At 40.5% G+C, this 72,089-nt stretch overlaps 1 protein-coding gene across 2 annotated transcripts; it reads left to right on the top strand.

Moving 5' to 3' along the window:
- The first annotated feature begins 17,132 nt into the window (after nucleotides 1-17,132).
- Nucleotides 17,133-49,077, top strand: LOC133557598 (transcription factor Sp6-like). Of its 2 annotated transcripts, none has more exons than XM_061908183.1 (2): nucleotides 17,133-17,356; nucleotides 45,765-49,077. In XM_061908183.1, exon 2 carries the CDS (start codon nucleotides 45,859-45,861, stop codon nucleotides 46,768-46,770), a length of 912 nt encoding a protein of 303 aa, XP_061764167.1. In that variant the 5' UTR covers nucleotides 17,133-17,356; nucleotides 45,765-45,858; the 3' UTR covers nucleotides 46,771-49,077. The 2 variants fall into 2 exon arrangements, with proteins under 2 accessions (XP_061764167.1, XP_061764158.1); XM_061908174.1 differs by lacking the exon at nucleotides 17,133-17,356 and adding an exon at nucleotides 45,437-45,626.
- Nucleotides 49,078-72,089: the final 23,012 nt, after the last annotated feature.

Raw genomic sequence — 72,089 nt, 5'->3', positions numbered from 1 at the left:
GGCCGAAGACCCGCAAGTGTACATAGACATTTTCGAGGCTACAGCAACAGCGTGCGGCTGGCCACAAGAAGAGTGGGGGGGTGAAGCGAGTGGGGCTTAGCCTGTCGGCGGCGGCCCGAGTCCAATTACAGCACCTCAAAAGAGCGATCCTGGACCGGGTCGGCAGCACCGCGGAGGGCCACCGGTGCCGATTCTAGGCGTTGAGTTTGGGACCAGAGGACCGGCCATCTGCTCTCGGGCAACAGCTCTGGGATGCGGCCACCAGATGGCTCAAGCCAAGAAACTCCCATGTTTGAACTCATCCTCCTGGAACAATTTGTGGAAGCCATCCCTGCACGTACCTCGGCGTTGGTGAGGTACCACCGGCCACGGAGACTGTCCGAAGCGGTAACCCTGGCGGAGTATCACCTGGCAGTCCATCGTGAAGCGCGGAGAGAGGAGGCGACCCCAAGGCCGGCAGAGAGACCCACACCGGCCCCGCGCAAACGACCCACACCACCCGAGGGAGCAGCACCATTGGAGCCCTGATCCCGACCGGCAGGGACTGCACCGACCCACGAGCAGGTTCCCGCATCAGGCACTCCCACCAAACAACAAAAAAACACACCACTAGTACCATCACAGGGGGGGTTGAGGGGATATAGTTGTGCCTCTGCTCCTTTTTTTCAAGGTACCGGTGCTGCTGATAGGGGGCTATCCCCGCAGACGGCACCTCGAGCTCCAGTGCAGGTGTGTTGGAGGTGCGGGCAACCTGGTCATGTGAGGCAGGAGTGCGCCGTAATGGAGGTGGGCCAGGTTTTATGGGTTGCTGGCCCTCCAGCACCTACCCCCAATTCAGGGGAGAAGTATTGGTACAAGGGAGTACATTCCGGGCCATGGTGGATTCAGGTTGCAAACAAAGCATGATCCACCAGAACTTGGTCCGACCCGGGGTGTTGAGGCATGTGACACAAGGGCGAATAAGGTGTATACATGGGGATGTACACACGTATCCTATTGTGCCTGTAGAAATCTGGTAAAAGGGACAAAAGCTTAGTGTGAAGGTTGCCGTAAGAGCGCATCTTACGCACCCCATGATTTTAGGAACAAATTGGCCAGGGTTTAGCCATCTAGTGGGACAATGTGTGTGGATGCGTTCACAGACTGTAGGACAGGGGAGTATCCGCGCAGTACTCAGCGGCGACGCAGGTCCCTCCGACACTGCCGAGCGGGAACCGGCGGGGGCTTTGCGGGGATATCGCTTTGTGTTAGTCCTGGTGGATTACGCAACCCGCTATGCCGAGGCAATGCCCCTGCGCTCCATCTCTGCAAAGAGTGTAGCGCAAGCACTGTTTCAGGTCATCTCCCGAGTTGGAATCCCGAAAGGGATTCTGACAGACCAAGGCACGTCCTTTATGTCACACACGGTAAAGGAACTATACGGCTTACTAGTAATTAAAGCGATCTGCACCAGCGTGTACCATCCACAAACAGATGGATTGGTGGGGCAGTTAAACAAGATGCTGAAAACCATGATCCGTAAGTTCATGCAGGAGGACAAACCTAATTGGGATAAATAACTGGATCCCTTAATGTTTGCGATGCGGGAGGCACCCCAGACCTCCATCGGCTTTGCGCCTTTCAAGTTGTTATACGGCAGGAGGCCGCGCGGCGTACTGGACCTTATTAAAGAAAGCTGGGACGGAGGGTTTAAGCCGCAGTAAAAATTAAATCCAATACGTTATGGACCTGGGAGCAAAACCCCACAAGGTGGGGCACTTGTCACGCGAAAATTTACTCCGCGCCCAGCAACGGCAGCAGTGCACGTATAACAGGGGGACCCGGCTTAGAAAATTTTCACCGGGAGAAAAAGGACTTGTACTACTCCCAACTTCCAGCTCAAAATTACGAGCAAAGTGGCAAGGACCTTTTGAGGTCACACGGCAAGTGAATGATGTGGACTACGAGGTCCGGCGTTCGGACCGAGATGGAGGCACACAAATCTACCATTTGAACATACTGAAAGCATGGAGGGAGGCGGAGCCTGTCTCCCTGGTGACGGTAGTGAAGGAGGAGGAGGAGTTGGGGCCGTAGATCCCGCACTCCGCCTCTTCCCCTCCTCTCCCCTGTGACGACCAGCTCACATTGGCACAAAGAGTGGCGTTTGCTGAGTTACAGCGGCGCTGCTTGGATGTGTTCTCCTCACGGCCCGGTCCCACGGACCTCATCCGACATCATATTGTTACGGGGGTTACGGTGTGATCTCCCCGAGCACAAACGCAAAGTGGTGCGGGAAGAATTAAAAACCATGCTGGAGTTGAGGGTATTAGAAGAATCCCACAGTGCGTGGTGTAGCCCCGTAGTCCTAGTGGGGAAGAAAGATGGTTCTGTGTGCTTCTGTTTGGATTACCGCAAGGTGAATGAGGTGTCACGTTTCGACGCGTACCCAATGCCTCGGGTCGACGAGCTCCTAGATCGGCTAGGCACTGCTTGTTTTTTTACGACACTGGATTTAACCAAGGGCTACTTGCAGATTCCCTTATCACCAGAGTCCCGGGAAAGAAAAGCCTTCTCCACTCCGGAAGGTTTATACCAGTTCGTGACACTCCCATTTGGTTTGTTCGGTGCGCCCGCCACGTTCCCGCGCCTCATGGACCGGGTGCTGCGACCCCACGCTGCATACGCGGCTGCCTACCTGGATGACGTCATCATCCAGAGTAGCAGCTGGGAAGATCACCTGCGGCGGGTGGGGGCAGTGCTCGAATACAACCCGGCGTAGTGCGCGGTATGCCGGAGGGAGGTACAGTATCTGGGGTACCACTTGGGGGGGGTGGCGAAGGTGCGACCGCAGGTCAACAAAACGGCGGCAGTCGCAGCCTGTCCACCCCCCAAGACAAAAAAAGAGGTGAGGCAGTTTTTGGGCATGGCAGGGTACTACCGACGGTTTATTCCCCGGTTCGCAGAACTGATTAGCCCACTGACTGACCTCACCCGAAAAGGTGCGCCAGAGCTGGTCCAGTGGACGGAGCAGTGCCAGCAGGTGTTGGAACAGATAAAATAAGCACTCAGCAAGGAGCCGGTGCTGCGCATTCCTGACTTTACCATCCCTTTTTGTCTGCAGGCAGACGCATCAGGGCGGGGACTGGGGCGGTGCTGTCCCACCTGGTGGAGGGTGTCGACCGCCCCATCCTGTACATCAGCCGGAAACTCTCGGACCGGGAGGCGAGGTACAGTACGGTAGAGAGAGAGTGCCTCACCATCGGGTGGGCGGTCGGGGCCCTCCGGTACTACCTGTTGGGGTGCACCTTCAGTCTCTGCTCGGACCACAGACCGCTCCAGTGGCTCCACTGCATGAAGGATGCCAACGCACGGATCACCCGATGGTACCTCGCGTTGCAACCCTACAACTTCCGGGTGGTCCACCGGCCGGGTACGCAGATGGCCGTGGCCGACTTCCCTTCTCGCCCCTCTACTTAGGGGGGGGAAGCGGGCGCGGCCCGCACGGCTGTCCGGCCTAAAACTAGCGGTGGAGGCATGTGGAAGGGCCGTGGTCCACGTGTCCCCTGCAGGAGCCGGCCTTGAAGCAACGACAGGTGAGGAGATTTCTCAGCTGGAACGAGTTGTCTAATGACCTGTCTCTTTATCAGCAGCGTTGCAGACCATGAGGGAAGGAGGAGACCAGGGAAGCAGAGACACGCTGGACTGAAAAGCCTTAAAAACTCTATACTGCTGAAAAGCAAACGAATCACAATAAAATAATTGTATCAACTGACAGCTGGATTCCCGAAGGTCATTCGAACCGGCACAAGAGAGTGCCACAGAGGGATTCAGGTAGACCGGCAAAGATTTCAGCCAAAACTGCCAAGAAAATTGTTTGAGATGCAAAGAAAACTCCACAAAAAACTTCAGCTGAAATACAGGACTTGCTGAAAAATTGTGGTTTGGCTGTTTCAAGATGCACAACAAAGAGGCACTTGAAGAAAAATGGGCTGCATTGTCGAGTGGCCAAAAAGTTAAATTTCGGTCTCATCACGCCAAATTACTTTGTTCCAGCAATTTTGAGGCTTGTCTCTGTGCTGTTTGGTGTAATGTAATGTAAGCGGGACACTTTGTGACATTTGAGCAGAAATGGCTTTTCTTCTGGCGACTTGGCCAAGAAATCATAAATTCTCCCAGGGTATGTAAACTTATGAGCACAACTGTATATACCCGCACCTTTCACAATCTTCATCCACATACATTTGAGAAATCATGACTATCATCAGGGTTCTTGAACTCTTATTTCAGACGTCAAAACAACTGATCTTAGTCATCAATCAGCATCTTGGTCAATGAAGCGTCTTTGTGTGGGAGACCTTTGGGGCAGTGTCTTGCCCAAGGACACAACAAGAATGGAGTAATGGGATTTTGGGACTTTCGATACTGGACGATATCCAAGATTTGTTCAAATACAAACTCCTGCTTTTTTTTCATTGATTCATCCATTTTCTTCGGCGTATCGTAAGGGTAGCACGTAGCACTCTCATTTGTGAAGACCAGACTTCATGGTCCCACCGGTTTACCTGTTCCAGGTGTTCCCAGGTCAGCTGCGAGACATGATTCCACCAACGTGTCCGAGGTCTACCTTGCCTTCTTCCAGCTGGGCATGTTTGGAAAACCTGACAAACAAGCAGACATCTGGACAAGATATTTGAGACTCCTCAACTGCAAGCTCCCCTCTATGTGAAGCAGCAGCAGCTCCACTCTGAGTTTCTCCCGGAAGACTGAGCACCTGACCCTGTTTCTTAGGGTGAGTCCAGCCACTCTACGGGGGAAACAAATTTTGGTAGCTTTTTTTCTGCGCTCAAGCTCTTTGACTATAGATGAGAGTAGGACCTTAGTAGAAAGTGAAGCGCTTCACCAGTATTACTGAAAACTCTCAATCCCTCACTCGTGATAAAAATTCCACCATACTTGAACTCTTGCACTTGGGACAAAACCTCAATCTCAACCCAAGACGTGCAATCCACTTTCATCCAGCTGCAGAACCATGATCTTAGATTCGAAGGTGCTCGTCCTAATTCTAGAGTCTTCACACTCAGCTGTGAACCGTCCAAGTAAGACTACGTCATCTAAAAATAAGGTCCTACGGCACCCAAACTGGACACCCTTGATGCTTTGGTTGCTGCTAGGAATTATGTCCATGAAAATTAGCAGCGTAGCCTTGGCGGATATGTTCAAAGCCTCGACTGGCAATGCAAACCAGGCACCATGTCCTTGTTTGAATTGCGTGCCAAAATCCCTGTAGTCTACTACAGAACACCTTCTACAGGATCGCAAAGAACAGAATCAAATACTTTTTTCAAGTAAAACCAAGCACATATGGACCGGTTCGGGCAAACTCCCATGCACCCTCAAGTAACCTAATACCACTAACATGTCCGAGGTCTACCTTGCCTCCTTCCTAATTGGCATGTTTGGAAAAACGGACTAACAAGCAGGCATCTGGACAATAGTTTGAGCCACCTCAACTTCAAGCTCTCCTCTATGTGAAGCAGCAGTAGATTTACTCTGAGCTTCTCACGGATGACTGAGCACCTGACCCTGTTTCTTATCGTGAGTCCAGCTACCCTATGGGGGAAACACATTTCTCTGCGATCAAGCTCTTTCAAAACTTGTGACTATAGATGCGAGTAGGAACTTAGTATAAAGTGAAGCGCTTCACCAGTATTACTGAAAACTCGCAATCCCTCACTCTTGAACACAATCGCACCATACTTGAACTCTTCCACTTGGGACAAAACCTCAATCTCAACCCAAAAGTTGCAATTCACCTTTATCCAGCTGCAGAACCATGATCTTAGATTTGAAGGTGCTGGGCCTAATCCTATAGTCTTCACACTCAGCAGTGAACCGTCCAAATCCTAGAGTCTTCACACTCCGCTGTGAATTGTCCAAGTAAGATTACATCATCTACAAATGAGGTCCTAAGGCCCCCAAACTGGACACCCTTGATGCTCTGGTTGCTGCTAGGAATTCTGTCCATGAAAATTAGCAGCGTAGCCTTGGCGGAAATGTTCAAAGCCTCGACTGGCAATGCAAGCCAGGCACCATGTCCTGGTTTGCATTGCGTGCCAAAATCCCTGTAGTCTACTACAGAACACCTTCTACAGGATCGCAAAGAACAGAGTCAAATACAAACCCCGTTTCCATATGAGTAGGGAAATTGTGTAAGATGTACATATAAACGGAATACAATGATTTGCAAATCCTTTTCAACCCATATTAAATTGAATGCACGACAAAGACAAGATATTTGATGTTCAAACTCATAAACTTTTTTTTTTTTGCAAATAATAATTAACTTTGAATTTCATGGCTGCAACACCTGCCAAAGTAGTTGGGAAAGAGCATGTTCACCCCTGTGTTACATCACCTTTTCTTTTAACAATACTCAATAAACGTTCGGGAACTGAAGACACTAATTGTTGCAGCTTTGTAAGTGGAATTCTTTCCCATTCTTGTTTTATGTAGAGCTTCAGTCGTTCAACAGTCGGGGTCTCCGCTGTCATATTTTACGCTTCATAATGCGGCACAAATTTTCGATAGGAGACAGGTCTGGACTGCAGGCGGGCCAGGAAAGTACCCGCACTTTTTTTTTTACAAAGCCACGCTGTTGTAACACTTGTATTGCTGAAATAAGCAGGGGCATCCATGATAACGTTGCTTGGATGCCAACATATGTTGCTCCAAAACCTGTATGGACCTTTCAGCATTAATGGTGCCTTCACAGATGTGTAAGTTACCCATGCCTTGGGCACTGATACACCCCGTACCATCACAGATGCTGGCTTTTGAACTTTGCTCCTCTAGTAATCCGAATGGTTATCTTCCTCTTTGTTCTGGAGGACACTACGTCCTCTGTTTCCAAATATAATTTGAAATGTGGACTCGTCAGACCACAGAACATCTTTCCACTTTGCATCAGTCCATTTTAGGTGAGCTCGGGCCTAGCCAAGCCGGTGGCGTTTCAGGATATTGTTAATAAATGGGTTTGGCTTTGCATAGATTCTCTCAACTTTTTGATGATTTTACGGACCGTAGATGGTAAAATCCCTAAATTCCTTGCAATAGCTTGTTAAGAAATGTTATTCTAAAACTGTTCGACAATTTGCTTACAAAGTGGTGACCCTCGCCCCATCCTTGTTTGTGAATTACTTAGCATTTCATGGAAGCTGCTTTTATACCCAATCATGGCACCCAACTGTTCCCAATTAGCCTGCACACCTGTGGGATGTTTCATATAAGTGTTTGATGAGCATTCCTCAACTTTATCAGTATTTATTGCCACCTTTCCCAAATTCTTTGTCAAATCTTGCTGGCATCAAATTCTAAAGTTAAGGATTATTTGCAAAAAAAAAATGTTTATCAGTTTTATCACCCGACCCTGTTTCTTATGGTGTGTCCAGCTAACCTAGGGGGTAAACACATTTTGGTAGCGTTTTCTCGGCAATCAAGCTCTTTGAAAACTTGTGACTATGGATGTGAGTAGGAATTTAGTAGAAAGTGAAGCGCTTCACCAGTATTACTGAAAACTCGCAATCCCTCACTCGTGAACAAAATCGCACCATACTTGAACTCTTCCACTTGGGACAAAACCTCAATCTCAACCCAAAAGTTGCAATTCACCTTAATCCAGCTGCAGAACCATGATCTTAGATTCGAAGGTGCTGGGCCTGATCCTAGAGTCTTCACACTCAGCTGTGAACCGTCCGAATCCTAGAGTCTTCACACTCAGCTGTGAACCGTCCAAGTAAGACTACATCTTCTAAAAATGAGGTCTTAAGGTCCCTAAACTGGACACTCTTGATGCTTTGGTTCCTGCTAGGAATTCTGTCCATGAAAATTAGCAGCGTAGCCTTGGCTGAAAAGTTCAAAGCCTCGACTGGCAATGCAAACCAGGCACCATGTCCTGGTTTGCATTGCGTGCCAAAATCCCCATAGTCTACTACAGAACACCTTCTACAGGATCGCAAAGAACGGAGTCAAATACTTTTTTCAAGTATAACAAAGCACACTTGGACTGGTCGGGCTAACTCCCATGTACCCTCAAGTAACCTTGCAAGGGTGTAGAGGTGGTCGAAGTATTATTTCTAGTACTCTGGAAGACACTTTAACGAGTGTAAACTGTGTGATCTTTATCCGTATGATCTGTTTTTTATTTATTTAAGGATCTCAAGGATTCTTAAATACCGGTTTCTCACCTTTTTTGTAAGTGGCGCCAGGCCAGAATTTGGCAGATCCGTCAGTGATCCTGTTCTGTCTCCCTGTAATGTTTTTCTTCTTTTGAATGGGATTGTGTTTATAATCTTAATTTTCCATCGGGGATTATTAAAGTATTTCAGATTCTGATTCTCTGGTGTTTGTTTGCTGCACTATACTATGAATACAATGATTCTTGCCTGCACGAAAACTTCCTGTCTTCTGCATCCTGGGGCCACAATTACCACAGTGATGCATGTTCATGACTGTAATGCTGCTTAAAGGCCTACTGAAACCCAGTACTACCCACTGATAGTTTATATATCAATGATGAAATCTTAACATTGCAACACATGCCAGTACGGCCTTTTTAGTTTACTAAATTACAATTTTAAATTTCCCAGTAGTTTCGTCTTGGAAACGTCGTGTAATGATGACGTATACGCAAGACGTCACAGATTTTTAGGACGTATGAGCGCTACGCACACACACAGCTAACTGTCGTCTGCTTTAACGGCATAATTACACAGTATTTTGGAGATCTGTGTTGCTGAATCTTTTGCAATTTGTTCAATTAATATTGGAAAAGTCACAGTAGAAAGATGGAGTAGGGAAACTTTAGCCTTTAGCCACACAAACACACGGTGATTCCTTGTTTAAAATTCCTGGAGGTGAAACTTTACTATGGATCAGAACGCGGTCAAGCGAAAATGGATCCCTACCGAATGTGAACCAGCAGGTTTCGGTGAGAAAATAGTGGTTAAAAAGTTGCCACTTACCGGATATCAACTGAGCTTGTGCCGTCCGTACAGCTGCCGTCGACTCCCCTGAGACACCGTGCGTCAAGACACCCGTGGACAAACACCTCTGACTATCAGGTACTATTTAACTCACTAAAACACTACCAACACAATAGAAAGATAAGGGATTTCCCAGAATTATCCTAGTAAATGTCTCTAAAAACATCGGAATCCATCCCAATGCAATCACGTTTTTTTTCGTTTGTTTTTTTGTAGTCTGTCACTATCAATATCCTCAAACATGAATCTTTCATCCTCGCTCAAATTAATGGGGAAATTGTCGTTTTTTCCGTCCGAATAGCATTTTTTGTTGGAGGCTCCCATTAAAAACAAAGTGAATATGTGAGGAGCCATCACACGGGTGACGTCATTGTCTGCGACTTCCGGTAGAGGCAGGGCTTTTCTCTTAGCACCGAAAGTTGCAAACTTTATCGTGAATGTTCTCTACTAAATCCTTTCAGCAAAAATATGGCAATATCGCGAAATGATCAAGTATGACACATAGAATGGACCTGATATCCCCGTTTGAATAAGAAAATCTCATTTCGGTAGGCCTTTATGCTTCAATGATATCAGCAAACACTTTTTTAAAAACTACATGTCTATACATGTTTTAGAATTCAATTGAATCCTTAGAGTTTGTATTGGTTCCTAAATAAAATATAAAATATATTGCTGTAATTTTTTGCTTGATAATGATAATTTTTACAATGGATACCCTTTTTTCTGGATTGAGCACGTAAATTTAGCTTAATCGTTCGTGATTCATCACAGTAAATTATTTGTTTCCGTAATGTAAATTAACCTAAATAAGACCAATACTTTGAAAGAAATGCAATTTGCATACACAAATGTTATTAAATGTTTTACTTGAATGCACGTAATTTCTTTGCTCAGATCTTGGTTACCAGTTTATCCAAAGTCCTGTCAGGGTGTATTTTGAAGTGACATTTTCCAGTGAGCAGACAACACTCAGAGTAATTATTTTAATTGTGTAAATCGTAAATAAAAACACAATACAATGATTTGCAAATCCTTTTCAACTTATATTCAATTGAATTGACTGCAAAGACAATATATTAAATTTTCGAACAGGAAAACGTTGTTATTTTTTTCAAATATTAGTTTATTTGGAATTTGATGCCTGCAACATGTTTCAAAAAGCTGGCACAAGTGGCAAAAAAGACCAAGCAAGTTGAGGAATGCTCATCAAACACCACAGGTGAACAGGCTAATTGGGAACAGGTGGGTGCCATGTTTGGGTATAAAAGCAGCTTCCATGAAATGCTCAGTCATTCACAAACAAAGATGGGGCGAGGGTCACCATTTTGTAAACAAATGCATGAGCACATTGTCCAACAGTGTAAAAACAACATTTCTGAACAATTTACTGCAAGGAATTCAGGGATCTCACCATCTACGGTACGTAATATCATCAAAAGGTACAGAGAATATCGAGAAATCATTGCACTTAAGCGATGATATTACAGACTTTCGATCCCTCAGGCGTTACTGGTTAGAAAAGAGACGTCAGTGTGTAAAGGATATCACCACATTAGTAAAGGATATCACTACGAGAGCTCAGAAGCACTTCAGAAAACCACTGCCAGTAACTACAGTCTCTCTACATCTGTAAGTGCAATTTGAAACTGTACTATGCGAAGTGAAAGCTATTTATCAACAACACCCAGAAACGCCGCCGGCTTCGCTGGGCCCGAGCTCATCTAAGATGGACTGATGCAAAGTGGTCTGACGAGTCCACATTTCAAATTGTTTTTGGAAACTGTGGACGTCGTGTCCTACGGACCAAAGAGGAAAAGAACCATCCATATTGTTATAGGCGCAAAGTTCAAAAGCCAGCATCTGTGATGGTATGGGGTGAAGGCACCATTAATGCTGAAAGATACATGCAGGTTTTGGAGCAAGATATGTTGAGATCCAAGCAAGGTTATCATGGACGCCCCTCCTTATTTCAGCAACACAAAGCCAAGCCAGGTGTTACAACAGCGTGGCTTCGTAGTAAAAGATCGCGGGTACTAGATTGGCCTGCCTGTAGTCCAGACCTGTCTCCCATTGAAAATGTAAAAATGTATAAAAACACTTAAACTACCCAGATAACAACATAACATCAATTTAATCATGATTAAATGAAATAAATGAATTCAGAATAATTTATTCAAGCACTAAATACAACAAAATGAGTTAAATCCATCCACATTTCTTCGTACTCTGACTTTTCAGTGGAAAAAGTAAGGACACCCCTGATGTAAACTTACACAATGTGACTTTATACGCACTATCATCAGGGGTGTCAAACTAATTTTAGCTCAGGGGCCACATGGAGGAAAATCTATTCCCAAGTGGGCCGGAATGGTAAAATCCTGGCATGATAACTTAAAAATAAAGACAACTTCAGGTTGTTTTCTTTGTTTTACTTTGGCCAAAAATAGAACAAGCACATGCTGAAAACATACAAATCACAAAAAATCTTTTGGACAAAACACTTCAAATTTGTTGAAAATTCTGAGGAAACTGGTGCAGTTTCAAAAACACAATGAACTTAGACTCTGTCTCAGTGTATCTACAAAGCCAGGATCAAACTTTAGGTCACAATCTTTCTGGGATTGGACAAAAACACAACGTGTAAACTGTTAGAATAATTGTTTCTAAGTTATCACATAAACTTTGTGTTACATTGAGTGCCCGGCGAGAAGCAAAAGCTGTCTTTGAACCTACCAAGAGTAAGGCTCGGAAAACTCCTCTGTGTCAGGGGGAAGCAAGATGAAGGTGTTCCTGTTTCTTTCATGTATTATAATCAAACAGACATATATTGTCTGACCCAAGGACTATAAAAACAAAGAGGAAGCAGGAACAGAATCCCCTCCAGGCGATCTCTTTTTTCAACTGTTTTTGCGAACATCTTTTTCAACTGTTTTACAACTTTTTCTGTGAACTATTTGCGACCTTTTCTTTTGAACTGTTCTGTAACCAGAGGCAACGTTGTTTACGAACCACTTCCCTTTAAAAGCAGCTGTGGTCATGTGGTACAGGGAAAGTCAAATAAAGGAGGAGGCGTACAATCTTTCTCCAGAGCCTGCTGGAGACTGTGTCCTGGCGTCTCTCCTCAATTGAGCCAAATTTAATTCTGTCTCTGTTTAATTCCTTGCTTCTTGTCTTGTTTAATATATGTCATCAATGTTTGAACCTGACATAAACTCTTGTAGGTATCAAATACCTCCTTTGTCATGTCCATGTATCAATCCAGTGCTTACTCTACAAACCTTAAGAAACGGAGGTTAAAACTATTCAAAAGGGTTAAGTTCACTTTTCTCGTGTTTAACAGAGACATTTTGGGGGACTAAGTGTGTGTTCGAAGCAGAAGACGTAGAACGGCAGGTTTTAAGTTTCATGTGGGTCTAGGACAGGCCTGGGCAATTATTTTGACTCGGGGGCCAAATTTTGAGAAAAAATGTGTCTGGGGGACGGTATATCTATTTTTAGGAAAACTAATACAAAACCTCACAATTAAGTCTGATTTAATGCTAAAATTATTATGACAGACCGCCTTAAAAACGGAATTGAATTTTAATTTTTTTTATGAACGATAAACCCTGAATATTGACAACATATGAACGTCACACCCCCTCTCAATCAACATATTTTACAATCAAGCCAAATGCAACAACAATGCAACAAACACAGCGAAAAAAAAAATCTACAATCTGATTTATGTGATATATCACTAAGTTTTAGAACTTTCTTGTAAAAATCTCCTTCCATGTGTGTCCCTGACACCCACATTTTAGGCTGGCCGGTCTGGAAACACTATGTGGAAACGCTCCCCACCCACATTGTTTTGTGCCTCGTCTGACCTGCTGTGATGTAGAATACCATAGTAACTAGTAAGGTTGTACGATATACGGGTATTAGTTTAGTACCGCGATACTAATGAATCATATTTGGTACCACACAGCCTCTGAAAAGTGCCGGTCCGCCACATCCTAAGATTTTTTGTAAAAAAAAAAAAAAGCCAATAATGCAATTTTTTCTCGTTCCCTTTATTTAGAAAATAATTGAAAAGTACCGAAAAGTATCAAAATAATATTGGCATCATGACACTATTAGTCACTAAAATATCATGCAAAAGCGCAGATTCCAACCATTGAAATATGTTGTATAGTTCAAAGCTTATGGTAATTTGAAAACATCAATGCACATCATAATGGCAGCTACACTTTCCATCTTAAAAAAAGATCTAAAAAAATATTTGGGAATGTCTGGCGGTCCAGATTGAAAATCTTTTTTTTTTTTTTTTTGTCCTGTCCAGCTTCTCAGGCAAATCATATAGTTGATGTAGATGCCCATATCAGCTGTTCAGATTTACTTTACAAAAGAGAAGTGTAGGATACTTCTCTTGTTGCCTTATTTGAATTTAACTTTATTAAATGTATTTATATTATCATTTGGTGCAGCCGGGCCGGAGCAGGAGGGGATAGAAAGAGAAAAAAAGGAACTCATAGGGGGAAATTGTGAGGATAAGAGGGGGATTAGACAGAGAGACAAAAACAATAATAATAACAACAATACAATAATAACAACAACAATAGAACAGGATTGAAAAGCTTAATGGGCCGCATGTGGCCCACGGGCCTTAATTTGCCCAGGTCTGGTCTAGGAGGAGGAGCCACTGTCCCTTTACCGCTTGCCTAACAGAATTGCTACCTGTAGTAGGGCTGTGATTGTTTTGGTGTCCCACGATTCGATTCAATACTGACTCTTGGGGTCAAGATTCGTTTCAAAATCGATTTTTTTTTTCAATTCAACACGATTCTCGATTCAAAAAGGACTTTTTCCCGATTCAAAAGGATTCTCTATTCATTGCTGACATGGCAGCAGAGTAGTATTTTTGTAAAAACCTTTTATGATTGTAAAGGGAAATGTTTTATCAACTGATTGTAATAATGTAAATATGTTTTAACTATTAATTGAACCAAAAATATGATTTATTTTATGTTTGTGAAAATATTGGACACAGTGTGTTGTCAAGCTTATGAGATGCGATGCAAGTGTAAGCCACTGTGACACTATTGTTCTTTGTTTTTTATTTTTGTAAATGTCAAATGATAATGTCAATGAGAGATTTTTAATCACTGCTAGGTTGAAATTATAACTAATATTGATACTGTTGTTGATAATATTCACTACTTTTGGTTTGTTCCGTGTCGTGTTTGTGTCTCCTCTCAATTCACCTGTTTATTGCAGTTCTGAGTGTCTGAGTGTTGCTGGGTCAGGTTTGGTTTTGGAATTGGATTGCATTCTATTGCTGTGTATTGTTTAGTTGGATTTATTAATAAAAAATAAAAAAAATGTCCAAATGAGAATCAACTCTGAATCGCACAACGTGAGAATCGCGATTCGAATTCGAATTGATTTTTTCCCACAACCCTAATTGCTATTGTGACACATTTAGAACAGCAGTCTATTTTGTTAAAAAAAAATAAAGCAGCTATTTTTTATACTTGGCAAACTCATCACGCGGGCCGGATAAAACCTGTATGTGGGCCTGATCCGGCCCGCGAGCCGTACCTTTGACACCCCTGGTTTAAATGATAGGCAATTTAGGAAAATGTTAATACTTGCCAACCCTCCTGGACTTTCCGGGAGTCTCCCGAAATTCAGCGCCTCTCCCGAAAAATATAAAATATATATATATGTATATATATATGTATATATATATGTCTATATATATATATATATATATATATATATATATATATATATATATATATATATATATATATATATATATATATATATATATATACAGGACTGTCTCAGAAAATCTGAATATTGTGATAAAGTCCTTTATTTTCCATAATGCAACTAAAAACATGAAAATGCCATACATTCTGGATTCATTACACATCAACTGAAATATTGCAAGCCTTTTATTATTTTAATATTGCTGAATTATGGCATACAGCTTAAGAAAACTTAAAAATCCTATCCCAAAAAAATTGAATATTTCCTCAGACCAAGTAATAAAAAAAATGATTTATAACAGCAAAACAAAATCAAACATTTGAAAATGTCAATTAATGCACTCAGTACTTGGTTGGGAAACCTTTTGCTCGGATTACTGCATTAATGCGGCGTGGCATGGAGGCAATCGGCCTGTGGCATTGCTGAGGTGTTATGGATGCCCAGGATGCTTCAATAGCGGCCTTTAGCTCATTTGCATGATTGGGTCTGGTGTCTTTCAGCTTCTTCTTCTCAATAACCCACAAATTCTCTATGAGGTTCAGGTCAGGGGAGTTGGCAGGCCATTGGAGGACAGTAATGCCATGGTCAGTACACCAGTTACTGGTGGTTTAGGCACTGTGGACAGGTGCCAGATCTTTCTGGAAAATGAAAACATCATCTCCATAGAGCTTTTCAGCAGATACAGCTTCAATAGCCGTATTCCCATGGTCAAGCCACTCCTGAACTCTAAACAATGGAAGTTCCCTCAGTCACCAATGGTTTGGGAAGCCATATCAGCTGCTGGTTTTGGTCCACTGTGTTTCATCAACTCCAGAGTCAATACAGCTGTGTACATGCTTCTATCTGTTGTAAAGCTCAATAGAGATGATGATTTAATGTTCCAGCATGATCTGGCACCTGCTCACAGTGCCAAAACCAGCAGTAAGTGGTGTACTGACCATGGCATTATTGTCCTCGATTGGCCTGCCAACTCCCCTGACCTAAACCCCATAGATAATTTGTGGGGTATTGTGAAGAAGAAGCTGAAAGACACCAGACCCAATCATGCAAATGAGCTGAAGGCTGCTATTTAAGCATCCTGGGCATCCATAACACCTCAGCATAGCCACTGGCCGATTGCCTCCATGCCACGCCGCATTGATGTAGTAATCCGTGCAAAAGGATTCCCAACCAAGTACTGAGTGCATTAATTGACATTTTCAAATGTTTGATTTTGTTTTCCTGTTATAAATATATTTTTTTAACTTGGTCTGAGGAAATATTCTAATTTTTTGAAATAGGATTTTTGAGTTTTCTTAAGCTGTATGCCATAATCAGCAATATTAAAATAATAAAAGGCGTGCAATATTTCAGTTGATGTGTAATGAATCCAGAATGTATGGCATTTTCATGTTTTTAGTTGCATTACGGAAAATAAATTACTTTATCACAATATTCAAATTTTCTGAAAAATATATATATATAGAGACAGAGAGATAGAGAGAGAGAGAGAGATAAAGAGAGAGAGAGAGAGCGAGAGAATTCACAGAAAGTCAAGTATTTCTTATATATATATGAAATACTTGACATGGTGAATTTATGGGAAATATACTCCTCCCCCCTGTTAACCACGCCCCGCCCCACACCTGACCACGCCCCACCACCTCCCGAAATCGGATGTCTCAAGGTTGGCAAGTATGAAAATGTTACATGTTTATACCTACTGTAACTGATCAAATAAGCCGAGTTTCCATCCATCCATCCATTTTCTACCGCTTATTCCCTTTTGGGGTCGCGGGGGGCGCTGGCGCCTATCTCAGCTACAATCGGGCAGAAGGCGGGGTACACCCTGGACAAGTCGCCACCTCATCGCAGGGCCAACACAGATAGACAGACGACATTCACACGCACATTCACACACTAGCGCCAATTTAGTGTTGCCAATCAACCTATCCCCAGGTGCATGTCTTTGGAAGTGGGAGGAAGCCGGAGTACCCGGAGGGAACCCACGCATTCACGGGGAGAACATGCAAACTCCACACAGGAAGATCCCGAGCCTGGATTTGAACCCAGGACTGCAGGAACTTCGTATTGTGAGGCAGACGCACAGTTTGAGAAAGATAATGTGATGAGAAAATAGTTAAGATAAAATAAAATTTAAGTAAATAAAAGGACACAGATAGACATTACTTGTCCAGGGTGTACGCCGCCTTCCGCCGGATTGTAGCTGAGATAGGCGCCAGCGCCCCCTGCGACCCCAAAAGGGAATAAACTGTAGAAATGGATGGATGGATGGATGAATAGAAGGAATGCGCAAAGGGCATCCTTGCGGTGGTAGGTGACGTCGGAGGGGGGCGGGGCCTGGACTCTCTCAAGACTCAAGGTCTCCAGCAAAGTTCGTCTCAGACGTGAAAACCCTGCACCGAGTGTGTCGTCATCACGATGATGGAATGAAGAATCCTCTTCACATTACTCAAATATATTCTTCTGTGAGGTTCTCGCTGCCGATGGAAGACAAACACTGAGGTTTATTCGGCTCAATGGGACGCGCGACGAAATAACACCGGCAAGGCGCGGCTTCGACGCGCAAACAGGTAACTCTTGGGTTATGATTTCATTGAATGAAATTTATCTTAAACTGTCTATCAACTGTATGTCATATTTACTTTCCACTTTAATATTTTCATACGGAAGTCCACAATTACAACGTAAAGGTATTATTTATGCTGTACGTACAAAGTGCCGTCCGGGGGCCATGAATTGTGTGAGTTTTTTATTTTTCTTGGCCCGTACTCCAAACATAGAACGACTTCATGATTAATATGCGGTTACACTCATTTTCTTCATCACCTTCAACACAAGACAAGCGGTAGAAAATGGATAGATGGATGGATGACCTCCAACACAAATTAAACTAATGATATGTCTAAATTATGATTGCAGCTTTGAGTTTGCCAAAGTATATTAAAGTTATTAGTTATTAGTCTTAATTGCTGGATTGCAATTATTGTATGACTAAAAAGAAGTCATTAACAATAAGTACTTTACTCACATTATACATTCGGAATATAGACTATATATTTGATATATACAGGGTAGGATTTATAAAATGTACCACATGCTTTACATCACATGTTTACGCTTGCACAATACAACATATCGAGGAAAGAGTAGTAAGAAGTTTATTTAATACCCATTCAACCTGTCAGATATTACAATAAGTTTTCTATATTTTTGTGTTCAACATCATCCATGATAAAGAATATTAAATAATGGGATTAGTATATATCTTATTCAGTATTATAATCAATTAAATAAACCAGTGAGAGTTGGACGAAAAACATTTCATGGTATAAAGTACAAAACCAATTTTTATTTGAGTTGGTAAATTGTGTTAGAGGTAAATAAAAACAGAATACAATGATTTGCAAATCCTTTTCAACCCATATTTAATTGAATGCACTACAAAGACAAGATATTTGATGTTCACACTAATAAACTTTTTTTTTTGCAAATAATAATTAACCTAGAATTTCATGGGTGCAACATGTCCCAAAGTAGTTGGGAAAGGGCATGTTCACCAATGTTACATCACCCTTTCTTTTACCAACACTCAATAAACATTTGGGAACTGAGGAAACTAATTGTTGAAATTTTGAAAGTGGAATTCTTTCCCATTCTTGTTTTATGTAGAGCTTCAGTCGTTCAACAGTCCAGGGACCTCCGTTGTCGTATTTTACGCTTCACAATGCGCCTCATATTTTCGATGGGATACAGGTCTGGACTGCAGGCGGGCCAGGAAAGTACCCGCACTCTTTTTTTACGAAGCCATGCTGTTGTAACACGTGCTGAATATGGCTTGGTATTGTCTTGCTGAAATAAGCAGGGGCGTCCATGAAAAAGACGGCGCTTAGATGGCAGTATATGTTGTTCCAAAACCTGTATGTACCTTTCAGCATAAATGGTGCCTTCACAGATGTGTAAGTTACCCATGCCTTGGGCACTAATGCACCCCCATACCATCACAGACGCTGGCTTTTGAACTTTGCGTCGATAACAGTCTGGATGGTTCGCTTCCCCTTTGGTCCGGATGAAACAATGTTGAATATTTCCAAAAACAATTTTGAAATGTGGAACACTTTTCCACTTTGCATCAGTCCATCTTATATGATCTCGGGCCGAGAGAAGCCAGCGGCGTTTCTGGACGTTGTTGATAAATGGCTTTCGCTTTGCATAGTAGAGCTTTAACTTGCACTTACAGATGTAGCGACAAACCGTATTTAGTGACAGTGGTTTTCTGAAGTGTTCCTGAGCCCATGTGGTGATTTCCTTTAGAGATTGAAGTCGGTTTTTGATACAGTGCCGGCTGAGAGTCACGGTCATTCAATGTTGGTTTCCGGCCATGCCGCTTACATGGAGTAATTTTTCCAGATTCTATGAACCTTTTGATGATATTATGGACCCTAGTTGTTGAAATCCCTAAATTTTTTGCAATTGCACTTTGAGAAACGTTGTTCTTAAACTGTTTGACTATTTGCTCACGCAGTTGTTGACAAAGAGGTGTACCTCGCACCATCCTTTCTTGTGAAAGACGGAGCATTTTTGGGAAGCTGTTTTTATACCCAATCATGGCACCCACCTGTTCCCATTTAGCCTGCACACCTGTGGGATGTTCCAAATAAGTGTTTGATGAGTATTCTTCAACTTTATCAGTATTTATTGCCACCTTTCCCAACTTCTTTGTCATGTGTTGCTGGCATCAAATTGTAAAGTTAATGATTATTTGCAAAAAAAAGGTTTATCAGTTTGAACATCAAATATGTTGTCTTTGTAGCATATTCAACTGAATATGGGTTGAAAATGATTTGCAAGTCATTGTATTCCGTTTATATTTACATCTAACACGATTTCCCAACTCATATGGAAACGGGGTTTGTATATGCAATATCAGGGGTGTGAAACGTATTGCCCGCGGGTAAAACCAAGCCCGCGAACCGGTTTTACCCGCCCCGCGTGATGAGTTTGACAAGTATAAAAAATTTGCTGCTTTTTTTTTGGAACGAAAGAAACTGCTGTTCCAAATGTGTCCTCTGGATGTCGCAATAGCAATTATGTTAGGCAAGGAAACGGTTTATACAGAGGCCAAGCAAGAGTTACGCAGTAAAGGGTGACTGTGGCTCTTGCTCCTCAACCAACATGAAACATAAAACCTGCCATGTTACTTATTTTGCTTTGAAAACATTGTCATTTGGCGCTCTCGTCGCCCCAAAATGTCTCTGTCCAACACGAGAAAAGTGAACTTAACCCTTTTGAATCGTTTTTACCGCCGTTTCTTACGGTTTGTTGCGCTAGCACTGGATTGATACGTGGAAGTGATAAAGGAGGTATTTGATACCTACAGGAGTTTACCTGTTGTGTTTTTGTTCAATCCCAGAAAGACCATGACTTAAAGTTTAATCCTGGCTTTGTAGATACACTGAGACAAAGTCTAAGCTCATTGTGCGTTTGAAGCTTCATCGATTCCCTCAGAATTTTCAACAAATTTGAAGGGTTTTCTCAAAGGACTATTTGTGATTTGTACGTTTTCAGAATGTTTTTTTCTATTTTTGTCTGAAGTAAAACAAAGGAAAGAACCTGGAATTGTCTTTATTTTTAAGTTATCATGTAATGATTTTATCATTTTGGCCCACTTGGGAATAGATTTTCATCCATGTGGCCCCAGAGCTAAAATTAGTTTGACACCCCTGTGGTATATGATAAGTCATTCCTTCAAATAATGAGTAATCAAATACTGAAAAATGATAAGCATTGAGGTAAAATTTACATACATTTTGTGTGATGAACATATTAAACATATTGGTTCAAATTGTTGTCAAAAGATAACAAGTCGCTTGAGTACCAGTAAAACCAGACCTGGGCAAAATACGGCCGGACGTTCTACATTATTTTTTAGCCCTTTAGCATCAAAACTGTAGCCGCCATTATGATGTGCAGTGCTGTTTTTAAGCGACCACAGGTCATGAACGATAGAAAGCATTTAAAGTATTTAGGGATGGCGTGGCACAGTGGAAGAGTGGCCGTGTGCAACACAAGGGTCCCTGATTCAATCCCCACCTAGTACCAACCTCGTCATGTCCGTTGTGTCTGAGCAAGACACTTCACCCTTGCTCCTGATGTGTGCTGGTTAGCGCCTTCCATGGCAGCCCCCCCATTAGTGTGTGAATGTGTGTGTGTGAATGGGTAAATGTGGAAGTAGTGTCAAAGCGCTTTGAGTACCTTGAAGGTAGAAAAGCGCTCTACAAGTACAACCCATTTATCATTTATTTATTTCAATGGTTCAACTCTGCGCTTTTGAGTGTCATACGAGTTATCACGGTAATCTACGTAGCAGCAGCTCAGACCAAGAACAAAGCAGAGTGGGCGGGGTTTGTTTTCACAGAAGCCAGCCCAAAACACATGTGTCAAGAACAGATGCAGAAGTAGATTTTTACGTGATAATATATAATTGCAGGTGTTTATTACACTTGGCCTTCATCTTTCGTTGGTTTTCATCCAGGATGTCTCTGTACATTGCTGCATTCATCTTAGTCTAGTCAGGAAGGTGACCAAAAACTTAATGGTCACTCTGTCAGAACTATAGCATTCCTCTGGAGAGAGAAGAGAACCTTCCAGAAGGACAAGCATTTCTGCAGCAATTCATCAATCAGGCCAGACGAAAGCCATTCCATAATGCACTTCCTGAAAGACTCTGACGATGAGGAACTAAATTATTTTTTCTGATGAGACAAAGATTGAAGTCTTTGGCGTGAATGCCAGGCGCCATGTTTGGAGGAAACCAGTTCCTGCTCATTACCAACCCAATACCATTCCTACAGTGAAGCATGGTGGCTGTGAGGATGTTTTTCCAGCGGCAGGAACTGACAGACTCGTCAGGATAGAGGGAAAGAGGAATGCAGCAATGTACAGAGACATCCTGGATGAAAACCAATAGTTTTCATCCAACCTGCTGGAACTTGAGAGGTTCTGCAAAGAAGAATGGGCTAAACTGCTCAAAGATAGGTGTGCCAAACTTGAGGCATCGTACTGAAAAAGACTCGAGGCTGTAATTGCTGCCAAAGGTGCATCAACAAAGTATTGAGCAAATGCTGAGAAAATGTATTTACATGTATTATTTTTATTTGTAATAAATTAGCAAAATAAAATAACAAATATTTTCTGTTGAATTTTGAGGACAATGAACGTATTCCATTTTGGAATAAGGCTGTAACATAATAAAATGTGAAAAAGTCAAGCGCTCTGATTACTTTCCGGATGCACTGTATATAAAAAATTTTGTCGATTGTATATGTATGAATATGTGTAGGTGTGTGTTAAAATAAAGTACCAATGATTGTCACACACTTAGGAAGTGTGGCAAAATTGTGTGTGTATGCATATATATATATATATATATATATATATATATATATATATGTATATATATATATATATATATATATATATATATATATATATGTATATATATATATATAGTATGTATATAATGTATGCATGTATGTATATGTATGTATATAATGTGTGTGTATGTATGTATGTATATATATATATATGTATGTATATAATGTAAGTATGTATGCATATATATATATATATATTTGCTGGGTGGTACTTTTGTGGCCGACTTGAGTGCTTGAGTGGGAGTTGGGGGGGTTGGGTTCGTGGGTAGCCCGGTTGCTTTTGGTATATGTAGTTATCATTACTAGGGGTGTAACTTTTGGTGGTCTTCATGTTTGGCTGCGGGGAGTCTCTGGGCCCCTCGAGGCGGGAAGTTCCGTTTTTCTGCCTGCGTGGGGTATGGTCTCTTGGTGGCTTGGGCTGTCTCTTGTTTCTCCTGTGCCTTGTCCTCTGCCAGGCACGTCCGTCTACTGCCCACTGCTGGCCTGCCAGGCAGCACGGTGGGCCTGTTTCTATGGGTCCTGTCGTTGGCTGGCCCGCCTGCTTGGGGCCAATGGTCCCTTGTTCCCTGGGTTGGGTTCTCCAAGTGGCTGGGTCTGTACTTGGGCTCCCACACATACTGGGACACAAATATATCGAACATACAAACACACATACGCACATGCACACAGTTATTCATACATACTGTATATAAGTGAAGTGAATTGTGAATTATATTTATATAGCGCTTTTCTCGAGTGACTCAAAGCGCTTTACATAGTGAAACCCAATATCTAAGTTACATTTAAACCAGTGTGGGTGACACCGGGAGCAGGTGGGTAAAGTGTCTTGCCCAAGGACACAACGGCAGTGACTAGGATGGCGGAAGCGGGAATCGAACCTGCAACCCTCAAGTTGCTGGCACGGCCACTCTACCAACCGAGCTATGCCGCCCCATAAATAAATAAATACATACATGCATACGTACATTCATTCATACAGACATACGCGCACACATTGATACTTACGCACATACACAGGTACATAAGCTGGCATAGACATGCACAAATACGGTACATTCACTTTACAAACATACATACATATACACATTCTGTACATACACAAGCACATAGGCATATAATAACGTTTCATCGGACATATATTAACGTTGTTTCTTCTCAGGGGAAACTGTATAAAACACGGCACACTGATGAAGCGTGACCTACTTTTACTATAACAATCTACAAGGTTAATACAAGTACAACCCAATTACCATTTATATTTTTCTGTTTCCCACATTCATTTATCTGCTTTCTTTTGTAATTCAAGTTTTCATTACATATACTGTATGTATCGTTGCATTATTGATAATTGAGGTTATTATTATTCATTATCAATAGTGTTGTTTCAATTGGTATTTGTTATGGTTTCATTTGTTGTACAATTATGTTTGTCATTTCTGTGTTATTACTATCTACTTTATTAACTGTTTAATTTTTATATCATATTTGCACTTATCGGAGTTGCTGCTGTTGTTCTGTTGTTGTTGTTGTAGTTGGTTACAACAACAACTTGTCCTTTTAAAAGCAAAGACTGGCAAAGTGCTGACAAAAACAAAGAGTTAAATTGTTTTATATTAACAAAGGAAAGTCAAAATATAGTAACAACAAAACAACAATGCCAATTATAAATGTGTTCTATTTTTGTAAAATAAGGAGGGCCAACAAAACAAAAATAAAAACTACAAACAAATGTCTTTTTATACATTACTAGTGAATGTAGAGCATACATAATTGCTTTACATTGTAATTGTGGACTTCCATGTTAACATATTGTGGTAACAACAAAAGTAGTAGCAACATCACACTGAATCTAATTAGCTTCCTAAAAAATTGTTTTGTGATGAAGATGAGTTTAGAAAAGATTAATTATAGATTTAGCTATTTTTCACACAACTTCGTCTTTCTGTTGTTAGCTAGCCAGCCAGGTAACAAGCTAACTATCTTACCAAGGAGAGCCATCATCCTCCAGATGTCCGACGTGCCTCCGCTTTAAATGCATCTTAATCACAATAAAAAGCAATTTTGAGAAAATCAGTTTTCACTCGTGGAAATGCAAACATGTTTTACTTCCTGCAGCTTGGCTCACACACGCATGTTCTTTACCATCCAGAAAAACAAGAGCGATGACGTCACTGTCATTAATGACAAATGAATTTGTCGGTGACAGATTTTATTGTCAATTTTTGTCAATAACAAATCATTCATGGAAAGATACTGGTCAACATATGTATGCCATTGCAATACAAACTTTTTCTTCTGACGACTTATATTCACCGTGTTTATTTCTAACACTTCTTCATAATATGTGTCATGTTTTGTGGTCACGTTCTGTTTGGGTTTTGGGCTCATTGTGCACTCTGTGTGTTTTGTCACTTGACAACCATTAGTTCACCTGATTCATTTGGACTCACACACCTGATTTGTTTAGGACTCACGCACCTGTGTTAATCACACTACTATAATTTAAGCTTGAGTTGCCACAGGTAATCGGCCTGGCGTCATTGTTGTTGTTCCATGCTCTGTTCATTCCCTTCATGCCAGTTCATGCTTCATGCCTTGCACGTAAGTTTTGTTTATTCAAGTCACAGTTAGCGAGTTTTTCGTGTCCTAAGTTTTTTGCCTTTGTGGTATATTTTTTTGTTTTTTTAGCCAAGTTTGTTCTCCGCCTTGTGCGCGCCTTTAGTTTGCCCTTTTTTTTTATGGATAAAATAAACTATGTATTTACCTTCACGCCATGTCCCGTCACCTTCCTTTGCATTCCGGGAAAACAAACCCCACCACAGTACACGTTTTGACAATAAGAATCAGAATCAGAAATACTTTAATAGTCCCTGAGGAGAAATAAAAATGTTCAGCACAATCCCATTCAAGATCAGACAAACCTTACAGGGCGCATTAAAGTGCGCTCAAAGTCTTAACTACATGTTATCCTGGGATTTCAAAATATGGGACATTTTTCAGGAAAATGGGTGAAAATGAGGGTTTTTTATTTTCATTACAAATTACAATCACTCCTACATCATAAGAGTGTAACTATTAGGACTGCGAATCTTTGGGTGTTCCACGATTCGATTCAATATCGATTCTTGGGGTCGTGATTCGATAATATATCGATTTTTTCTTATTCAACGCGATTTTCGATTCAAAAACGATATTTTTACGATTCAAAACGATTCTGTATTCATTCAGTACCGTACATAGGATTTCAGCAGGATGTACCCCAGTATGCTGACATGCTAGCAGAGTAGTAGATTTTTTTTAAAAAGCTTTTGTAATCATAAAGGACAATGTTTTATCAACTGATTGCAATACTGTAAATTTGTTTTAACTATTAAACGAACCAAAAATATGACTTATTTTATCTTTGTGAAAACATTGGACACAGTGTGTTGTCAAGCTTATGAGATACGATGCAAGTGTAAGCAACTCTGACACTATTGTTCTTTTTTTTTTTAAATTATAACTAATATTGATACTGTTGTTGATGATATTGATTTTTGCTTCACTACTTTTGGTTTGTTCTGTGTCGTGTTTGTGTCTCCTCAATTGCTCTGTTTATTGCAGTTCTGAGTGTTGCTGGGTCAGGTTTGGTTTTGGAATTGGATTGCATTGTTATGGTATTGCTGTGTAGTGGTTTGTTGGATTGATAAAAAAATAAATAAATAAATAAATGTACCCCGCCTTCCGCCCGATTGTAGCTGAGATAGGCACCAGTGCCCCCGCAACCCCAAAAGGGAAAAAGTGGTAGGAAATGGATGGATGGATGAATAAAAAAAAAAAAAAAAATGATTAAAAAAAAAAGATAATCGATTCTGAATCGCACAACGTATTTGGATCGATTTTTCCCCACACCCCTAGTAACTATAAAAAACTGTGCAATCCACTCTGACACTCAGAGTGGGTAACAAAATGGAAAGACGCTGGTAAAGAAGGACAAAAACAAGATTTCTCTGCAAAAACGAGAATGCTGAGACGATTTGCTGTATATCTTTGAATATTGGAAGAAAAAAAAACAAGACCATAAATGGCCACTGGGCCGCATTTTGGACGCCGCTGCTTTAAGCACACGTGAGCGTGTAAGAGCGGCCAATAAATCAACAAAGAGAGTTCTGGTGATATCATCTGTCTCACAGTAAGATGGGAAGAATAAAAACAGGCAATACATGTCTTGTCATGACTACTCATAAACATTTAATCACATGGATGCTAAATCACTGACAATGTCATCCAAACTCCTGGATTCTCACGATTTTTGATACTTATTCAATTCTATGATACACATTTTTCAAATGTACTATTTTATTGAAAAGTAATTAAAAGTTTCAACAATAGAGCTTGAAAGTGTGACGTAGTAAACACAATGCAGTGTAGGTCTGAATAGCTTATTTACACGGATGAATGCATGACTCCGTACTAGTGTTGTATGGTATACCAATACTAATAAAGAATCGCGGTACTAATAAATTATAATCGGTACTATACAACCATTGAAAAGTACCGGTACCACTGTTTCATCTGAGTGCTGCTTTGTGGCGGTGACTACAGAGCCGAGGTTCATGATGTTGACTTGCCCACTCTCTCACTCGCCCCACATACTCCCATTATTAAAGGAGCACACACACACATACGCTACTCTCACAACAGCTGCTTTAAAACATGCCTCGCCAAATGTGGCGATTAGTATTACCACCTTTGCTTCGAACTTCGGTAAACATTTAAATAATAAGCATTCAGATCTGCACAAGGAGTTAGAAAGGCTCACAGGTAATAATGTCCTGCTGTTTGGTCCGGTGCAGATTGTATTCGAGGAGCACTTCAATCAGACATTATTGTGAGGTTTTGTATTAGTGTTCTTAAAAATAGATGTAGTGCTCACACGTCGAGAATTGACATGGCTCGCCCAGGAAAAAAGGTTGTACAGTATTCAGTCCTGGCGATACAAAATAAAGCAGGTATCATTGTATTTTTTAAGTGTGGGTATCAACTTTGTATCCAAGTATCGATACTTTCGACAACATTATAGTTAAACTCTACCCTCCTTGTGCTTAAAACTAACTACTTATGAATGTCTTTAGAGTTGGAAAATGCCATTGCACAAAGTTCCTCCTCCCCTCCAGTAGACGACCGTGCTGCAAGGGTCTTGACCAGGCAGGTTTTATGGTCCCAGCTCTGTCATTGCGTTGCTCCATTCTCTTCTTCCCAGACCCCCCAATTCCCCTCCCAACCCCATCAACACCAACCCGTCTCCTCTGCCAGCTGTTTCCCTCAGCGCTCCCAGCGCTTTGCAGAATGGAGGAGTACACGGTTGTTTACAATCAGGGACAGAAGGCGTACAAGGCCACTACTTCCAGTCACATTCCCAAAAAATTACAGAGCAGCCGCTTTGGCTCCAGGCCGACATGAAATAAATCTGCTCGACCTTAAACTGCGCACCTTATATTAGGGAATTCCAAACTAATTGTTTGACGTTTCATTGTGTGTACAATACATTAACTTGTTTACGTATGCAGTACCAATGGGGTAAATGGCTACTGCACTGTATGTGGACTTTGATAAAAACTGCTGCACTTTATTTTTTATTTTTTATTTATTTTTTATTTTTTGTCCTGTCCAGCTTTTCAGGCAAATCATATAGTTGATGCAGATGTCCATATCGGCTGTTCGGATTTATTTTACTAAAGAGAAGTGTAGGATACTTCTCTTGTTGCCTTATTTGTATTTTACTTCATTAAATGTATTTATATTATCATTTGGTGCAGCCGGGCCGGAGTAGGAGGGGATAGAAAGAGAAAAAAGGGAAAACAGAGGGGGAAATTGTGGGGACAAGAGGGGGATTAGACAGAGAGACAGAAACAACAGCAAACAGAACAACAACAACAGTAGAACAACATCAGCAAATACCATATATACAAATGATGGTAAGAGTGATAGCAAAGAAGCAGTTAGCGAAATAAATAATAATACAGAAATAACAATGAGCCTTATTACACTACAAATGGAGCATTACAAATACCAATAGAAATAGTGCTATTGATAATGAACAATACCAATAATTTACTTCTATTATCAACAATACAGTTGTTCAAATACAACAATACATATACATAATGATTAGGGGTGTAACGGTACACAAAAATTTCGGTTTGGTACGTACCTCAGTTTAGAGGTCACGGTTTGGTTCATTTTAGGTACAGAAAGAAAACAACAAAATATAAATTTTTTGGTTATATATTTACCAAATTTGTAAACAATGGCATAACATACATATACACACAGGGTTCATTGCCAAGGTTAATGTGGTCAGCATATATAAAATAAAAAATAAATAAGATAAGGCTCAGAATGGTTTCTTAACAAAACCTTTCTTCATATAAAGTGATGTTTTTGATTGATTGAGAATTAGTAGACTGCATAGTACAGTACATATTCCGAACAATTGACCACTAAACGCAAACACCCCAATAAGTTTTTCAACTTGTTTAAGTCGGGGTCCACGTTTATCAACACACTCCTTTCTGGCTAACTTGGCACTAAGAAGATATATGGGCTTATTGTTCTTCCACAATAGAAGTGGGTCAAAATGCAGTTTTTAATGCAATGCAGCAACACCCTGCCACCCCGAATGGGACAAGCGGTAGAAAGTTGATGGATGGATGGTCTTAAATCTGCTGCTATTAAAACATTTGTTATTGCTTCAGCCCTGCCTGACTCGCCAAGGCGAGGCTGCTTGAATGCGTTGGTGACGCTTCAAAGGAGTTAGCATGTTTGACGTGTTGGCAGAAGCGTACCCTACTGCTGCTGAACAATATCGTCAACCTCCGTCCTACATTGTTGTATCGCACCGCGAAGCCAAAGTGTTCTCAAAAGGGCGATCTTAACGAGGCAGGAGGGTCTTCCAGCTCTGGCTTTTGCATGTTGTCGTAGCCCAGTCGAAACGTTTCAATACAAATACACGTACCATTACACCCATAGTAATGATAACTACATATACAAACGAATGCAGAAAAAAATGGAGGGGAAGAAAAGAAAAGCAACCTATATTAACCTTGTAGATTATTATAGTAACAATAGGTTAAGCTTTGTCAGTGTGCCATGTGTTACCCAGTTTCCCCGAGGGCAACAACGTTAATATATGAATATATGAAATGTGATTATGTGCATGAGTGTATGTACATGTATATGTACAGAATGTATGTTTGTTCACTTTAAATGAAGCTGCTAAAATACTGTAACTTGACCGCCCACTCTCATACCCTCTATGTATTATACTTGTATTTTAAAATACAAGTATTATGTGATTTCAATATTGTTGTGTATTTTCAATCCTGTGTAATTTTAACTGTGCATGTTAGATGAACCATAAAAGGAATGCAGATGTAAATTAGCACGGTGCTAAATCTGGTGCAGCCGTCTTCTTAATGTATTGGCACATTGTTCTTTAAATAAACAAATACAGACGAACAAACTTGGGCGATACTCTAAATATACACCACAGATGCTGATAATCATAAATTAACATTAAACATAACTTTTGCTTTTATTAAAGACTCTTGGAATAGGGGAAAGGAAAGCTACTTTCGTACATTTATTTATTCAATTCCTTAGTGTTTCTCACCTTCTTTAACAAAGTCCTGGCACTCACAACTATACTTGGCACCATCGTGGATTAAAAAAAAAAAACAGGCACATGGACACGGTAGAATTCTCCTTTCGGAACATTATTTGATGGCCATATTATAAAAATGACTAAGACGATTAAAATAAATATAAACTCTTTCAGGGTTCTTCGACCGTGTATATCTGTTCAAGCTGCACAAGTTTACATGCATGCAATGATTTTATCCCATATGTCTTATTGTCCCATAGTCTGGAGACAGGCCACGAAATGTGTAGTGAAGCCTCTGTTGTCCTTATATAAACTAACTCTAAAGATGTTTGCCCAAAAAACAATGAAGCATCATCACTGCCATATTACACAATAATATAACATGATTAATTGTGATAATTTTATAAATATCTCATTTTTAAAAGCTATTTTTAAGTGTCTTGATGGATTAGCCCCTGATGTAATTTGTAAAGAAATACAAAGATACAGTAGTGAAGGTGTGCAGACTCAAGCTGCAGTCTGCACACTGGGTCAGTCTGCATTCTCAGTGAAGGCCTCACATCTGTGGAACTCTTTGCCACTGGAGTTAAAGTCACAGTCGGACATTGATCTTTTCTCCACAAAACTGATAAAGTGGCTTATGGATAATCAGAAGTGTGAGCACTATAACTATTAGTATGCACAAATCGGGCCAATTATTTTTAATGTGTTTTAACTATTGTACTTTTCTTAATACTTTTGTATGTGTTTTACACTTTTCTCAACTTTTCTTTAAAAGCCTAACCAGGGACAAGGGTTGCAAATTAGCCTGTGACTATACGTCTTATGTACTTTGACATCGGTTACCTATGGGTAGCAATGTTTAATTGTATTGTCCCTGTCAAAAAAAAACATAAAAAATACTTTCCGCGGAATCTGGTTTGGTCGTAATACTAATACGGTTTACAAAAACCAGGGTAAAGTTTTTTGGAAAACCAAATCATGCGAAAAATAGGGCGTACAAAAAAATTAAGTACCGCTCTATTCAATCAATATGCCCAGGTGCGTCTCCATTAATTAGAATAGCAGTATTTGCCATACATGAATTTATTAGTGGTGGATGACAACAAAGAAAGTTGCTTATAAACACATTATGATGGGACTCTCTGTAATTGTAACTTGTCAGTACAATTCCGTACAGCAAGTGTTACCTATGGGTAGCAATGTTTAATTGTACTGTCCCTGTCAAATAAATACATACAAAAATACATTCCGCGGAAGCCGGTTTGGTCGTATTATTAAAACGGTGTACAAAAACAAAGGGAAAGTTTTTTCGAAAACCAAATCATGCAAAAAATAGGGCGTACGAAAAACGAAGTACACTCTATTCAATCAATATGCACAGGTGCGTTTCCATTAATTAGAATAGCAGTATTTGCCATACATTAATTTATTTGTGGAGGATGACAACAAAGAAAATTGCTTATAAACACATTATGATGGGACTCTCTGTGACTGTAGATTGCCAGTACAATTCCGTACAGCAAGTGTCGGTATGCGATCAGTGTTTATATACGGTACTTGTTTTTGTTTTTTTTGCATGAATTCAGACTTACCTAAACACTGACAAAGCTAGTGCTCTTTTTGGTATTTTAGGAGAGTCCGTCACACAAGCACATATTGTATTGCTCCTCTCAACAAGCTGCTGCAGCCCCCGTCCTAACCCAACCCCCAAAACACTCACAGGACCCTCTTGTTTGTGACGTGAAAAAAAAAAAACAATCAAAAGAAGCTACAAAAGAAAGTTAATGTGGATTCCTAATAGGGGTGCATTATACTGTAATTATGTAACCAATATGAGAAGTTATGACGTCACAGATAAATCCGATAACATTCAAAAATAGTTCAGATAACTGATAAATAAAACAAACTAGAAAAGCACTCGTAGTGGGCATACCTCTGCCAGGCCATATTTCCCAATAGTAATAAAGGGTCCTGAATGGTCTAGATTCAGGACCTTTTGAGGTGATCCATTACATCAAAATTTGCTCATAAATTTTTGAGCTTTCTCTAACGAAATTAATTGTCTCTTTGGGTGGAGGCGTCTGGCTAGCATGCACATGCACAGAAGTGTAAATGGAAATGATCCCAAATAGGGCCAAAATATGCTCAGTTGTTCCTTACAAGAACTACACCAAACGATTATTTCTTGAATCGATTAATATATCCATTGTTTTATTTATTGTGATTAATTAATTGATCTGTAGATTTAATACATTTTGTGAATAAATGACTAAAAATTACACTAACAATTTTGTAATTAGGGATTTATGCTTCCAATACCGATCATCCATAAGTGAGATCAGTGGCTACAATGTACATGTGTTAAACCTAAATGTATTCATGCTGAGAGCTGTTGACTATATGATATAAAAAGGGGAACCATAAAATCACCTTACCTTTTGGGAAGTGAACTAGTATTAGCTGTAGTGATGCGCGATACCACTGATTTTCTTACCCATCTGATACCGATACCTTGTGCAAATATACTTAACGTGTCTGCTAAAATTTTTCAAGTTGTGAATTTTCAAATAATAACATATCAATCTAAAAAAGGAATGTAAATGTACGAAAAAAGACCGAAACATCGAAAGGCAATGAGAAAAAACAATTTTTTTAAAAACTAAGAATTAATAGCAATATACGTAGTCACTATCACACAAATATGTGTTCCTACCTATATATATATATATATATATATATATATATATATATATATATATATATATATATATATATATAGTACAGGTCAAAATTATGGACACACCTTCTCATTTCAACGTGTTTTCTTTATTTTCATGACTATTTACATTGTAGATTGTCACTGAAGGCATCAAAACTATGACACCTGTGAAGTGAAAACCCTTTCAGGTGACTACCTCTAGAAGCCCATCGAGAGAATGCCAAGAGTGTTCAAAACAATAATCAGAGCATAGGGGGACTATTTTGAAGAAACTGGAATATAAAACATGTTTTCAGTTATAAAACATGTTTTCCGCCATTTCACCTTTTTCTGTAAAGTACATAACTCCTCATGTGTTCATTCATAGTTTTGATGCCTTTTGTGACAATCTACAATGTAAATAGTCATGAAAATAAATAAAACGCATCGAATAAGGTGTGTCCAAACTTTTGTCCTGTACTGTATATATCTTTACATATACATACATTTGTTTATTGAGTTTTTTTGTTTTTTTTATAATAAAAAAAAAAACAACCCAGGTATTAAATGTTAAAACTAACAATTAATAGTAATTATTAGGGCTGTGAATCTTTAGGTGTCCCACGATTCGATTCAATATCGATTCTTGGGGTCACGATTCGATAATATATAAATTTTTTTGATGCGATTCGATTCTCGATTCAAAAACGATATTTTTCCGATTCAAAACGATTCTGGATTCATTCAATACATAGGATTTCAGCAGGATCTACCCCAGTCTGCTGACATGCCAGCAGAGTAGTAGATTAAAAAAAAAAAAAGCTTTTATAATGGTAAAGGAAAATGTTTTATCAACTGATTGCAATAATGTAAATTAGTTTTACTATTAAACGAACCAAAAATATGACTTATTTTATCTTTGTGAAAACATTGGACACAGTGTGTTGTCAAGCTTATGAGATGCGATGCAAGTGTAAGCCACTCTGACACTATTGTTCTTTTTTATTATTTTTATAAATGTCTAATGATAATGTCAATGAGGGATTTTTAATCGCTGCTATGCTGAAATTATAATTAATATTGATACTCTTTTTGCTAATATTCATTTTTGTTTCACTACTTTTGGTTTGTTCTGTGTCGTGTTTGTGTCTCCTCTCAATTGCTCAGTTTATTGCAGTTCTGAGTGTTGCTGGGTCAAGCTTGGTTTTGGAATTGGATTGCATTGTTATGGTATTGCTGTGTAGTGGTTTGTTGGATTGATTAAAAATAAATAAATAAATAGATAAAAATTTAAATTAAAACATTTTAAAAATCGATTTTTTAAAAATGAGAATCGATTCTGAATCGCACGACGTAAACGATTCAATTTGTATTCGAATCGATTTTTTCCCGCACCCCTAGTAATTATACCTAGTCACCAACAATACAAAGCTGAAACAAAATTTGTTTTTAGTATTTTTTTTAATAAAAAAAAAAAATCAATATGGCCCCTGCATAGTTCACATTTTCAGTACGCGGCCCTTGGTTGAAAATGTTTGGAGACCCCTGAACTAAAGTATCAAAAATATTGATATTTTTTGTTTGAGGATGAATAATAGAACACAAAGTTCTGGTATGGATATTTCAGTATCAAGTTGCACATCACTAGTAGTGGAACTGATACCATCCTTTCATCGATTTTCTACTGCTTATTCAATGCATTTTATTTTTCTATCCATCCATTTTTTACCGCTTGTCCTTTTGGGGTCGCTGGAACCTATCTCAGCTGCATTCGGGCGGTAGGCGGGGTACACCCTGGACAAGTCGTCACCTCATCACAGGGCCAACACAGATAGACAGACAACATTCACACTCACATTCACACACTAGGGACAATTTTAGTATTGCCAATCAACCTATCCCCAGGTGCATGTCTTTGGAAGTGGGAGGAAGCCGGAGTACCCGGAGGGAACCCATGCAGTTTTTAAATATTTAAAATAACAAAATGATGGAGCGTTATAATTTCCATCTCCATCCATCCATCTTCTTCCGCTTATCCGAGGTCGGGTCGCGGGGGCAGCAGCCTAAGTAGGGAAGCCCAGACTTTCCTCTCCCCAGCCACTTTGTCCAGCTCTTCCCGGGGAATCCCGAGGCGTTCCCAGGCCAGCCGGGAGACATAGTCTTCCCTACATGTTTTGGGTCTTCCCCGTGGCCTCCTACCGGTTGGATGTGCCCGAAACTCCTCCCTAGGGAGGCGTTCGGGTGGCATCCTGACCAGATGCCCAAACCACCTCATCTGGCTCCTCTCGATGTGGAGGAGCAGCGGCTTTACTTTGATTTCCTCCCTGATGGCAGAGCTTTTCCCCCTATCTCTAAGGGAAAGCCCCACAACCCGGCTCAGGAAACTAATTTTGGCCGCTGGTACCCGTGATCTTGACCTTTCCGTCATAACCCAAAGCTCATGACCATAGGTGAGGATGGGAACGTAGATCGACCGGTAAATTGAGAGCTTTGCCTTCCGGCTCAGCTCCTTCTTCACCACAACAGATCGATACAGCGTCCGCATTACTGAAGATCCCGCACTGATCCACCTGTTGATCACACGATCCACTCTTCCCTCACTCGTAAACAAGACTCCGAGGTACTTGAACTCCTCCACTTGGGGCAGGGTCTCCTCCCCAACCAGGAGATGGCACTTTACCCTTTTCCGGGCGAGAACCATGGACTCGGACTTGGAGATGCTGATTTCTCATCCCAGTCGCTTCACACTCAGCTGCGAACCAATCCAGTGAGAGCTGAAGATCCTGGCCATATGAAGCTATCAGAACCCAATGATCATTAAAAAAAGCAGAGACCTAATTCTGCAGCCACCAAACTGGATCTCATTAACGCCTTGACTGCACCTAGAAATTCTGTCCATAAAAGTTATGAATAGAATCGGTGACAACTTATAATTTATAATTAATTATAATTATAAACAATTATAATCAGCAGAAAAACACCAGACGGCATTGTAACAGTATCAACGAAATATTTAAACAAGTTCATTATTGTCTTTTATTTCATACAATAGTCCTCGTGTGTACAAGGACTTGTTTTCCCTGAATTTTAAAACATAGACAAAAAAACTGATTTTGTAAAAAAATCAACAGATTGCCTGGCACACGACAGACAACAACGAAGCACCGCAGTTGTATCTGATGTTGTGATTTTACCTTCTCTCTACACCAGGGATCTCAAACTCAATTTACCTGGGGGCCACTGGATGCAGAGTCTGGGTGAGGCTGGGCCGCAAGAAAATATTTCTTTAGAAAAATGTTGCATACTCCTCAGCATGTCTAGTTGTATAATGACGTTTCAAATTGTATCCCTCGTGCACCGCAACTTTCTCTGTGCAAATAAGATATGTCGGGGTGCCCCTGTGCTCAACAAAGGAATATTGCATCTCCCACTTTTCCTGGAATGGTCTTTGCACATTACTAACCCTTCTCTTCACTGCAGGGTTTGAAAAAGACATGTTTGGGGTTGTGGAATATATTTGTTTTTAGCCGACACACAGAGAATAATGTTATTTCCGCAATGTGTGTCGTTCCGCTTTTCCTCCCTACAGCAACACGGGGGTCAGTGGATAATAGCCGGGAAAGTACCGGGATAGCGAGCGCAAAAAAGTGACGGCTCCCAGAGAATTATCCTGGCTTCATATAGAAATATATGTAGTGTCCATCGTGTGAGGCAATGCAAATTAAACAAATAAACAAAAAAATAACTGTTTGAATTGGTCCAGGTTATTAATGACGGACAGGTGTCGCGGTGTGACTGCAGCCAGGCATGTAAGAAAACCCTTGTCTCCATGGCAACGTCTCTGTCGCTTTCACTCATTTGCCGCTTTTCCACCAACGCAGGAGTAGGCAACCCAGAACATTGGAAGAGCCATTTTGCCAAATGGCTTCCGGGGCACACTTTTGACACCCTTGCTATAGATATTAGAACATAAAATCTGATAAATATATGGGTAAAAAGCAGGGCCTGGAGATGCATGCGCGTTTATCGTAACTCTCTCGCTCTCTCTGTCTCTGCCCCTCCCTCACGAATGCTGTTGCGTGCACAATTTGTTTTGTTTTTAACCCTTTCTTAACCCTGAACGTACATTGAAAATACACGCTACCCTAACTTAAAATGCCGGACATTTCAGGCATTTAAGAAACTCCACCCAGACAGCCCCGCAAAAGAGGACATGTCCGGTGAAAAGAGGAGGTATGGTCAGTCTAATTTAGCCCGGTCGCTACTAGCATGCCGTGTGTTGTGCCTCGGTGTGCATTGTTTACACAATGTGCGGTACGCTATTTAATACAAACCCCGTTTCCATATGAGTTGGGAAATTGTGTTAGATGTAAATATAAACGGAATACAATGATTTGCACATCCTTTTCAACCCATATTCATTTGAATATGCTACAAAGACAACATATTTGATGTTCAAATTGATAAAAAAAAATGTTTTTTGCAAAAAATCATTAACATTAGAATTTGATGCCTGCAACACGTGACAAAGAAGTCGGGAAAGGTGGCAATAAATACTGATAAAGTTGAGGAATGCTCATCAAACACTTATATGGAACATCCCAAAGGTGTGCAGGCTAATTGGGAACAGTTGGGTGCCATGATTGGGTATAAAAGCAGCTTCCATGAAATGCTAAGTAATTCACAAACGAGGATGGGGTGAGGGTCACCACTTTGTAAGGAAATTGTCGAACAGTTTTAGAACAACATTTCTCAACGAGCTATTGCAAGGAATTTAGGGATTTTACCATCTAAGGTCCTTAAAATTATCAAAAGGTTCAGAGAATCTGAGGCAATCACTGCACGTAAGTGATGATATTACGGACTTTTGATCCTTCAGGCGGTACTGCATCAAAAACCGACATCAATGTGTAAAGGATATAACCACATGGGTTCAATAACACTTCATAAAACCACTGTCAGTAATTACAGTTGGTCGCTACATCTGTAAGTGCAAGTTAAAACTCTACTATGCAAAGCCAAACCCATTTATCAACAATATCCTGAAACGCCGCCGGCTTAGTTGGGCCCGAGCTCACCTAAGATGGACTGATGCAAAGTGGAAAAGTGTTCTGTGATATGACAAGTCCACATTTCAAATTATATTTGGAAACAGAGGATGTAGTCTCCTCCGGAACAAAGAGGGAAATAACCATTGGGATTGTTATAGGCGCAAAGTTCAAAAGCCAGCATCTGTGATGGTATGGGGGTGTATTAGTGCCCAAGGCATGGGTAACTTACACATCTGTGAAGGCACCGATAATGCTGAAAGGTCCATACAGGTTTTGGAGCAACATATGTTGTCATCCAAGCAACTTTATCCTGGATGCCCCTGCTTATTTCAGCAAGACAAGTGATGCAACAGCATGGCTTTGTAAAAAAAGGACCGCCTGCAGTCCAGACCTGTCTCCCATCAAAAATGTGTGGTGCATTATGAAGCGTAAAATACGACAGCGGAGACCCCGGACTGTTGAACGACTGAAGCTCTACATAAAACAAGAATGGGAAAGAATTCCACTTTCAAACCTTCAACAATTAGTTTCCTCAGTTCCCAAACGTTTATTGAGTGTTGTTAAAAGAAAAGGTGATGTAACACAGTGGTGAACATGCCTTTTCCCAACTACTTTGGCACGTGTTGCAGCCATGAAATTCTAAGCTAATTATTATTGGCAAAAAAAAAAAAGTTTATGAGTTTAGACATCAAATATCTTGTCTTTGTAGTGCCTTCAATTGAATGTGGATTGAAAAGAATTTGCAAATCATTGTATTCCGTTTATATTTACATCTACCACAATTTCCCAACTCTTATGGAAACGGGGTTTGTATGTCCGTGTGGAAACTCATTCGATACACCTCCGAACCGAACCGAAACCCCCGTACCGAAACGGTTCAATACAAATACACGTACCGTTACACCCCTAATATATATACATGTATATATGTATTGTGTCAATTACAACTACAAAACCCAAAATCAGTAAAGTTGGCGCGTTGTGTAAATCGTAAATAAAAACAAAATACAATGATTTGCTCATCCTTTTTAACCTATATACAATTGAATATACTGAAAAGACAAGATACTTAAAGGCCTACTGAAATGAAGTTTTCTTATTTAATCGGGGATAGCAAGTCCATTCTATGTGTCATACTTGATCATTTGTGAAGGTGCCATTAATGCTAAAAGGTACAAACAGGTTTTGGAGCAACATATGTTGCCATCCAAGCAACGTTTTGTTGGACGCCCCTGCTTATTTCAGAAAGACAATGCCAAGCTACGTGTTACAACAGTGTGACTTCATAGTAAAAGAGTGTGGATACTAGACTGTCCTGCCTGTAGTCCAGACCTGTCTCCCATTGAAAATGTGTGGCGCAATATGAAGCCTAAAATACCACAACGGAGATCCCGGACTGTTGAACAACTTAAGCTACACATCAAGCAAGAATGGGAACGAATTCCACCTGAAAAGCTTCAAAAATTGGTCTCCTCACTTCAATCAATCAATCAATCAATGTTTACTTATATAGCCCTAAATCACTAGTGTCTCAAAGGGCTGCACAAACCACTACGACATCATCGGTAGGCCCACATAAGGGCAAGGAAAACTCACACCCAGTGGGACGTCGGTGACAATGATGACTATGAGAACCTTGGAGAGGAGGAAAGCAATGGATGTCGAGCGGGTCTAACATGATACTGTGAAAGTTCAATCCATAATGGATCCAACACAGTCGCAAGAGTCCAGTCCAAAGCGGATCCAACACAGCAGCGAGAGTCCCGTTCACAGCGGAGCCAGCAGGAAAACATCCCAAGCGGAGGCGGATCAGCAGCGCAGAAATGTCCCCAGCCGATACACAGGCGAGCAGTACATGGCCACCGGATCGGACCGGACCCCCTCCACAAGGGAGAGTGGGACATAGGAGAAAAAGAAAAGAAACGGCAGATCAACTGGTCTAAGAAGGGAGTCTATTTAAAGGCTAGAGTATACAAATGAGTTTTAAGGTGAGCCTTAAATGTTTCTACTGAGGTGGCATCTCGAACTTTTACCGGGAGGGCATTCCAGAGTACTGGAGCCCGAAATGAAAACGTTCTATAGCCCACAGACTTTTTTTGGGCTTTGGGAATCACTAATAAGCCGGAGTCCTTTGAACGCAGATTTCTTGCCGGGACATATGGTACAATACAATCGGCAAGATAGGATGGAGCTAGACCGTGTAGTATTTTATACGTAAGTAGTAAAACCTTAAAGTCACATCTTAAGTGCACAGGAAGCCAGTGCAGGTGAGCCAGTACAGGCGTAATGTGATCAAACTTTCTTGTTCTTGTCAAAAGTCTAGCAGCCGCATTTTGTACCAACTGTAATCTTTTAATGCTAGACATGGGGAGACCCGAAAATAATACGTTACAGTAATCGAGACGAGACGTAACAAACGCATGGATAATGATCTTATTTCTCAAATGTTTACTGAGTGTTGTTAAAAGGAAAGGCCATGTAACACAGCGGTAAAAACGCCACGTTGCCAACTTTTTTGCAATGTGTTGCAGCCATTAAATTATAAGATAATGATTATTTGCAAAAATAAATCAAGTTTGTCAGTTTGAATATTAAATATCTTGTCTTTGCAGTCTATTCAATTAAATATAAGTTGAACAGGATTTGCAAATAGTTGTATTCTGTTTTTATTTACGGCTTACACAACGTGCCAAATTTACAGGTTTTAGGTTTTGTGCATGCACATGCGTCATTGCCACATATGCACAATGCTCAGTGATTTCCATCCAATCACCAGCTAAGATACGTTCACGGCTTCACATACAGTAAAAAATTATGGAAGTATTTTCAAAAATTCACAGTTCCTCCTCAGCCGCAGGTTGTCAACCTCTAGACTCAGCCTTTAAGAGGGAAGTGAAATCCCTTATTTTTGTCCGTGTTGACGAAACCAATTGAGAAGTTGAGCGAATAATAGCAGTGTCAGTCAACCTGACGTGCTCCTCATGTCAGATATGCTATCACTTAATTCTATCTTCAGACCGACATACTTACCTTGTGAAGCTGCAGACTCTTTTACTGTTTCCTGCTGTAAAGATAATTGCACATCTCGAAAGGAATGGGAACACGATGGTTTGGGGCGAGGACTTTATTGTTTGGAGTCATGCACACGCCAACACGTTTAACAACCTTTAGAAATCAGAGCTTGTCTTCCTGCAGCTGATTGACATGTTATGCAGCGTACGCGCCGCCATATTTACTGTACATCGACGGAATGCTGCTGTCCGGGTCAGGGAGGAGTTTCCAAGAAATAGAGTCACATAGAGTAGTAGGGAAACTTTTACATTAAAATAATGTGACTTAAGTAAAAGTAAATAGTAGTCATCCAGATGAGTATTCAGTCAAGTACTGAGTAATGTTATTAGGTGCTATTTTTTAATGGTACTTGCACTACAACTGTAGTTAGTGCGTGCTTGTTTGCGAGTTTGTGTGTGTGTGTGAGAGTGAAGTGAAGGGAATTATATTTATATAGCGCTTTTTCCCTAGTGACTCAAAGCGCTTTACATTGTGAAACCCAATACCTAAGTTACATTTAAATCTGTGTAGGTGACACTGGGAGCAGGTAGGTAAAGTGTCTTGCCCAGGGACACAACAGCAGTGAGTAGGATGGCGGTAGCGGGGATCGAACCTGGAACCCTCAAGTTGCTGGCACGGTCACTCTACCAACCGAGCTATACCGAGAGAAACAGAAAGACCATACGATCGTATCACGAAAGCTGTACACCTTTACTATCACTTATTATGTTTTAACAGGGCTAGTGTTAGAATATATGCAGCTAAAACATGTTTTGTCAAGTTGCAAGTTGAATTTTTGTAGGCTGAAATGTGAACATTTCTACTGACAGACGATGGTTACATAAATTATATTTTCTTTAATACTTTGTAAACAATTGACATTGCCTCGTCTGACGTCATGTCACTTCTTACAGCGTGTAGTTTGAGTGTGGTCATGTGACTGCCAGGCTCCACTTGATTTGAGAAATGAAGGTCAAATCTTCCAACAACTCACGTTTCGACTCTGATTGTGGAGATGATTCCATTCAGAATCAATTTTTATTTCAACGAAGTTCTAAATTCAAACTGATTCTTGAAATATGTAATCCATCCATTTTCTACCGCTTATTCCCTTTGGGGTCGCGGGGGGCGCTGGTACCTATCCCAGCTACTATCGGGCGGAAGGTGGGGTACATCCAGAACAAGTCGCCACCTCATCGCGCAGGCAATATGTTATTTGGGATCAAAATGATACATATATATATATATGTGTATATATATACACATATATATATACATATATATGAGTATATATATACATACATACACATATATATATATATATATTATATACATACATACACATATATATATATATATATATATATATATATATATATATATATATATATATATATATATATATATATACATATATATATATATATATATATAGACAAACTTTATTGATCCTCAAGGGAAATTGTTCCATACCATAGCAACTTTATTTATAAAGCCCTTTAAAAAAAAATCACAGTTGAAGAACAAAGGGCCGTACACCACAAAGAAATACAGGCAAAGGACACACTAAAAAATAACATTTAAAACAGAGGTAAACTACGGACTGAAAAAGCAAATACAAATTCTCTTAAGAACAATTTGTTAGATAAAAAGCAGTTAAAAAGTTCAAACAGTTACAAAGGATGGAAAGGGTATTTTGTATTTATTTATTTATTTGTATTATTATGATTATTTTTAAATCAACTTGAAAATCACAAGATACACGTACAATTAGTTGGAAAGGATAATGCAGGTATAAAGTACACTAAAATGTACCATAGTAGCAATATAACATATATGTAATATGTACATTGTATACAGTTTATCATATACAGGTGCTCGTATATCATGAAAAAGTTGATTTATTTCAGTAATTATATTCAGAATGTGAAACTTACATATTATATCAATTCATTACACACATAGTGATAAATTTGAAATGTTTATTTCTTTAAATTTTGATGATTAGTACTGACAATTACTGAAAATCCCAAATTCAGTATCTCAGAAAATTAGAATATTAGATACGACTAGTACCAAAAAATATTTTTTAGAAATGTGGGCCAACTGAAAAGTATGAACATGGAAAGTTTCAGCATGTACGGCAATCAATACTTAGTTGCAGTTCCTTTTGCCTGAATTGCTGCAGCAATACGGCGTGCCATGGAGTCGACCAGTCTGTTGCACTCCTCAGGTGTTATGAGAGTCCAGCTTGCTTTAATATTGGCCTTCAGCTCTTCAGCATTGTTGGCTCTGGCATCTGGCATCTTCCGCTTCACAATACCCCATAGCTTTTCTATGGGGATAAGGTCAGGTGAGTTTGCAGGCCAATCAAGAACAGGGATACCATGGTCCTTAAACCAGGTACTGGTAGATTTGGCACTGTGTGCAGGTGCCAAGTCATGTTGGAAAATGAAATCTTCACCTCCATAAAATTGGTCCGCGGCAGGCAGCATAAAGTGTTCTAAAACTTCCTGGTAGACTGCTATATTGACCCTAGACCTCAGGAAACACAGTGGACCAACACCAGAGGATGACATGGCACCCCAGACCATTACCCATTGTGGAAATTTGACATTGGACTTCAGGCAACGTGGATTCTGTGCCTCTCCTGTCTTCCTCCAGACTCTGGGACCTTGATTTCCAAAGGAGATACAAAATCTACTTTCATCTGAAAACATAACTTTGGACCACTCAGCAGCAGTCCAGTCCTTTTTGTCTTGAGCCCAGGCGAGACGCTTTTGACGTTGTCTCTTATTCAAGAGTGGCTTTACACAAGGAATACGACAGCTGAAGCCCATATCTTGCATACGTCGGTGCGTGGTGGTTCTTGAAGCACTGACTCCAGCTGCAGTCCACTCTTTGTGGATCTCCCTCACATTTTTGAATCGGTTTTGTTTGACAATCCTCTCCAGGGCGCGGTTATCCCTCTTGCTTGTACACTTTTTTCCACCACATCTTTGTCTTCCCTTCACCTCTCTATTAATGTGCTTGGACACAGAGCTCTGGGAACATCCAACCTCTTTGGCAATGACCTTTTGTGTCTTGCCCTCCTTCTTTAAAGTATCAATGGTCATCTTTTGGACAGTTGTCAAGTCAGCAGTCTTCCCCATGATTGTGTGTCGTACAGAATCAAAACGAGAGACCATTTAAAGGCTTTTCCAGGTGTTTTGAGTTAGTTAGCTAATTAGAGTGTGGCACCAGGTGTCTTCAATATCTGACCTTTTCACCATATTCTAATTTTCTGAGATGTTGAATTTAGGGTTTTCATTGGTTGTTAGCTATAATCATCTCCTTTTTGGCAAAAAACACTTGAAATGTATCAGTCTGTTTGGAATGAATGTATACATTCTACAAGTTTGACTTTCTAAATGGAATTAATGAAATAAACCAACTTTTTCATGATATTCTAATAATATGACCAGTACCTGTATACTGATATATTATATCATTATTTTATATTATATTTTTATAAAATATATACAGTATATAAAAAAATCCAATTACCATGTACAATATTACATTATATGTAACAGATGCAGCAAAATAATTAAATTATATTAAATAAAAATAATAAATATATATATATATATACACAGGCCAATAGTTTGGACACACCGTTTCATTTCAATGTGTTTTCTTTATTTTCATGACTATTTACATTGTAGATTGTCACTGAAGGCATCAAAACTATGACACCTGTGAAGTGCAAACCATTTCAGGTGACTACCTCTTGAAGCTCATCGAGAGAATGCCGAGAGTGTGTGAAAAAGTAATCAGAGCAAAGGGTGGCTATTTTGAAAATACTAGAATATGTTTTCAGTTTTCTCACCTTTTTTTGTTAAGTACATAACTCCGCGTGTGTTTATTTATAGTTTTGATGCCTTCAGTGACAATCTCCAATTGTCATGAAAATAAAGGAAATGAGAAGGTGTGTCCAAACTTTTGGCTTGCACTGTATATATATATATATATATATATATATATATATATTCTGTTTGTTTTTAGTATGAATCAAATTGAATCAGTATAACCCCGCCTTCCGTCCGAATGCAGCTGAGATAGGCTCCAGCGACCCCAAACGGGACAAGCGGTAGAAAATGGATGGATGGATAAATAAGAATCACAATTCCCATTAAGATATTTATTTTTGACTGCTGGAACAGAATCATATGAAGCAGAATAATGTGACTGTGCCTGCTGAAAAAGTCTCTAACAAGTCAACACAATTATGCAAGCAGTAATCAATAGATTATAAATAAATATAATGAAGATATAAATAAATTAAGCGATCAGAGTTAAGCTCAAAGGTAACGGAGTAACAGGAGCCGTTCCTCCTCACAAATATATTCAGGTAAATGTGAATAGAATGTTGCATTAAACTACTTTGACAAGTACAGTTTATCCAAAAAGTGACTTGATTCTTGTAAACGAGTAAATCTAGCCAGTTACTTCCCGCCTTTGCGAAGGCAATGTCGTCATGCAGGTGAGTGACTCTCATTCTCAGACTGCAACCGGTGCCTCCGGTGTGTTTAAGGCCAAGTGTTTTACGGGGTTGCTTTCGCCTGAAGCTTGCTGTCGTAAATCAAGCGTGATTCACCAAAACAGGTTCTGCTGTCTGCCAGGTTCCATCTCATCTCAACAAGCCACAGAGATGTACAAATAGACTTTGGCCCGCAGCCATACCTCCCTGCTATTTCTTCCTCTACCAACTGCAACCCTGTCAACAGCTCTGCTCCCTCCCCAACATTTATCTCCACTGCCTCTGAGGATGTTGTTGTCTCTGAGCTGGTCTTTGACTGTCCTCCATGGGAAGTACCTGGCAGCGGATGCACCAACAGGCCTCTGTCTGGACATGTCTACCCCTTCTCTTCTGTCTGCACGCTGTTAGAGTTGTCATATCCGTGGTGGGGGAAGGAGGTACGGGGGGGTTGTTATACAAATGTGTTTAAAGAGGATTTGGTGCGCATGGTTGGGAAATGATCTCATTGCACATGGTCTTGTGAAGTCACTGCATGTAACAAAGAAAGAATGATTTGTCTTGTTTGCTGTCTGCAGGATTTTATAGCTGCCTCCCTGCCGTGTGGTAATCATCGGGACATTGCAGAAGATACTCAACAACAACTTGAGAACGTTGCACCTGCAAGCTCAGATGGCCCATCACTATGAGTCCTGGTTAAGAACAGCACCATCTAGTGGCAACTCCGAAGACATCAACAACATCCCTTCGTGGTGGGATCTCCAGAGGGAGGTTCACTCAGGGAACTGGATTGACCTCCACACAGGGCAAGGTTTAGGTTTTCCTTCTGTGAGTCCAGGGAGCTCCATGGGTCTGCAGTCCTCTTTAGCATCCTACGGTTCCGACCCACAGCTCTGCTCCTTGCCTCTGACTCAGCATGTACCGCCATCGCACTCGCCTCACTTCTTCCCTCAGGACGGCTTCAAGATGGAGCCTCTGCCTGCTGAAATCCTGCAACAGGAGCCGCTCCCCCTGGAGGAGCCACAGGAGAATGTTGGGTTGGCTCGCCCAAAGTCCCAGCGACGCGCTTCCAGAGGCGGCGGAACGGCGGCCTGTCGCTGCCCTAACTGCGTTCATGCGGAGCAACTGGGTCAGAGCGCCGACGACAGCCGGAGGAAACACATGCACAACTGCCACATCCCCGGCTGTGGCAAAGCCTACGCCAAGACCTCCCATCTCAAGGCTCACCTACGCTGGCACAGCGGGGACAGGCCCTTCGTCTGCAACTGGCTCTTTTGCGGCAAGCGGTTCACTCGTTCCGATGAACTGCAGCGCCACCTGCAGACGCACACCGGCGCCAAGAAGTTCAGCTGCATGCTGTGCCCTCGAGTGTTCATGCGCAACGATCACCTGGCCAAGCACATGCGTACGCACGATTCCACGGCCGGGCGCGGTGAGGAGAGGGTGAACGGAGAGGAAAAGGTGTTTGATTCCTCCAAACCCCCTCAGTCATCTTCAAACATGTCCATGCCTGACACCTCAGAGTCTTCCCTTAAGTTGAAGTGTAAGACAGAGTCCTCGGTCTCCAGTGGAACTGGACAGTGAACATAATTTCACAACCACCGTCAAGATTTTAAAAGGTTTGTCTGTTGCACTTTGTGTCATACAACTTGTACAATGGAGTGTTTTAGGTTAAAAAGCTACTTGGAACGGAACGTGCTCTGCAAAATGATTTACATTGAGCGAACCACAAACCGATAAATCAGAAAGGCTCTCAGTAGAGCTCAGACCTCTGCTGAGGTGAGTTTTTATTTTGGTCCACCTGTATGTTTGCAGGCCTGCTTTATAGAGGGTGATGTAAGTGTCAGAACCGCAGGGAAGTTTTCATCATGATGCTCTAAAAAAATCAGAGTTTCTCTTGTCAATGAGGAATAACAAACAAGGATGGGAATTTGCATGATAGTAGGTCTCCGCTATTTTTTATTCGTATTCCAAGAACTCCCGACAAAGGCAAAAAAACCTGCTAATAATTATGAAAAAGCTCTAGAGAGCCTCTTGTTTATACATGAAACCAGGGGTCTCCAACAGGCAGCAGATTTTGAGTACTTGCCAAAACTCTTTGCTATTTTTAAACGAGCTCTGTTGAGTCTATTTAATGACAAAACTAAAGTTGTCAGATGAATATTTGTTTTATGTATAATTATTTTGTTTTTAATCTCACTTAAAAATTGATGGCATGGTCGATCAAAAGATTGACGTATATGACAAAAAAGGTGGCTTTGTAAACTCATTTAAGTGTGACTTGAAAGTACCGTATTTTTCAGACTACAAGGCGCTCTTAAAATCCTTTCATTTTCTCAAAACTCGACAGCGCGCCTTATAACCCGGGGCGACTAATGTACGGCATCATTCTGGTTGTGCTTACCAACCTCGAAGCAATTTTATTTGGTACATGGTGAAATAATAAGTGTGATCAGTAGATGGCAGTCATACGTAGGAGATACGTGTAGGCTGCAAGATGACGCCAGTAACCAACACCAAAACTTTAAATGTTCTATTGAGAATATAGAACAGGGGTCGGGAACCTTTTTGGTTGAGAGAGCCAAGAAGCCAAATATTTAAAAATGTATTTACATAAGAGCCATATAATTTCTTTTTAACACTGAACACAACTAAAAGCTTGCATTTTTAAGTAAGACCAACATTTCTAAAGTATAATAAGTCTCTTATTATTCGTAATAACATTGTTGTTCTGAAGCTAACTGTGGAGCGGTTGTGGCCTGTTGGTCTGCAGCGAAGCGGGGTGTTGCCAGGATCGGTCTCGAAATCAGCGACAGGTGCGTAAATGGCCCACCTGAGCCTTGTTATCTTATCACCTGTCGCTCGGTTTATAAGCAGCAGCCAGGAGGAGAGAATGGATTAGGGCTGGAGCCAGAGTGCGAGCGAGAATGAAGGAGAAAAAGACAATTGCTGGAAAGCAACTGAGAGACTTAATGAAAAATAAAACAATATTGTAACCCTGAAACAGGCTCTCATGTCGGTGCTTGGTGGTCTGAAGAACCCCCGGGATGGATCGTCCCACACTCACCAATAATAGATAAATCACTTCTTACCATTAACACAACTTCTTGAACATAAAAAAGCATGAGAATATTTTATATGTTGAACGTTATTTTTAACACTGTGATTACAAGTGGAATTATTCATTATTTATCTTGTCAGGTAATATCAGCTCAGATTTATCCGAGAGCCAGATGCAGTCAACAAAGAGCCACATCTGGCTCGCGAGCCATAGGTTCACTACCCCTGATATAGAACATAACACAAGGCGCTCAAAAAACTGTCAAAATGTTTTTAGTACGACTTTGGTAAGCTATGAAGCCGCACCACTTGATGGATTGTCGGCGCTTTAAACATACAAATATTATTATGGTGCGTGTATAAGAACCGCAAAATGGACGTTCTGTTTTGCAATATTATGCAAAACCAACTTTTCTTACCTTCTGTTACCTGCTGATGTGTATTTGGGATCTGCATAATTCCTGAAATTGCACACAAGTCCACCATTGTAGTCCGTGCCGACACCGTACTCATAAGTTTCTTCTTTTTCTCTATCTTCTTATGTGGCATTCATCTTCCGCTGTTGACATTCCTCATATAAAGTAGCGTAAAGTTCTTACTTATATATGTCAGTAGACTACCTATAAAAGTGCTACAAACTGTAGTGTGTTTACATAATTCACCCACGGAACTTTAGTTATGAGAGGCTTCCGGTCGGATGTTTTTTCACGGGACATATTTCCTGGGTTAATTTGCATTATTTAGCCACGGAATAGATGATTAATACATCCATTTTACTCCTCTGTTATTGATTTAAGTAAAATCTGAATGTCATTAAAACAGTTAGCTACATCTTTTGACCCTTCTTCCACTCTCGTCCTTGCACGCTACACCGCGACAACAAAGATGATGGGGAGAAGAAGCTGTCGAAGGCAAGCCACGTAAATAAGACCGCCCACAAAACGGCGCATCCTGAAGAGACGCTGAGAAAGCTTCTTAAAGATGATCTGTAAAACATAATCTATACAACAATTTGACCAAAGAGGGGTGTTGGGGGCGTGGTTAAGAGGGGAGGAGTATATTTACAGCTACAATTCACCAACTTGAGTATTTCATATATATTTCATATATATATAGATATATAAATATATATAACTATATATATATATATATATATATATATATATATATATATATATATATATATATATATATATGTAGGTGTGGGAAAAATCACAAGACTACTTCATCTCTACAGAACTGTTTCACGAGGGGTTCCCTCAATCATCAGGAGATTTTTATATATATATATATATATATATATATATATATATATATATATATATATATATATATATATATGTATGAAATACTTGACTTTCAGTGAATTCTAGCCATATATACTGTATTTATTTTATTATATGTATAGATATCTCAGCTACAATCGGGCGGAAGGCAGCGTACACCCTGGACAAGTCACCACCTCATCACAGGGCCAACACAGATAGACAAGACAACATTCACACTCACATTCACACCAGCGCCCCCCGCAACCCCAAAGGGACTAAGCGGTAGAATATGGATGGATATATATAAATAAAATAAATAGTTGAATTTCTGACAGCACCTATCAAATACACAGTAATAAAAACACAGTTGTTCTACTAACTGTACTGTGCGTGCTGGTTTTCTAAAAAAAAAAAAACACTTACCTTTCACTATTTGAGTAACCTTTGTTCTGCCATGGGCTTCACGGTGGCAGAGGGGTTAGTGCATCTGCCTCACAATACGAAGGTCCTGCAGTCCTGGGTTCAAATCCAGGCTCGGGATCTTTCTGTGTGGAGTTTGCATGTTCTCCCCGTGAATGCGTGGGTTCCCTCCGGGTACTCCGGCTTCCTCCCACCTCCAAAGACATGCACCTGGGGATAGGTTGATTGGCAACACTAAACATTGGCCCTAGTGTGTGAATGTGAGTGTGAGTGTTGTCTGTTTATCTGTGTTGGCCCTGCGACGAGGTGGCGACTTGTCCAGGGTGTACACCGCCTTCCGCCCGATTGTAGCTGAGATAGGCGCCAGTGCCCCCCGCGACCCCGAAAGGGAATAAGCGGTAGAAAATGGATGGATGGAAATGGATTGTTCTGCCATTTGCGTACCGGCGAGCGATCTCCGAATCCGGGAACATATCCTTCACGGATTTGTTGTAGACATCCGCAAAGGAGAACGGGATGTTGCTTCCAGCTATCAGCATAGCCATCTTTGTCTCAGTAAAAGTTACACCATCGGGTCTCCATTTTGCGAGGTGGGCCATAATACCGGGTTGTGAGCGATGCTGCGCTGAGGACGCTTTGTGCTTCGCTGACCGTTCATGACTGAGTATGTCCGTTCGGCCACCGTGTTCAATGGAGAAGTCTGTTCTACAAAATTTACAGGCAACATACCCCTTTCCCTTCGAACTCTCCTGGATAAACTGAAATTCTTGTTTCCATTCGTTTTGGAACTTGCAAGCGAATTTCTTTATTTTGCTCGTCGACGGCGTCACCATGGCTGTAACTTTCTCGTACTTCTGCTTCGTCTCCTTGTGTGTGCAGTTTTTTATTAAAATCCATAGATGTTGTAACGTGATTGGGCAGGCAAGCTGTTTATATAGTGGGAAAGCGGACGTAAAAACAGGATGTGTCCACTCAGGTCCGCATGGAGCTGGAAGGGGGCATGGCCTCCAGCTCTGGCTGAATTTCGGGAGAAAATTTCTTCCGGGGGGTGTTCGGGAGAAGCGCTGAATTTCGGGAGTCTCCCGGAAAATCCGGGAGGGTTGGCAAGTATGGTGACATCATTCTGTTCTAGACACGTCAATGACAATATTCCTCTGATTATATATCGATCGCTGTGTTCTAAGACAATGTGATTGATATGTGATAATTGCGAAGACGGCAATACGTTTATAGAAGTCCAGATTGGAGTATGTGGTCCCTAATGTTGAAATACATTATTGTGTCCTTTGAGATAGGTTGATTGGCAACACTATATTGGCTCTAGTGTGGGAATGTTGTCTATCTGTGATGGCCTTGCGATGAGGTGGCGACCTGGCCAAAGATGTATCCCCTCCCTTCCGCTCGAGTGCACCTAGGATAGACTCCAGCTACCCCAGCGACCCTGTGAGGGACAAGCAGTAAAAAATGGATAGATGGATGGTGTTTATGTTAGCATTTAGACCAGCAAGCAAGCGCTAGTTGGTCCTTGAGGGTTATTAAAGTGCGGTTATCTATCAGTTTTATGGTCAGTTTAATTTTAAACGCTGATGTATTGTTACATCCCTATTTCAAATACAAATCTTGGCCACATTTGAACTTTCTGTCATTACATGATGCCTTTTAGCTCAATTTTTCTTTTATTTATTTTTTTCGTGTTGGTACTGCATCCATGAAAAAAAAGCCAGATTCCGTGCACATGTCCTATTGACCAGCGAGAGGTTAACTTAGCACATGACGGAAGCCTGTCCCCTGATTTTATTTAGCACTGTGGTTAGTCACTGGTTCTGCTAGACTAAGAAGACGAGCACTTTCTGTTGAGAATACAAAATCTAATTATTTAATCACATTTAACAAGATATTGTGACATGTTTTGACAAAATTCTTCAAAATAGCATTAAAACAGTGACTGTACTGTTTGAGTGGAACTAAAGTTAAATTCTGTGTTCAAACGTTTGCAATTTCACTCTATAGTGTATTTTTTTTTAAAGCAAATTATATGTGCTTTTGCCCTAAATATTGCCTAAAAACGGCTAAATGGAAGAAAAATCGCAATAATACAATTGGATTCTCGATGAGACCAAACCAATAAGAACCTGTTCAGTGTCTTGGCCACTGATTGGCTCCTCAGGAAGCCTCAGTATGCTGGATGTTACAAGTGTAAAGGGGACTGTGTTGTCCTAAAGTCAATTGTTAATATTCTTTACATAATTACTTGATCATATTTTTGTATTAGTGACTGCAATTGTTTAATTTGGAGCTAAATTTGTTTATATTTATTGTACGCTATAATCGGTAAACAGCAGTCAAATGATGTGACTTCCGCTAAATTACTTCCTGTTGGTTGACTTCCGGTATTCATTCGAAAGCAAGTCATACATGTTGCGGTCTTCTATGGTAATTTCTGTTGCCATCTACAAAAAGCGGCAAAGAAGCAATGCCGTGAGTTGTCTTTAATAAGTTAACAACATGTAAGACACGTTAAAAAAAAAGTGTAATAGCACCGATATGTTGAGTATAATTGTCGAATTGGATACAATGTGTTCAAGTCATTCAGGCAGACGGGAGTCTCCCTCTGCTGGACAATTTGGGACATTAACGTTACATTTTCATTTGTCATTGTAGAAAAGTGTGTTTGTGTATCTTTGTTCTTTTCAGTTTTTCACCATCTTGTCCATGAAGAATTGTCAAAAGTAAATGGTCAAGCTTACAACGACGTTCTCTTCATTGACTCCGGTTTGGCTTGGTGTTGAGTTGGCGTTTTTACACGTCTCACAAGAATACTAAAAGGACTATGTAGGTGTGGCTTCATGTCTAGAGGGTTATCACGATATAAATATGTGGAAGTCGCTTCCTTTCGGGTTCTTTGGGCCACCAGTCACCGACATCACCACTCCTTTTCAGGGTCAACAATAATGTTTACTTTACAATAAACGCCAGATCGTGCAAAATCTTTATGTGCTTTCCAGCAATTGTCTTTCCTCGATTGAGCACATGAATGGTTTCCCTAAGAGTGGTCTGTCTTGCTCTCGCTCCCCTCGTGCTTCCCCAACCGCCATCAACCACTTCTCCTCTCCTTCCCGACGGCTGCCTTTAACAGAGCGACAGGTGATTAAACAAACACTCTCAGCTGTGTCATCTTCGCACCTGTCGCTAATCTCGAAGCCGGTTCTGCCAAACCCCGCTTCGCTGCAGGTCCGCAGGCCACGCTCACCACAAAATAAAAAAGTATTTTGCCGTTTTTTTTTTTCTTTTATGCTCTAGCCTCGAAATTATTTGCTTTAAAATGAACGAAAGTTCATCGATGCCAGTCAATTAACAGCAATAGACAAGGGTTTACTGTAAATGCCAGTCATATAAACAAAATACAAATGACAACATTCTTCTTGTTTTGTCCCCGTCGCTCTGATACTGACGGAAGTTGGAGACCCCTCCCCCTGTTATATGACACTCGAAAGTTATTTTAGTAAAATGTGTTTTACCATTGGTGACCTAGATGGATACCGTCTGCAGTTTACACAATGCGGCAGGTGTGTCACCACGCCATGAACAATAGGATGCAGCTGGATATCAGCTATACTTTGTTTATTTTAGGCATGATTTTACATACTATACCTTTTTATTTTATTCTGGTTGAGTATGTGTGTGTAACCCAGCCAATGAAGAGAAGAGAAAAGTGAAACATTATATTGGCAAATGTTCAGTGACCAGTGGAAAGTGTCTCATTTGGTATCATGAGTGTTTTGCAGGACTTTAATGGAGCTGTTTTGCAGGACTTTAATGGAGCTGTTTTGCAACTTTTTACCTGTTAACCCAACTACTGTGTCTGTAACTACAGTTGTAAATGTTTTCTTTTTTGAATTGAAACAAAACCTATTTGTGAGAATTGTGAATTGCACAATACGTGGGACATTATTATTTATTATTACAGCTCTTCACAGCACTCAAGTGTACAAAATTAATCATCACTTACCTTGCTTTGGACAATTGTTTTCTGGGTTGAGTCAATGACAAAGTACAAACCCCGTTTCCATATGAGTTGGGAAATTGTGTTACATGTAAATATAAACAGAATACAATGATTTGCGAATCCTTTTCAACCCATATTCAATTGAATGCACTACAAAGACAACATATTTGATGTTCAAACTCATAAACATTTTATTTTTGCAAATAATATTTATCTTAGAATTTCATGGCTGCAACACGTGACAATGTAGTTGGTAAAGGACATGTTCACCACTGTGTTGCATCACCTTTTCTTTTAACAACACTCAAAAATGTTTGGGAACTGAGGAAAATAATTGTTGTTGCTTTGAAAGTGAAATTATTTCCCATTCTTGTTTTATGTAGAGCTTCAGTCGTTCAACAGTCTGGGGTCTCTGCTGTCGTATTTAACGCTTCATAATGCGCCACACATTTTCGATGGGAGACAGGTCTGGACTGCAGGCGGGCCAGGAAAGTACCCGCACTCTTTTTTTACGAAGCCACGCTGTTGTAACACTTGTCTTTCTGAAATAAGTAGAGGCGTCCATGATAACGTTGCTTGGATGACAACATATGTTGCTCCAAAACCTGTATGGACCTTTCAGCATTAATGGTGCCTTCACAGATGTGTAAGTTACCCATGCCTTGGGCACTGATACATCCCCATACCATCACAGATGCTGGCTTTTGAACTTTGAGCGTAGAACAATCCGAATGGTTATTTTCCTCTTTGTTCTGGAGGACACCACGTCCTCTGTTTCCAAATATAATTTGAAATGTGGACTCGTCAGACCACAGAACACTTTTCCACTTTGCATCAGTCCATATTAGGTGAGCTCGGGCCCAGCCAAGCCAGCGGCGTGTCAGGATATTGTTGATAAATGGGTTTGGCTTTGCATGGTAGAGTTTTAACTTGCACTTACAGATGTAGCGACAAACTGCAGTTATTGACAGTGGTTTTATGAAGTGTTCCTGAGCCCATGTGGTGATATCCTTTACACACTGATGTCGTTTTTTTTTAATACAGTTCTGCCTGAGGGATCAAAAGTCCGTAATATCATCGCTTACGTGCAGTGATTTCTCCAGATTCTCTGAACTTTTTGATGATTTTACGGACCGTAGATAGTAGAATCCCTAAATTCTTTGCAATAGCTCGTTGAGAAATGTTGTTCTAAAACTGTTCGACAATTTGCTTACAAAGTGGTGACCCTCACCCCATCCTTGTTTGTGAATTACTTAGCATTTCATGGAAGCTGCTTTTATACCCAATCATGGCACCCACCTGTTCCCAATTAGCCTGCACACCTTTGGGATGTTCCATATAAGTGTTTGATGAGCATTCCTCAACTTTATCAGTATTTATTGCCACCTTTCCCAACTTCTTTGTCACGTGTTGCAGGCATCAAATTCTAAGTTAATGATTATTTCACCCCCAAAAAAATGTGTATCATTTTGAACATCAAATATGTTGTCTTTGTAGCATATTCAACTGAGTATGGGTTGAAAATGATTTGCAAATCATTGTATTCCGTTTATATTTACATCTAACACAATTTCCCAACTCATATGGAAACGGGGTTTGTATGATTTCTAAGAACATTACTGTCATGTTGAGTAAAATAACTATTTGTTGTGTTTGCAAACCTTACAAAAGCACATGTTTCTAGTAAAACTCACAGATATATTAATACAGGCATTATTAGACATATTGCATGTTTGGTTTAGGAGTTATGCTTGAAGACATTTATTTATTGCTTCAATTGCATTTTTCCAGGATTCTAAGAACATTACCCATGTCATATTGAGTAAAAAGAACAAATGTTTGTGTTTGCAAACCTTACAAAAGCCTATGTTTCTAGTAAGACTCACAGGGATATATTAATACAGGAATTATTGGTCATATTGCATGGTTTGTTTAGGAGTTATGCTTGAAGACATTTTTATTGCTTCAATCGCATGATCCCAGGATTCTAAGAACATTACTGTCATATTGAGTAAAAAACAATTATTTGTGTTTGAAAACCTTACAAAAGCACATGTTTATGTAAAACTCACAGATATATTAATACAGGCATTATTAGACATATTGCATGTTTGGTTTAGGAGTTATGCTTGAAGATATTTTTATTGCTTCAATTGCATGTTTCCAGGATTCTAAGAACATTACTGTCATATTGAGTAAAAAACAATTTTTTGTGTTTGCAAACCTTACAAAAGCCCATGTTTCTAGTAAAACTCACAGAGATACAGTAATACAGAAACTATTAGACATATTACATGTTTGGTAATGTTATGCTTGAATACATTTTTATTGCTTCAATTGCATTTTTCCAGGATTCTAAGAACATCACTCTCATGTTGAGTAAAAATAAATATTTTTGTGTTTGCAAACCTTACAAAAGCACATATTTCTAGTAAAACTCCCAAAGATACAATAATACAGAAACGATTAGGCATATTGCATGTTTGGTAATGTTATGCTTGAAGACATTTTTTATTGCTTCAATCGCATTATCTCAGGATTCTAAGAACATTACTGTCATATTGAGTAAAACACAAGTTTTTGTGTTTGCAAACCTTACAAAAGCACATGTTTCTAGTAAAACTCCTAAAGATACAATAAAACAGACATTATTAGACATATTGCATGTTTGGTAATATTATGCTTGAAGACATTTTTATTGCTTCAATTGCATTTTTCTAGGATTCTAAGAACATCACTGTCATATTGAGTAAAAAACTAATTTTTGTGTTTGCAAACCTTACAAAAGCACATATTTCTAGTAAAACTCCCAAAGATACAATAATACAGAAATTATCAGACATATTGAATGTTTGGTAATGTTATGCTTGAAGACATTTTTTATTGCTTCAATCGCATTATCTCAGGATTCTAAGAACATTACTGTCATATTGAGTAATACTGTCATATTGAGTAAAACACAAGTTTTTGTGTTTGCAAACCTTACAAAAGCACATCTTTTAGTAAAACTCACATAGACGTATTAAGTAATGTAGGCATAATTAGTAAACATTATTTTACACTGTAATTAGGAAGCTTATTACAATCATACTTTATGCTGTTTATGTTGTAAAAGATGGCTCTTCTTAAAATTATTTACTCTATTAATTTGTATGTTGTAGCGAGCAATGATGATGACGGTGTATGATGTTTATTTCATGTTATTCTCTATTCAATAAAAACATGTGAAATGTCTAGTCTGTGGTGTTATTGCAGTCCTAACAACACAGTTAAGTGCTTTTTTTTCCCTTTTAACTTTATTTAAATGACAATGTGATACAAAACTTTCACATACAAAGCAAAAGCTGTCCTTCAGAATGGCAACAATATGAACATAATCCTAAAAAAAAATATCTCTAAATGTATTCAAAATGTTTACATAATACCTTCACAAGTTGCCAGACTTTCAGACAATAATCCGATATGTTAAAACTAAAACCCAAAACGAGTGTGTAAATCGTGGATAAAAACAGAATACAATATTTTGCAAATCCTTTTCAACCTATATTCAATTGAATACACTGCAAAGACAGGATACTTAATGTTCGAACCAGAATTTTTTTTTTTTAAATATTAGCTTATTTGGAATTTGATGCCTGCAACATGTTTCAAAAAAGCTGGCACGAGTGACAAAAAAGACTGAGAAAGTTAAGTAATGCTCATCAAACACTTAATTGGAACATCCCATAGGTGAACAGGCTCATTGGGAACAGGTGGGTGCCATGATTGGTTATGTAAGCAGCTTCCATGAAATGCTGAGTCATTCACAAACAATGATGGGGGAGGGTCACCACTTTGTGACCAAATGCGTGAGCAATTCGTCAAACAGTTTAAGAACAACATTTCTCAACAAGCTATTGCAAGGAATTTAGGGATTTCACCACCTACGGTCCGTAATATTGTCAAAAGGTTCATAGAATCTGGAGAAATCACCTCACGTAATCAAGCGATGATATTACGGACCTTCGATCCTTCAGGCGACATCAGTGTGTAAAGTATATCACCTCACGGGCTCAGGAACACTTCAGAAAATCACTGTCAGTAACTACAGTTGGTCGCTACACGATAGTGCAAGTTAAAACTCTACTATACAAAGCCATTTATCAACAACACCCGCCGGCTTCGCGGTGGACTGATGCAAGTGGAAATGTGTTCTGTTGTCTGACGTGTCCGCATTTTAAATTGTTGTGTTGCTGCTATTAAATTCTAAGTTAATGATTATTTGCAAAAACAAAATCAAGTTTCTCAGTTCGAACATTAAATAGCTTGTCTTTGCAGTCTATTCAATTGAATCTAAGTTAAAAATTATTTTAAAATCATTGTTTTCTGTTTTTATTTACGATTTACACAACGTGCCAATGTCACTGGTTTTGGGTTTGTACTATAAAATTAAAAGAAGGAGAAAACACAGGGCCAACATTTGAAAGAGAAATAAACAACTAAAACCAGCATGTCATATATTACTTTTAAATTTGTTTTGAATTGAAATTGTTTTTTGAAGTTTTTTAGAATATGGGAAGTTTTAATGGACTTTTTTTTCCTTTGTCTTAATGAGTGATTTGTAGGTTGTTGTTTTTTTTTAACATAAGAAAAAATGGTTGACATGACTCTGGATTTGGGAATATGGACTGCTAAACCTAAATTTTTAACTTTATTGTTCGTGTCTTTTTGAACATTACATTTTAGAAACAGAATAATTTATTCTTTAAAATCAAAATGTGTATTATGTCAGCAGGAAGTACATCTTTTTTTTTTAGTGTGGAAGGTTAGAAACTGTTAAGGTGAAATTAGTCAAAAAGTTCATAATGGTAGGTATGAAAAATATTTAAGATCATACACTTATCATTTTGTAGTTTGGAGTGATAGGTTTGCTCAAGTGAAATGACTCAGAAGAATAATGGTAGGTATGACAAATGCAAACATAGGCTCCAACGACCCCACCCGTGACCTGAACGGGACAAGCGGTAAAACATGGATGATGGATGGACAAACGGAAACATTTTGACAGCTGAATGCTTTTGAAATGGAGTGTTAGTTTATGTTTTAGTGACACCTAGTGGTCATAAAAGTTCATTAATTTAAGCTCCTGACAACTAGGATTAATGATGCGGACACATTTGTTATTGAATACTTTCTAATATGTATTTTGCCTTGAAGACTTTCTATGTGTAGGTAATATGCAACTACAACTATTTGATATATTGGGAAATGTTATGTTTTAGACTGCAATATTGTTTAATTAAGGACACCTATTACATATTTCTACAAAACACCAAACCAGTGAAGTTGGCACGTTGTGTAATTCGTAAATAAAAACAGAATACAATGATTTGCAAATCCTTTTCAACTTATATTCAATTGAATAGATTGCAAAGACGAGATATTTAATGTTCGAACTGAGAAACTTCTTTTTTTTTTTGCAAATAATCATTAACTTACAATTTAATGGCAGCAAAAAAGTTGGCACAAGGGCATTTTTAAACTGTGTTACATGGCCTTTCCTTTTAACAACACCCAGTAAACGTTTGGGAACTGAGAAGACCAGACCAAATATTTAAGCTTTTCAGGTGGAATTATTTCCCATTCTTCTGGGTGTTGTTGATAAATGGCTTTCGCTTTGCATAGTAGAGTTTTAACTTGCACTTACAGATGTAAAGACGAACTGTAGTTACTGACAGTGGTTTTTCCTAAGTGTACCTGAGCCCATGGGGTGATATCCTTTACACACTGATGTCGCTTTTTTGAAACAACATCAAAAAGGTATCAAAGGTCAATGTTGGTTTTGGGACTTTCCGCTTACGTGCAGTGATTTCTCCAGGTTTCTCTGAACCTCTTTATGATATTACGGACCATAGATGGTAAAATCCCTAAATTCTTTGCAATAGCTGGTTGTTCTTAAACTGTTCGACAATTTGCTCACGCATTTATTCACAAAGTGCTGACCCTCGCCCCATCCTTGTTTGGAATTTCATGTTAGCTGCTTTTATACCCAATTATGGCACCCACCTGTTCCCAATTACCCTGTTCACCTGTGGGATGTTCCAAATAAGTGTTTGATGCGCATTCCTAAAATTTCTCAGTCTGTTTTGCCACTTGTGCCAGCTTTTTTGAAACATGTCCAGAACTGTCTCCCATTGAAAATGTGTGGCGCAATATGAAGCCTAAATTACCACAACGGAGACCCCGGACTACTAAACAACTTAAACTGTACATCAAGCAAGAATTGGAAAGAATTCCACCTGAAAAGTTTCAAAAATTGGTCTCCTCAGTTCTCAAACGTTAACTGACTGTTGTTAAAAGGAAATGCCATGTAACACAGTGGTAAGAATGCAACTGTGCCAAAACTCTTACACTTTGCATCAGTCCATCTGAGATGAGCTCGGGCCCCGCAAAGCTGGTGGTGATTCTGGGTGTTGTTGATAAATGGCTTTTGCTTTGCATAGTAGAGTTTTAACTTGCACTTACAGATGTAGCGACGAACTGTAGTTACTGACAGTGATTTTCTGAAGTGTTCCTGAGCCCATGTGGAGATATCTTTTACACACTGATGTCGTTTTTGGGGTTTTTTTCCAAGATTTGTGTGGGCTCTCAGAAAAAAAAATGCTAAGGATGTCCTGCGACCGTAAACTGGAGCGACTGGAATTTCTACACATACAAAACCACAAATAGGTGGGAACCAGATTAAAGGGTTACATGAAATTGACATTTCCTGTAATCCCAAATTACAGGTAACCCTATTGTTGTCTCCAGTTTTATAATCATGTAACCCTATTGTTGTCTCCAGTTTTATAATCCGGTCTCAATTTAGATGGACTTTTGGAATTCAAGCATTGTCTAATTGCAGCCCCATTTATAATAACCAATAACTTAACGTATTTTCCAAACTATGAGAAGCCACTTTTTCCCCAAGCTTTGAACCCTGCGGCTTACACAAAGGTGCAACTGATCTATGGCTTTTTCTTCGCTAACGGCCAAATTATGTAATGGATTAAGCAAAGAAATCAAACAATGTACAAAAACTCTTCACTTTAAGAAACTGTTCAAACTCAGTGTTTGCAAAGTACAATAAAAATATTTTGTTTATTTTTATTTATTTTTTTATTAAATAGTCCAACAAAATAATACACAAAAATACCATGATAAAACAATTCCAATTCCAAAACCAAACCCGGCCCAGCAACATTCAGAATTGCATTTAACAGAGCAATTGAGAGGACACACAAACATGACACAAAACAATCCAAAAGTAGTCAAACACAAAATAAATCATATCAACAACAGCATCAATATTAATTTGAATTCCAACATAGCAGTGATTAGAAATCCCTCATTTATATTATCACCACAGCCATATAGGTTAATTTAATAGTTAAAACAAATTTAAATAATGGATCCCAGATTCCAAAATATGACTCATTGTTATCTAAACTAAATGCAAGTTTTATTTTGCCGTTTGCAGTTTTGCAGAATCTTATTTTAAAAATTAGAACATCTTTATTATCTCATAAAGGATGAATAAAGACATAAATGACTTTTCTGTTTTGTTGGATGAACCCTTTTACTGCCATGATACAGGCACCATTTGGAAATTGGGTATGTAAATAAACAACGTACCAATATATATCTTGGGCGGCGTCGAAGCAGCAGGCAAACGACCCCGCATAAAGATGCGACCCAAACGTGACAGAAGCATAAACTATGGCCTGGAACACTCAGGGAACGGTGGCATGAAATTAGCAAGACTTACTTGGAAAGGTAACAAAACTTACGTGGACACGGCATGAATCGAACAATGACGCCAGGCCGACTGACTGGCGAAAGCAGGCTTAAATAGTACCTCTGATTAGACACAGGTGAGCGTACCGGACATCAGAGGCAGGTGAAAACAATAAGCTGCCATGGCAACCAAACCAAACTCAGGAGGTGTCAAACAGGAACAAAACTAACAGAAAATAACTTAACAAAACATGATCTAGACCACAGATCATGACACTAGTACGTACTGTAGAAGGATTTTGTTGGCATGGTAGTCACAGTTTACCCCCAATGCCTCCCTCTCTCTTAGGGACCTCGTGCTGTACTTAGATCTGGAGAAAATTAAATATAATCTGAGGAGCACATCCAAAAAAAATTACTCAGCCTGGAGCTGGGTGATTAGTTACGTAGTTAAATCAAAAAAATTGCAGGGCACTTGATAATGAACCTTTTACCACACTTTAATTCCGGTTTATTAGTGATTCCCAGAGCTCAAAAAAAGTCTCTTCGGGCTACAGTACTCTGGAAGCCCTCCAGTAACTGCTACCTCAGTAGAAGCATGTAAGTCCCGTCCTAAAATGCATTTGTGTACTCTAGCCTTTAAATAGACCAATCTTAGACCAGTTGACCTGCTGGCTCTCTTTTCTGCTCTGCCCCTCTGTCCTGCGTGGAAAGGTCATAAGGTGACCACAGATGACGTGTTAGCTATTCCAAGTCAAGACCTGGGGTGGACCACTCCTCTGTGCATCAGTCGGGGACGTCTCTGCGCAGCTGACTTGTCTCCATTCAATATGATCCCTTGCTGCCCCCACTATGGACTGGACTCTCACACTATTAACTAGATCCACTCGACATCCGTTGCACCGGTCGCGAGGGGGCGAAGGGGTCCCCACATCTGTAGTCCCCTTTGAAATTTGTCATTGTGCACATTGGGTTGAGTTTTTCTTACCCTGATGTGGGATCTGAGCCGAGGATGTGTCTTATGCAGCCCTTTGAGACACTTGTGATTAAGGCCTATATGAATAAACTTTGATTGATTGAATTCCACTGTAGTGCTGCTTTTCTATATGTAGTTATTTTTAGTCCGTTTGTTTATTATTCTGTTTGTCTTCCTGTGGTGAAGAGGAAGGCTATGCTTTGACACCCACTTTGACTGATCTGTGGCAAGAAAATGTTGGACCGGGTGGCGGCAGAAACTTAAATCAAATCGTCTTTTTTTTCCATGTTTCCTTACAAATTAGGAAACGCTTGATCCTAACCACTTTCATGCCTTTGCTAGATTATGGAGACTTAGTTTTTAGTAATGCACCTGACACTTATATGGAAAAAACTGGATACTGTATATCACTGTGTCTTAGGTTTTATTACTAGTTATGGCAACCTTGTCCATCATTGCACTTTGAATGCAAGAAAAAACGGTCCATCTTAGACAGCTTGCAGATGTTCTTGATGATTGTTTTTTTTATATATATAAATCACTTCTTTGTCTGGTTCCCACCTATTTGTGTTATTGTATGTGTAGAGATGCCATTCGCTTCAGAACATCCTTAGCATGTTTTGTTCCGAGAGTCCACACAAATCTTGGGAAAAAAGCCAAACATATGTTGCGCACAGGTCTTGGAATGATTTGCGAAAAGATCTGAGGTTACCTGAGCAGACCATGTCCATTTTAAAGGATCGAGAAACCCGTTCTAATGGGAATTGTAATCATATGTAAAAAAAAAAATGTTAATAAAACATTCTATATTTTTTTAGACCTATCGCATGTTTTTATCTTAGTTTTTGTAAATAATTTATTAATTTTCTTGTGGTGTGTGACTGTTGCTGTTTTTGTTGTTACAAGTATTTCTGTAACTTTGTTTTTCTGCCCTCTTGAACAGGTCTCTCTTAGAAAATAGATTTATTTTACTATTCATTTTTATTTTTTATTTTTTGGGGTTGGGAGTGGACAAAAGTGTCTGATTCTTAAAGCCTGTGTTATTTGTTTCCCCAATCAAATTAATAATTAAAGATATAAATGTGGAAGTTGCGTCCTCGCAGTCCCACTGTCAGACACGGCACAAGAGCCCAGCGCGCAGGTTTTAACAAGGTTTTAATGCTCATATGTTTTCACAAAGTTTTCTATCCAGCAGGACGCGACTTTTAAGCCACGTCCGTATCCTCTCTCCCCTCCTGCTCCCGGCCGCTTACTGTTAAAGTACAACAGATGATTACATTAACACATATCACCTGTGTCTCGCCGTCAAAACTGCCACGCACCCGTCTGATGGTGCTCTGTCCTCAGCACCATGGACAGAGGCGGTGACCTTTTTTCCTGCAGACAGCGCAGGCCGCATCTCCCTCCACAATATAATAAATAGATAAAATACCGGAAATCTATCTCAATAGCGCAAACCAACCTGAAATACATACTAGGTGTCACAGTCTCTGTCTTTGTCTATGTGTGTGTCTCTATGTGTGTTTTTGTTAGAGGAGGCATGTTTTGGGCATAGGCTTGATTCCAGCTCTCAGCCTGGCATGGCTGATCCCAGCTCCCTAATCAACTCACCTGCCTGCCATCAACTCATCACCTGCAGCCCATAGATGTTCTCACCACCTGCGAAATCCAGTTACCTGCCAGCTGTGTCTCGAAGTCAACGCTGCCACGCCCCCGTCTGATGGTGATCTGTCCTCTGGACCATGGACAGAGGTGGTGACCTTTGCCTCTGTAGACAACTCTGGCCACACCTCCATCCACAATAAAATAAATAAATAAAATACCGGAAATCTATCTAAATAGTGCAGACCAACCTGAAATATATACTAGGTGTCACTATCTCTGTCTTTGTCTATGTGTGTGTTTTTGTGAGAGGAGGCGTGAGCTTGGTTCCAGCTCTCAGCCTGGCACAACTGATCCCAGCTTCCTAATCAACTCAACTGCCTGCCATCAACTCATCACCTGCCTGCCATCAGCTCATCACCTGCAGCCTACTCAGCACGATCGCCAGTTCTACACGTGGTGATGCTTCTTAAGTTAAGTACCCATGATTGTCACAGACACACACACTAGTTGTGGCAAAATTATTCTCTGCATTTGACCGATCACCCTTGATCGGTCAAATGCGGTTTGAACTCACGACCTACCGAATTCAGAGCGGATACTCTAACCACTAGGCCACCGAGTAGGTTGACAATTTTCCTAGAATTCTAGCATTTTTGATGACTTTGTGGATCTGCTGTTTTTGTGTTTTTTGCTACTCGACTTACCCCTGTTTACCTCTGCCTTCAGTATTCTACCTTCAGTGTGTGCCTGCCTCACCCTGCTCTCCTGGACCACAAAAGCCAAGAACTACAAGCTCCCACCGTTCCCTTTTGGTTTTTCAATAATAACCCTTGGACTTTGATTCTGTCTGTCATTTCTGCATTTGGGCCCGCCAGTTATACCGATGGTGACACTAGGAAAAAAGCTCTGTGGAAAAACAAAATGACTACACTTACCTGGTGAAGCTGAGAAAACACAAGAAGAAATACTTCACTGAAATAGGTGATAAAATAGCACTTTGAAAAAAATCTGTATATACACTTGTGTGGCTCTAGTTGGTAGAGCGACCGCTTCAACTTCAGCTTCTTCTGCCATCCTAGACACTACCGTTGTTACCTTGGGTAAGACACATTACCCTCCTTGCTCCGAGTGCCACCCACACTGGTTTAAATGCAGCTAAAGATGTGGATAATGGGTTTCACAATAGAAAACGCTTTGAGTCTGACAGAGGAACATTGCTATCTAAATATAATTGTGACAGACTGCTCAAGCCGTTGTGCGGGTTCCAAGGACCGTCAAGGAAGGACATAGCGGTGGCACGTTTAGACTTCTTTATTTTTCAATAAAGACTAATTTTCAGCTGCTCCGTCTGCCGCTTGCCTTTCTGCTTCGGGTGTCGTCGCCTCTCTCGCGCTCTCAGTCTTTCTCTCTCAGCATCAGCTTCCCTCTGGCTCCTTCTCGTCCCTCCGCCTCTCTCCCTGACGTTCACGGCTGTCGCCCTTTTATACAGTGCGAGAGGATTACTCAACTATCCCCTGGTGCGCAATCCACACACCTGATCTTGATTGTAACGTCGCTCCGGGCGCGCCCCGCCTCGCTGCTCGCTCGCCGTCCACGTCTCCTCTTGGGCTGGGCTACGGTGTACCCTGCCTCGCTGTCGGACTGCCGGCCACGTCTCCTCACCGCCATCTTGGGCTGGGTTATGGTGAGCCCTGCCTCGCTGTCAGATTGCTGGCCCCGCCTCTTCGCCGCCATCTTGGGCTGGGCTACGGTGTGCCCTGCCTCGCTTTCGGACTGCCGGCTCCGCCTCTCCACAATAATTTACTTACTTAGCTTACCTGACATACTTGTTACAGTTGAAAAATGTCATATCAGCCCTTTGAGACACTAGTGATTTAGGGCTATATAAGTAAACATTGATTGATTGATTGATATCTGTATTTTGAAAAACCAACAAACCCATGACTAAGTTTTTTTTCTATAACTTTCAGGTGGATTGAACAAAAAAACACATATGGTTCATTTTTACAGTCTTTTCAGATGGCTCATGATCGATCAGCTGTGGCATTTCTTCGGGGAAAAACAGGCACTGTTCCAATACAGTATGACACCTTGTCTTTTTGAGTTGTTGACATGTCATCTGTGGTACCAGCTGAGGACTCTAACATTGCATCCTGTATTTTGTGTTGGACCACAGCTGCCTGCCAACGAGCTTTTGGCAACTCGTCGAGAATGTTGGTATACATTGCAGGTTTTGTTTCCATAGGTCACGCGGTAGCTTTCATGTGATGTACAAGACCCCAAACCAGTGATGTTGGCAAGTTGTGTAAATTGTAAATAAAAACAGAATACAATGATTTGCAAATCATTTTCAACCTGTATTCAATTGAATAGACTGCAAACACAAGATACTTAAAGTTCGAACTGGAAACTTTGTTATTTTTTGCAAATATTAGCGCATTTGGAATTTGATGCCTGCAACATGTTTCAAAAAACCTTGCACACGTGGCAGTAAGACTGAGAAAGTGGAAGAATGCTCATCAAAGGTCGAGCACTTTGTGAAAAAATGCTTGAGCAATTTGTCGAACATTTCATGAACCACATTTCTCAACAAGCTATTGCAAGAAATTTTGGGGTTTCACCATTTGCTTTCCGTAATATCATCAAAAGGTTCAGAGAATCTTGGGAAATCACATCACTATTAATCATATCCTCACATAAGCGAGGATGTTACTGACCTTCGATCCCTCAGGCGGTACTGCATCAAAAAGCAACATCAGTGTGTAAAGAATATCACCACATGGGCTCAGGAACACTTTAGAAAACCAATCTCAGTAACTAAATGTTGTCGCTACATCTCTAAGTACAAGTTAAAACTCTACTATGCAAAGCCAACAACACCCAGAAACGCCGCCGGCTTTGCTGGGCCCGAGCTCATCTAACATGGAGTTATGCAAAGTGGAAAAGTGTTATGTGGTCTGATGAGTTCACATTTCAAATTTTTTTCGGACAAAAAGAAAAGAACCATCCGGATTGTTATAGTCGCAAAGTTCAAAAGCCAGCATTGGTGATGATAAGGGGGTGTATTTGTGCCCAAGGCATTGACGAATTACACATCTATGAATGCACCATTAATGCTGAAAGGTATATACCGGTTTTGGAGCAACATATGTTGCCATCCAAGCATGGACGCCCCTGCTTATTACAGCAAGACAATGCCAACCCACGTGTAACAACATTGTGGCTTCAGCGGGTACTAGACTGGCCTGCTTGTTTTCCAGACCCGTCTCCCATTGAAAATGTGTGGCGCATTATGAAGCGTAAAATACGACAACGGAGACCACAGACTGTTGAACACCTTAAGCTGTAGATCAAACGAAAATGGGAAAGAATTCCACCTAAAAAGCTTCAAAAATTGGTCTCCTCAGTTCCCAAACGTTTACTGAGGTTTATTAAAAGGAAAGGCCATGTAACACAGTGGTAAAAATGCCCCTTTGCCAACCTTTTTGCAATGTGTTGCTGCCATTAAATTCTAAGTTAATTTGCAAAAAAAAAATTGTTTCTGAGTTCAAACATTAGATATCTTGTCTTTGCAGTCCATTCACATTTGAATATAAGTTGAAAAGTAGCGAGCTGCAAGATGGCGACGCCTTGACGGGCTGCGGCTACAGACGCTCATGGTAGAAAGAGAACATTTGGCAAAAAATACCGGACAATTCTGCAAATTTCATGGCTGGCTTACAGCGTGGACACTCTGTGATCACTTACGACCGCCGGACAATTCTGGATGTAGATAGATTGGGCCCTTTTGGACTAAAAGATGCGTGTACGTTGGACCACCTCGCTAGCATGGGAATACTTCGCCGGCTACATCCAGCGGCCTTTGACGCAGCGGAGTATAGTACCAGCAGAGGCCGTCTACGGAAGACACGTAAGCGGTGTGATCGGAAGCAAAAGTGCGGATGCTGAGTGGGGCTAACAACAAAGCAAAAGGCTAATCCCCACAGAACACCGCTTCCTTCCGTCCTAAAGCTGGATTTAAATGAAGGACGCAAACCTGCTAGTCTGGGTGACGAGTCAGTTAAGTTAGAACAAGTTTTTTCTGTTATGACTGTGTCAAAATTGGACATGTGTTCTACGGAGATGGTAAATTATGATAAGTTCGGTTTTTACGCCGCACCAAGCAAACAATCGGAAAATTCCCGTCATATCAATTCCTAGATATGGTCAAAATTATTTTAAGTGCACTACTCATAATAAACGCAACACTATTAATATTGCTACTACGGATTATTTGATCAAAAACTCCTTAAAACAGCCCACTACTTATAATGTGGGCTTTTTAAACATAATATCATTGTCTCCCAAAACATTATTAGTTAATGAGGTCATTAGAGACAACAATCTTAACCTGGCTTAAACCAGACAACTTTTTTGCACTAAGTAAGGCATCTCCTCCTAACTATACGAATGCGCATATTGCCCGTCACCCACTAATATACAACAAAAACTTTAACCTTAGTCCTAACTTAAATAAAAAATATAAATCGTTTGAGGTGCTTACTATGAGGTCTGTCACACTGCTGCCTCTGTGCCCGGCTGTTATCTACAGCCCCCCACCAGGGCCCTATTCGGACTTTATCAATGAATTCTCAGAGTTTATTGCTGATCTAGTGACGCACGCCGATAATATAATTATAATGGGGGACTTTAATATCCATATGAATACCCCATCGGATCCACTGTGCATGGCGCTCCAGACTATAATTGATAGCTGTGGTCTTACACAAATAATAAATGAACCCACGCACCGCAACGGTAATAGGATAGACCTAGTGCTTGTCAAGGGTATCACCGTTTCCAAAGTTATGATACTCCCGTATGCTAAAGTAATGTCCGATCATTACCTTATAAAATTCGAGGTTCAGACTCATGTTCGGCAAGCTAATAATAATAATAACTGCTATAGCAGCCGCGACATTAATGCTGCCACAACGACAACTCTTGCTGGCCTACTGCCTTCGGTAATTGCACCATTCCCAAAGTATGTGGGCTCTAATGATAACCTCACTAACAACTTTAACTACGCCCTGCGCGAAACCATTGATAGTATAGCACCACTGAAGTTAAAAAAAGGCTCCAAAAATGCGTACTACATGGTTTACAGAAGAAACTAGAGCTCAGAAATTATCATGTAGAAAGCAGGAACGCAAATGGCGCGCGACTAAACTTGAGGTTTACCATCAAGCATGGAGTGATAGTTTAATAACTTATAAACGCATGCTTACCTTAGCTAAAGCTAAATATTACTCAAATCTCATCCGCCTTAATAAAAACGATCCTAAATTTTTGTTTAGTACGGTGCATCGCTAACCCAACAAGGGACCCACTCGGCAGATGATTTTAAGAAATTCTTTAATAAGAAAGTTGAAATCATTAGAAAGGAGATTAAAGACAATGCATCCCAGCTACAACTGGGTTCTATTAACACAGATTAGACTGTATATACGGCGGCCATGGATGAAGCACTGGGTGTCCAGAGTTGGGACCCAGGATGGACCGCTCGTCCAGAGTCGGGACCCAGGATGGACCGCTTGCCTGTGTATTGGCTGGGGACATCTCTGCGCTGCTGATCCACCTCCGCTTGGGATGGTTTCCTGCTAGCCCCACTATGGACAGGACTCTTGCTACTGTGTTGGATCCACTTTGGACTGGACTCTCACGGTTGTGTTGCATCCACTATGGATTGAACTTTCACAGTATTATGTTAGACCCACTCGACATCCATTGCTTTCGGTCCCCTAGGGGACGGGGGGGTGGGGGGGGGGGGGTGCCCACATATGCGGTCTTCTCCATGGTTTCTCACAGTCATCATTGTCACTGTCACCGACGTCCCACTGGGGTGAGTTTTCCTTGCCCTTATGTGGGCTCTACCAAGGATGACGTTGTGGTTTGTGTTGTGGTTTGTGCAGCCCTTTGAGACACTGGGGATTTAGGGCTATATAAATAAACATTGATAGATTGATTTGCAAATCATTGTATTCGTTTTTTATTTACGATTTACACAATGTGGCAACGGCTTCACGGTGGCAGAGGGGTTAGTGCGTCTGCCTCACAATACGAAGGTACTGCAGTCCTGAGCTCAATCCCAGGCTCGGGATCTTTCTGTGTGGAGTTTGCATGTTCTCCCCGTGAATGCATGGGTTCCCTCCGGGTACTCCGGCTTCCTCCCACCTCCAAAGACACGCACCTGGGGATAGGTTGATTGGCAACACTAAATTGGCCCTAGTGTGTGAATGTGAGTGTGAATGTTGTCTGTCTATCTGTGTTGGCCTTGTGATGAGGTGGTGACTTGTCCAGGGTGTACCCCGCCTTCCGCCCGATTGTAGCTGAGATAGGCGCCAGCACCCCCCGCGACCCCAAAAGGGAATAAGCGGTAGAAAATGGATGGACAACGTGGCAACTTCAATGGTTTTGGGTTTTGTATATTCTAAGTATTTTGGTGTTTTTAGGTTGCGAGTCACACTTGATGAAATGTGTCAAATACCTATCCATATTGTTATTTTTAGCACTTTTTAGGGGTATGAATAGAATCTATTATTATGTGGTTTATTTCACACATGTGCTTCTCTAACTCAATCAATCAATGTTTATTTATATAGCCCCAAATCACAAATGTCTCAAAGGACTGCACAAATCATTACGACTACGACATCCTCGGAAGAACCCACAAAAGGGCAAGGAAAACTCACACCCAGTGGGCCGGGAGAATTCACATCCAGTGGGACGCCAGTGACAATGCTGACTATGAGAAACCTTGGAGAGGACCTCAGATGTGGGCAACCCCCCCCCCCCCCTCCTTCTAGGGGACCGAAAGCAATGGATGTCGAGCGGGTCTAACATGATGCTGTGAAAGTTCAATCCATAGTGGCTCCAACACAGCCGCGAGAGTTCAGTTCAAAGCGGATCCAAGACAGCAGCGAGAGTCCCGTCCACAGGAAACCATCCCAAGCGGAGGCGGATCAGCAGCGTAGAGATGTCCCCAACCGATACACAGGCGAGCGGTCCATCCTGGGTCCGGACGAGCGGTCCATCCTGGGTCTCGACTCTGGACAGCCAGTACTTCATCCATGATCATCGGACCGGACCCCCTCCACAAGGGAGGGGGGGACATAGGGTAAAAAAGAAAAGAAGCGGCAGATCAACTGGTCTAAAAAGGAGGTCTATTTAAAGGCTAGAGTATACAGATGATTTTTAAGGTGAGACTTAAATGCTTCTACTGAGGTAGCATCTCGAACTGTTACCGGGAGGGCATTCCAGAGTACTGTAGCCCGAACGGAAAACGCTCTATAGCCCGCAGACTTTTTTGGGCTCTAGGAATCACTAATAAGCCGGAGTCTTTTGAACGCAGATTTCTTGCCGGGACATATGGTACAATACAATCGGCAAGATAGGATGAAGCTAGACCGTGTAGTATTTTATACGTAAGTAGTAAAACCTTAAAGTCAAATCTTAAGTGCACAGGAAGCCAGTGCAGGCGTAATATGATCAAACTTTCTTGTTCTTGTCAAAAGTCTAGCAGCCGCATTTTGTACATACTGTAATCTTTTAATGCTAGACATGGGGAGACCCGAAAATAATACGTTACAGTAATCGAGACGAGACGTAACAAACGCATGGATAATGATCTCGGCGTCTTTAGTGGACAAAATGGAGCGAATTTTTGAGATATTATGGAGATGAAAGAAGGCCGTTTTAGTAACGCTTTTAATGTGTGACTCAAAGGAGAGAGTTGGGTCGAAGATAATACCCAGATTTTTTACCGAGTCACCTT

Source organism: Nerophis ophidion, linkage group LG01 (assembly GCF_033978795.1).
Source record: "Nerophis ophidion isolate RoL-2023_Sa linkage group LG01, RoL_Noph_v1.0, whole genome shotgun sequence".
Lineage (NCBI taxonomy): Eukaryota > Metazoa > Chordata > Actinopteri > Syngnathiformes > Syngnathidae > Nerophis > Nerophis ophidion.
The sequence above is the reverse complement of the archived record's forward strand: the minus strand, read 5'-3'. Positions and strand labels throughout refer to the sequence as shown.

What these genes read in the sequence shown, in the direction of transcription:
- LOC133557598 (XM_061908183.1), top strand. Translation starts at nt 45,859, where the DNA reads ATGGCCCATCACTATGAGTCCTGGTTAAGAACAGCACCATCTAGTGGC.